This window comes from Camellia sinensis, chromosome 3, assembly GCF_055761805.1.
Source record: "Camellia sinensis isolate YWXY chromosome 3, ASM5576180v1, whole genome shotgun sequence".
NCBI lineage: Eukaryota > Viridiplantae > Streptophyta > Magnoliopsida > Ericales > Theaceae > Camellia > Camellia sinensis.
The window spans coordinates 150,800,430-150,872,518 of NC_138963.1; the positions used below are offsets into that span (position 1 = coordinate 150,800,430).

Consider the following 72,089-nt stretch of genomic DNA (forward strand, 5'->3'; position numbering starts at 1 on the left):
TATTACACTTTATCATACAACATTTCCTCAGCCACTTTGAAGACAAAACCGATTGAGAGAGAGAGAGTAGGAGGCTAGACTTGTGTTCATCAAACTTAACTTGGAGACTTGGAGAAATTGAAGGTCGATTTCGTATTTGAGCTTCTAGGCTTGGAATTCAAGACTTAAGGTAGGAGATTTCCCTTTCAATTGTGAATTTAAGTTTAATTCTTGCATGGTTCATGGAAGATTAGAGTTTAAAGTCAAGAATTGGTTTTAAGTGTTGAATTGAGGCTTAATTCATGCATGCATGTTCATATCTTGGCATTTTGAAGTGTTTTCATGGAAATTCTTGCATGCAAGACCATATTCTAGTTATAGTCCATGAGTTCATCATGATTTTGAGTTCAATCTTACATTTGGTCATGTTTTAGAGCATTGGATTTAAAATGAACACTTGCATGTAAGCTCTTGTTTTGTTCTTGAAGTTTTATTTGAAATTGTGTTCAATTGACTCACCCTTGGGCTTTGATTTTACAAATTGATCTTTGAAACATCTTATACTATGAGTTTACAAGTGTTTTCTAGAAAATGGGCCCAAGAGGTCGAGTTTTGAGGTGTTGAACACTTGGTTTGAGCTTGGGAGGCAAATATGAAAATTCCAGAATTTGGCTTCCTCGCTCGAGCGAAGTATTCCACGCTCGAGCGACCATCATTTGTTCAGAGCTACGCTCGAGCGAAGGAATGGTGGTTCGAGCTTAAATTGCAAGCTCTCAGGTTTTTGGTGCACGCAGACGCACGCTCGAGCGACAAGACCTACGCTCGAGCGAAGAGCTGTGTCTCACGCTCGAGCGAGCATCGAGCGTAAAATTTCAACAACCAGTACTTTTGCATTTTTTACAGACCGCTCGAGCGAAGGAGTCTACGCTCAAGCGACCCCTCTGTTTTGGCAAGCTCGCTCGATCGAAGAAAGCCATGCTCGAGCGAGACCCCTGTTTTCAGCAAGTTTTGAAAAATGTTTTCCAAGGCATCTTTGCATCCTCACTCCATCCTAGGCATTCCTAGGCCATGTTTTAGACCCCATTATGAGGATAAGAGATTAGAAACACACTAAGAGCCTACGAAATAAGTTTTATACAATTAGAACGTGTGTTTCAAGTGTGTATCTGTTACGTGTTATGTAGGTCACGTGCCACGTACCGTTTGACCAAGTTTACTCTGCCTGTCTGTCTCAAGGCCCACTATGAGTAATAACTCTATAAAGTTATGTTCAACCTATGTATTTTCTGATTGGTACGGTATGATCTGTTTTCTGAAATGCTATCTTACGAATGATGAATGAATGTCCAATTTTCTGAAAAGTAATTGTGGCACCCTTAGTTCATGTGGCCCTCGCCCGGGGGTAACAATACCGCGGCCAATCTGCACGTGGCCCTTGCCTGGGGGTAACAATACCATGGCTACTTGCGTGCAAGTTATGGACCTTTGTGGTCGTTGATACCAACTATATATGTGGGTCTCTAGACCAATCTGATCTGATAGCTAATGGGTGTACCACGTATGATCTTATGCAAAATCTGAATATGAAAATGTATATGAATCTGTTTCTGTTTTGAAGTTTGGTAATTTATTTTGGATTCTTAACATAACTCCCTAAAAAATTATTTTACAAGTCTTATCAATGTCATAACACTACCCTGTTACAGTACCTCCATCACAATAAAATTATCATCGCTATCATCACCACCACACCACCATTAAATATAGAAACATATTCTCCAAAAAGACATTTTTTGAAAAAGTTTTTCATTAGAAAATGTTTTCAATCCAAATAAATAAAACATAATATTACACATTTTGATCTCCTCAATTTTGAAAATTGAATAAATACATTTTTCTTAGAAATTGTCTAAATAGACGAAAGTGATACATTTTTATAGTTAAAGAAATCCAAATGTATAGATTCATAGATCAGAAAAGAAAGTAAAGTGATATTTACTAATAATTCAACGAGTGTTAGTGTAATTAACCTTCATTTTTATCCCAAAAATTGTCTCCAATATTTCTACTTTGTCCCTATACTATTGGTTTCGTTTATTTAATCATTAAAACTTTTCGTTTGTGTTCATGTGATTAAGTTGGAGACAATTGTATAAATGAGTAATTATTAAATCATAATTTGTCGAATTAAAAGATAATTTTATAATTTGAACGTAAATTGTAGTTTATTTAAAATAAAATGAAACATACGTGTTTTCGTTATAATATTTAAATTGCCACATTTTGAAATAATCTTCTTCTTTCTTCAATAAATTAGTTTCAATATTTATTAATTATTATTTTTTGTTTTTTTATTTTGAGATTAAGAGACAAGTAAAGGGGAGAACTGAAGACCAAAGTCTTTTGATGCCAACAATTAATAACATTGTAACGTAAATCACTTAGCAGGAGTTTGGGTAACTGTACGGGCAAAGAAAAATCACGTACTTGTTGATAAAGAAATCCAATGAAGAAGATGAATAGCACCACCACCCAATCGCTATCTGCAAGACAAAACACCCCAAGCCGTAGCCGGGGGTCCTCCGACGCCCAAGTCAGTCCTCCAATATTATCAAAATATTTAATGGAGTAATTCATAGAGAGAAATTGCGTACCTCAATCCATAAGGGTGTTGCCTATTTATAATATCCAATGACTTACCTCTCAAGTAATTTGAATGTTCCAGAAGTCCTATCCCAAACAATCTCTGGTTGTTCAGGACTTCTATATCAATCAGATTTCATATCTTGATAAGTTTTGCATAACATAAAACACTAATGCAGTGTCTGATAAGAATTTGATAACTGTCATATACATGATAATCCATAACTATGCCACGTGGCAATGCCTAGACCCACATAATTCTTGTGGTTATTTTTATTCCCTCTCCGTAGCAAACTACTTTGGTTGTGTTTTTCTTTGTCTTTATTTTTAAATAATTAGTGAGTGGAGCACATCATATGTGTTCAATTCAAATAAGTTAGAATAAAAATAAATAAATAAAAAATTAATATCATAGGTTACTCAAGTGATAAGAATAAGGTCTTGGGTTTAAACATTTTCCACCTCTATCTATAAGTTTGGTGTTCACTTAATAATAGTACAAGCGGATGACATATGTAATATGTGTGCAATTCAATTAAGTAAAAATAAAAATAAATAATAAACAAATTAGTATTATAATATGCATGTTGCTCAGTTAATGATAGTACAAGTGGGTACAATTCAAATAAGTAAGAATAAAAATTAATATTAGAGAAAATTGGTGATAAATCTACTCTAAGGAGGGTATAAAACATTAGGTCCAGTAGATATTTTTTTTTATTGGTGAGAGGTCCACCATTTATGAAATAGTTTAGTAAGAAGTCCTTTTGTTATTCTGAAAGGATATTTTGTTTCAAATTTTACCTCTTAAATTATCTGTTTGACTTTTTTTACGTGTTTGACTTTTTTGACTATCTGTTAAAAAAAATTTATGTTGAATTTTTTTTATTTGTTAAAATTTTATGAACTATTTTTCCTATTTGTTCAAATTAACACCATTTTCAAACTTCTTTCTCTATCTGCTTCTCCCTCCACTTCTCTTTTCTCTTTCTATCTGTTTTTCCATCTATTTCTATTTATCTGTTCAAATTTATATTTATCTGTTACATTTACTCCAAGCCAACCCCTATCTATTACAATACTAAACCCCTATTATCTATTCAAAATTTGAACAAATATGTTCAAAACAAACATGTCATAGCTATATAGAATTGTATTATCTGTTTAAAATTTGAACAAATCTGTCAAATTTGTTTTAATCTGTTTCAATATCATCATCAATATCATGAACATCAACACATCAACAACAATAACAACAAAATACACACACCCACACACAGATCCATACAGATCCATTATATGCAAACACACACCCACACACACATAACTTATCATTGTCATCAGGTTTTTTCGAAACCAGATTTGAGACTATATAAACCAAATTTGAGACTATACAAAATTAGAACTCAACTAGTGTAGATCTTGACAACAAACCCTAGCACGCTCAATGACTTCATCTTTCTCTTTCAATCTAATCTTCAAATTCATGTACTAATCTCGAAGCGCGTCTATAGACAATATAATGCATACCTGTAGAGTAGATAAAGAATGATAGCAAGTTCAGCAACCTACCTCTGATATATTGTCATTTGAGTGCTTCACAATAACAAAAGAAATTAGTATTATAATATATATGTTGCCCAAGTGGTAAGAATGTTCTTAATAAAATCTAAAGTCTTGGGTTCAAGCCTTGTGTACCTCCTCTTTATTGATGTAATGTTTAAAGATAGAAAAAGTTGCTACGTAACATGAGAATAAGGGTTGTAATTGGGAAAAGAAACTTTACTGATGAAGGAAACCAAAAACCATATCATAGCAAAGCAAAATTATCCCAACTAGGTTGGCACTATTAAGCAAGCTCAATCATTTACTAGTATCCCAACAAGTTGGTGAGTAACAAAGCAAAAAGATTTATAAAAAAACAACACAAGAAAACAAACACCACCCCTAAGCTGTTATGCACTCCCAAAATGATCACATAGAAGACTGATGAGTACAGCTTAACCAATTGCTTTGTGATTGCATTAAAACTAGAGTGGCTTTCGTAGGTTAGAGCTGCATCTCCAGGACTGCCATTCTCTGTTAATGAGATATAGAAGATAGAAGATATAGATCACATTAAATTTTTTTTTAATAACTTCTTTTGTTAAAAATAAAAAAAAAACAAAAAAAAAAACAACAACAACAGATAAATTTTAAAAAAATATACTATAAAGTTATTTTAAATTTTCATAAACTCTTATCAGACGAAAGATGACAACAATGTGAAAATAAAAGGGGAATTGACCAGTAAATCTCATTTTGTGGAATCATAATCCGTAAGGTCCTCATTGTTTTCTTGTTGACTAGGTGATCCCTCAATTTGTTTGTTGACTATTTTGCCATTGTTAGTATTTTTGGGTGACATATGGCATTGTTTTGTATGAGTCACGTGGACTGGGTATGTGTGTGTGCCACGATGATTGAAAAAGCGCACTAGTAGGTATTTAGGTTGGGGAGCTTCGTAACACGCGCGGGGGTGGGCCACGCATTAGGTTGCGTATGGTGGTTTAGTGGTGACGTGTACACGTGCGGATGTACAGAGCAACCTGGGTGACAATTCACGTTCCGGTTGACCCAAACCCGACGATGTATTCCCCAATCTACGTGATAGAGAAAATCCCCAAAATGGAAACAATTTGGATGGTGATTGCGACAAAGAAACCCTACATTGTTCCATTTGGCTGTGCTATGTATTTTGAAATTCAAATTGTTGTGAGCGGATTGCACGTATGTGATTTGTGGGATTGTGAACAAGTAAGGGAACATTCAATACGGTGTGGGTGTGTTGGGTTATGGTTATTTCATGTTGTGTGAGAAACCCTAATGTGGCTTTGCAATGTAAATTGCATTATTGAAAGTGTTTGCATTGTTGGTTTCGGGTTTTGTTCATTGAAAGTGTGAAGGCATCCGATGTTCATGCATGCGTTAAACTGTTGCATTTTGACCTTATTTGTTCGACTTGTGTTCATGTTGGAAATTTCATGGCAGCGTAGAGACACTACAAGAATTTACATTTTTGGCGACTAAATTTTTAGTCACCAAAAGCCATCTTTTAGTTGCCAAAAATTTTTAGTAACTAAATGTTTTGGTTGCAAGAGTAGTTGCTGAAGGATTGTCGGGGAAGGTAATTGGCGACTAAAATTATTTTAGTCACCAAATGTAATGCAATGCCGACTAATTTTTTAGTTGCCAAAAGTATTGAAAAAAAATTAAATATCACCTTTTTAGCGACTAAAAATATTTGTCGCGAAAAATGTTACTTATATTTAGCTACTAAAGATTTACTCGCCAAAATTTTTTTGGTTCCTCCTAATATTTTTTTAGCTACTAAATGTATTAGTCGCCTAAAGTGTGATTGGGTTTTAGCTACTAAAAGTTTAGTCGCCTAAAGTGTCACATTTTTTGCAACTAAAATTGTAGTTGGCAAAAGTATTTTTCTTGTTCATCAAAAAAATTTTGGCTACAAAATATTTTAGTAGCCAAATGTTAGATTGTTTTTGGCTACTAAGATTTTAGTTGCCTAAAGTTTGGTTTTCTTTTTGCCTACCAATGTTTTAGTCACTAAAAGTCTGACTTTTTTGGCTACTAAGCTTTTAGTAGTCAAATAGTTTGTATTTTGCCTACTAAACATTTAGTGGGCTAAAGTCTCACATTTTTTGCTACTAAACTTATAGTCAGCAAATGTTTTTTTGTTTTTTGGCTACAAAATATTTTAGTCGCCAAATGTCTGATTATTCTTAAATTTTAGTCACCTATTGTCTGCTTTTTGTTGGCACTAAGCTTTGTAGTCACCATAATTGTTTTCCGAAATTTGTTATTAAGTTTTAGCACTGAAATATGTACTTCCTTTTTTAGTACGAATTGTTTAGTCGCCAAAAAAATGATCTTATTTTTTATCACAAGATTGTAATTTCTCCACAACCTGTTTATATTCAGTACAACCTTATAAACAAAACAATACATATTTTATCAATCATTCCACAACCCAAATTACTTCCAACCATCCAAAAATGAATAACTGCAAATGTATATATTCCATACAAGCCAACTATTGTCCAAACTAAAATTATATTTTCACACAAAATAGAGAAGCATACAAAAATCCAACCCTCCATATACAAAAAAATATATTTAGAACCATGTGAAATGGTCATTTGGCGTGGTACAAATTACCATCATAATCTATACCACGACAAAATGTGATTTATATGCCACGCTAGTAACTATCAGTTAGATTACAAAAGTTATCTGTATCAGTAATACTAATCTATACAAAAGCAGAGGACGACATAGTTAGCAGAATTATACAAAAGTGTTAAGTGTCCTCTATACACAAAAATTGATTATCCATAAGTCCACGCCAAAAGCCATCTACAAAAAATTAAAAAAAATTTGCACCCATTACAAAATATCAATTGTTTCAGACATAGGAAAAATGTTGTAATAACATGCATTTAAGGTAGAACAATCTATAAAAGCTTTTTGCAAAATACAATCATATGTATGTATGATGAAATATTTATTCCAAACTTGATTTCAATTTACAAAAAATACAATTTTTAGGAGCATACCTCTTAAGAAGAAAATCATAATCATATTTGTTTATGGTTCTAATAAAAGAATTATCACCCTAAAATCCTTATTTCTAGCTAACTACAGATGGGGATATTGTGGGGGCCGAATAATATTATTACGTAGGGAAGCCAAATAACTTAAAGAAAGAAATCAAGTTATGTACTATATGGCTCTATCCCAGAGGGACAGAGGCCGAATAACCAGATCGGCCGAAGAATCAGCTATAAACCAGGCCGAGTACGAACAGGTAGTCGAATGAGTGATTATTCGTTGGACGAAAGGTGGGCCCAACCATCAACATCAAGGACGACTATAAATAAGAAGAGTATCAGCTAAGAAAAGGTATGTGAGAACAAGTAAGATTAACTTGAGATACAAGCAACCAAGAGAGTATACACTAACTTATCCGTCGGAAGGCTAATTCTGGCACCCCCGACGGGAATGTTCATTCCTTTTCAGGTGACTAGCTGAGGATCAAGAGCGTCCTACCGGATCCAGAGAGTATTTCCAAACCACATTCCTACAATTGGCGCCGTCTGTGGGAATACTCCAGCACATCCATGGCGAGCGTGATGAAAGATCCTCCAGTAGTCGCTAACGATCTTACGCCATGAGATGATACCACTCCAAGAAACATGCTTGGGCCAAAGAACATTGACGCACGAAGGGCCTTGAACATCGACTCAGTTGTCCAAACCTCACCCTCAACATCAGCACATGAGACAATGCAAGCAATTATGGATCAGGCGAAGCAAAATGAACAGAGTTTGGAAAACATGATGGCTCAGAACGAGCGCCTTCGACGGGATTTGGCCTTGGAGGTGGCAAAATCCTAACAAGCCGCGCGCCAAGATCCGAGACGACTTCTGGGAAAGGATGGTCGACGACCTCGAATTCGAAGACATGATAGTGGCAGTGATTCTGACACATCATCCCCAGAATCCAAAAAGAATGGACGAGTCGAAGTCTCCAGTTCTTCCGGAGGAAGTCCGCGTGCACGGAATAAGCGAAGAAGAAATGATTCAGATGAAGAGGATCAACATGACCGCTTTGTGCAACGGATCGCAAGGGCAGTGCTACCCAAAAAGTTCAAAGCTCCATCATTCACCCTATACGATGGAAAATCGGACCCCACTGATCACATTCGTCATTATAAGCAAGCCATGACGTTTCATGCAGACGACGAGGCCCTCATGTGTCAAATATTTCCGAGCAGTTTTGGACCATTGGCTGTCAGATGGTATTATAAATTGGTATCGGCGTCGATTAAGAGCTTCCATCAACTCTAAAAATCCTTTAGGGCAAGGTTCATCACCAATGAGGTCCAACCGAAGCAAGCCGATTCTCTTTGGGCAATGCAAATCCAACCAGGAGAAACCCTTCGTGCGTATTCGGCGCAATATTGGGAATGCTTTAATCTAGTAGATGATGCCTGCAATGACTCCATGGCCATCACCGCCTTTAAGATGGGATTGCATCTTGATAGTGCCCCTGCAGCTCCTTGACCAGCAGGCCCCCCAAAACAGTCTGGCACAAGGCCAACAAGATGGCCCCATCTAAAGCCGTTCAGCCGATAAATTCTGCAACATCACGGAGCCCTGAACCACAGAATCGGGCTAAATGAGACAAAAGACGAGATTTGCGTCGATCAAATGACCAATGTTCACACCGAGCTAATGAACAACTTCAAGTGGATAGCAGGCACATAAGGCACAGACAAGAAATATACAAAGTTATCGGAGTCGATCAGTACAATTATGTCTAAAGTTCAACACCTTCCGTTCTTTAAATGACCGCCCAAGATGGTGGGACCTCCCGACACGAGGAGACGGGATAGGCGATGCGAATATCACAAAGACCACGATCATGATACCGATAGTTGTTATGCGTTGAAGGACCACCTTGAGGAGTTGGTACAAGACGGTCGGCTTATGCAACACGTCCGAAAGAGCAACTCAACCAAAATAGTAGCTTTACGGCAGGATTCACCTCCACTCGGCGTAATTCATATGATATACAGCTTGCCGACGGCATCCGCGGTACATACAATTCAGTCGCATCCTAACCTCCAAAAACAAATGACACCAGCGAAACGGCCCCATGAAGCTGGGAGTATTACTTTCGATGATTCTGATTTGGTCAGCGTAACGCTCCCCCACATTGATCCCTTAGTCATCGAACTACGCGTAAACCGATTCACCATTGAACGTATTCTCATTGACCAGGGAAGTACTTCAGAAGTTATGTACTACAAGACCTTCGTTAAACTCAGCTTCACTGAGTCGAACCTGTCTCTAGCTCATTATCCATTATTCAGCTTCAACGCTAATCCGGAATATCCTTTGGGCAAAATCACACTACCAGTTCGAGCGGGCTCCCGATCAGTGGATGTAGAATTTTTGGTTGTCAAGCTTCTTTTGCCATATAATCTCATCATGGGACGAACTTGGCTATATACCATGCAAGCCGTGCCAAGCACCTATCATCAACGACTTCGCTTTCCGACTAAACGCGACATAGAGCAAATTCAAGGTTCCTAGAAATCGGTGTAGGCATGTTATCTTCTTGCTGCAAAGACACCAAGAGAGCTGGAAGTGAATTCAATTGAGGTGCCGGATTGGGAGAGCCTCGACAAGGTTGGGCGGCTCCCAAGTAAAAAGGCCACCGGAGCCCTGGATCAGGTTAAAATTGACGGGAATCCTGACAAGTTCTTCATAGTCAGCGTTTCCCTGAATAAAGTCGACAGGCAGGAGCTAATTTCCTTCTTCCACAGCAACCTTGATGTATTTTCATGGTCACCATATGAGATGCTGGGGGTGGATCTATCTGTGTCTCAGCACCGCTTAAACGTTGATCCCAAATGTAAGTCGATTATTCAAAAAAGTCGACAATCAGCCACGGAACACACTGCTGCCGTTGTTGAAGAAGTTAACCAGTTGCTTAATGCTGGGGCAGTCTGCGAAGTGACCTATCCTACATGGCTGTCGAATACTGTGGTTGTGAAAAAGAAAAATGGAACTTGGCGTGTTTGTGTGGATTTCACGAACTTAAACAAAGCTTGTCCCAAGGATTGCTTTCCCCTCCCCAAAATAGAACAACTCGTAGATGCAATGGCACATCATCAACGTATGAGCTTCCTGGATGCCTACAGAGGCTACCATCAAATTGCCATGCATCCAGAGGACCAAACAAAACTGCATTCCTCACCCCAAGAGGAACCTATTGCTATAAGGTTATGCCTTTCGGGCAGAAGAATGCGGGGGCAACCTACCAAAGACTAGTCACTACCATGTTCAAGGAGCAACTCGGCTGTACTATGGAAGCGTACATCGACGATATGGTGGTCAAGTCCAAAGAAAAGCAAACTCATCTAGCCAATCTAGAAGAGACATTCGACATTATTCACAAATACAAAATGAAGCTGAACGCTTCCAAATGTGCATTTGGCATCGGATCTGACAAATTCCTTGGCTACATTGTTAACCACCACGGAATCGAAGCCAACCTGAGGTAAATCACAGCAATTCTAGAACTTGGCTCTCCTCGATCGGTCAAAGAGGTTCAGAAGCTAATGAGAATGGCAACTACACTAAACAGGTTCATCAGTCGTTTCACAGATCGCTGCCGACAATTCTATCATACCCTTCGGCAGGGTAAATCTTTTGAATAGACTCCCGAGTGCGAAGCCTCTTTGGACAGCTTGAAGACTTACCTCTGATCAGTTCCACTCTTGACAACACCTTGGGCAGGTGATCCGCTCATTTTATATCTGGCAGTTTCCGACCAGGCCGTCAGCGCTGTACTATTAAAAGAAGAACTAGGGAAGCAGTAGCTAGTTTATTATATGAGCAAAGCAATGGTTGACACCAAAACACGTTACCTTCCGTTGGAAAAACTCGTCCTTGCTCTCGTCATGGCAGCAAGAAAACTGCTGCATTACTTTCAGGGGCATACCATTGGGGTACTAACGGACTACCCCCTCCAGTCAGTACTCCGTAGTGTAGAAGCATCAGGGCGCATTTCAAAATGGGCTCTCAACTCGGCCAGTACGATATTCAATTTCTGTCCAGAACCTCAATCAAGGGGCAAGTGCTCGCCGACTTTGTGGCCCAATTCACTGGATGTCTTGCCGACTTTAAGTCTGATCAAATTCAACCTAAGCCAAACTGGAGAATTAATGTTGGGGACATTTGGCAGTTATATTGTGACGGATCATCCAACCAACGTGACAGTGAGGCGGGTGTAGTGATCATGGCTCCCGACGGGGCAATAATCGAGCAGGCTGTCAAATTGAGTTTCGAAGCATCGAACAATGAAGCCGAATATGAAGCATTGTTGACCGGCTTACGAAATGCACTTCTTCTTGGTGCTCGGCGTCTGCTTTTCTTCTGCGACTCAAAAGTAGTCATCAACCAATTGAAAGGGGAATACGTAGCCAAAAATGACCGTGTGGCAGCCTACATGAAAACGGTGAATTCTTTGCGGGCAAAATTCAACCATCATGAATTGAATCAAATAACTCGAGATCAGAACACGCATGCAGACGCCTTGGTTCGCCTAGCCTCTGCTATCAACTCAGAAATTAAACGGACAATTAAAGTAGGGTTTATCCCCGAGCCGAGCATTGCCTCTTCAGAACCAGCTCAGGTCAACCTTATCGAACCAGGTCCGAGTTAGATGGACCTTATCGTCGTATTCCTGTCTTCAGAACAACTCCCGATGGATAAGAAAGAAGCACACAAACTTCGAAACAAAGCCCTCCAATACTATTTGGATCCACACGGGAAGCTCTACAAAAAATCTCTCTCCGGGCCGTACTTAGAGTGTGTTCACCCAGATAAAATTGAGGAATTTTTGTCTAAAATACATGAAAGCAGCTGTGGTGCCCATTCGGGCGGACGTTCTCAAGCTCACCGCGCCATATCGCAGGGGTATTATTGGCCGACCATGCGATCTGACGCCGAGTGTTATGTCAAGAAATGTGGTCAATGTCAGAAGTTCTCCCCTTTGAATCACCTGCCAGCCGAGGAGTTAAATTCTATCACTAGCTCTTGGTCGTTCGCTCAATGGGGCGTTGATATTGCTGGACTGTTACCATAGGCTCTGGCAACAAGCGATTCCTAACTGTTGCGACGGATTATTTCACAAAATGGGTCGAAGCGGAGGCACTAACTCATATTTGAGATTCTGACGTAAATCGTTTTGTATGGAAAAACATCATAACAAGATTCGGCGTACCACGAGCACTTATTTCTAACAACGGTACCCAGTTTGATTGTGGCGTATATCGGGAATTGTGCGACATTTATGGTATCGGGCCCTACTTTTCCTCGCTGGCTTACCCCCAAAGCGATGGTCAAGCGGAGGCCACCAACAAGGTTATTTTTTACGGCATCAAAAGGAGGCTAGAGAAAGCTAAAGGCAAAGTTGCCCAGTGTGTTGTGGGCTCATCGCACTACTCCGAGGTGATCCACTGGGGAAACATCGTTTGCTTTATGCTTCGGAACCCAGGCAATCATCCCCCTGGAGATTAGCCTCCCAACCTTGAAATCGAAAGTTTTTGATATAGGCTGAAACGGCATGATGTTGGCCTTGGACTTTACTCTAATTGAAGAACGCCGAGACCGTGCCCTTGCATCCATGGCACGGTACCAGCAACTGCTCACTAAGTCGTATAATCAACGTGTTCAGCTACGCCGTTATACGCCAGGAGAATTGGTCCTCAAGAAAGTATTTCCCGCTGCCAGGAATCCAGCTAACGGAAAATTGGGTCCTAACTGGGACGGCCCCTATCAGATTGATTCAATCGCAGTAACAGGGGCATATTAGCTCAAAGACATGGATGGAAGAAGCTTGCCGCACCCATGGAATTCCATACACTTGCGCAAGTTTTATCATTAACTTGTATAGCACGACAACCTGCTTTGATTTTATACCATGTGTATCTTTCTTTTTTCAATATAATGTTCTATTTCCCAATGAGTTCTTATTGTTTGAGAAAGCCTTCGAATTCGGAGCGCCATTCGTGAATAACACGATTAGGCCAAATAAAGCCTCCAAATTCGGAGCGCCCTTCGTGTGACACGATTGGCCAACACAAAAAGCCTCCAAATTCGGAGCGCCCTTCGTGAATAACATGATTGGGCCGAATAAAGCCTCCGAATTCGAAGCGCCCTTCGTGCATGTCACGATTGGCCAACACAAAAAGCTTCCGAATTCAGAGTGACCTTCGTGAATGACACAATTGGCCAACACAAAAAGCCTTTGAATTCGGAGCGCCCTTTATGAATGACAAGATTGGCCAACACAAAAAGCCTCCGAATTCGGAGCGCCCTTCGTAAAAGACACGATTGGGCTGAATAAAGCCTTCGAATTCAGAGCGCCCTTCGTGAATGACACGATTGGGCCAAATAAAGCCTCCGAATTCGGAGCGCCCTTCGTGAATGACACAATTGGCCAACACAAAAGGCCTCTGAATTCGGAGCACCCTTCGTGAAAGACACGATTGGGCCAAATAAAGCCTCCGAATTCGGAGCGCCCTTCGTGGAAAACACGGTCGGCACGATCAAGCATCCGCATTCGGAGCTCCTTTCATGAACGCTGTGATTGATAAGCACCAATGCAATTGACATAAAATGGTAGATGATCATGGATTAATTTATAAACATTGATTGAAATAACTTACAAACATTTCAAGGAATATGTTTCATTAAATTGATCGTAATTACATTGTCCGCATCCAATTTGCGTTAAAAAGTTACAATGTGTTCAATTTTATTCGGAACCACCTTCGTCGTCACTTTTCTCCATTTCGAAGGTCGATAAGGGAAAATTATGACCCTGATATAACGGCGACGCCAAATCAACGCCTGCTGCACAAAGAGCTTCCGCAGCCTAGAGAGCCTTGATTCACCCGTGCTTGAATCCATGATTCTCGCATCAACACACCTCCTCGGCGAGTTTTTCTTTCGTGTTCTGTATCCCAATTTTCTAGCCGTCATGGAAGCCTTGTTCATAGGCCCTGGTCTTCGCAGCCTCTATCGCAAACACGCTTGCCGTTTGTCAATCGGCAATCGCATGGCTTATAAGCCGTTGGGTCACCCTTTCCTCCACGATCGGGTTAGATTGGCATGCCTACAGCGTATCAGTAGTGTTGACTGTTCTTAATTCACGTTCATCTTTCTCCGTGCGAGCTTCTAAGTTTCGAATGTGTTCATCTTTCTGCTTTATCTCCCACCGCGCGGCACGTAGGCACATGCCAATTTCATAGGTGGTGTATAGCCCCTTCACCGCTCCATGGACGCCCTCCCGAAAAACTTCAAAATCAGGTTGCCCAACCATCGACTATTGGACTTCCGACGGAAAAATCTGTCGGGCGAATTCCACTGCCACGTTTGGATCACGAATGATCGAATCTGCCTCTGTTATCGGCTTGTTCCCTACGAAGACTAAAAAGCTCAATGGGCGAGGTGCCCCACTGGTCTCACTTCGCGAGCAAGGGGAGTTCCCCCACTGTTGCCTTTCCTTCCTAGGTGACCTACTTCGACGACGCGGAGAATGGCTCTTTTCGCGCTCCCCCGACGTCCTGCTTCCCGTTCGCAATGTTTCGCCACCTCGATTCATCGCTGAATCTAGCTTAACCAGTGTCTTACCCTCTCCTCTGCTATTGAAGAATAGCCTTTTAAACATCTAGCTCAAACCCATCACTCTTCTCCCTGCTATGATCTGCCAAATTTGGACACCAATATGGACCCTAAACGAACGCAGCCCCCACCCTTCTTATTCATCGTGTGTGCAGCATTCCCAAAGCGTTCCCTTCAATGCTCTGCGCCACGAACTGACGTGGATCGGCAGCCGTGTTCATTAACTTGCTGGGGCAAGGGCAGATTCATTAATATATTTGGCCTAAATATCAAAGCTTCGAGCCGAATTGTCATTATGCCCCAGCCACTCCCTGAACTGCCGTCGTTCGGCACCCGTGTTCATTAACTTGCTGGGGCAAGGGCAGATTCATTAATCTATTCGGCCTAAATATCTGGGCTCCGAGCCGAATTGTCATTGTGCCCCAGCCAATCCTTGAACTATCATCATTCGGCAACCGTGTTTATTAACTTGGGGCAGGGGCAGATTCATTAATTTATTCAGCCTAAATATCAGAGCTTCGAGCCGAATTTTCATTATGTCCCAGCCACTCCCTAAATTGCCGTCATTTAGCGACCGTGTTCATTAACTTGTTAGGGCAAGGGCAGATTCATTAATCTATTCAACCTAAATATCAAGGCTCCAAGCCGAATTGTCATTGTGCCCCAGCCAATCCCTGAACTGCCGTCGTTCGGCAGCCATGTTCATTAACTTGCTGAGTCAATGGCAGATTCATTAATCTATTCGGCCTAAATATCAGAGCTATGCGCCAAAACGTTCCTGTGCCCCAACAAATCCCTGAACTGCCGTTTTTTGGCAGTCCTGTTCATCAACTTGCTGGGGCAAGGGCATATTCACTAATCTATTCGGCTAAGTCTTAGTGCTATGCATTTATTTTTGCATTGGATTAATTTAGTAGTTTATTTTCATTCATAAATTCATATTTTTACATCTTACTTAGCCGCTAAACAAGCACATGCATCAGGTAGAAAGGCAAAAGCAATTTTCATTCATAAACTAAGCACAAACAGAAGTCATTTTACAAATGAAAACTATCCTACGTTAGCTTCTCACAAAAATAAACAGTCAAAAACCTAACAAATCTAACAAAACCTATACACACAATACCAAAACAAAATGAAAAATACTTTGACTCTAGGTCAGTCTTCAGGGTCAGACTCTAACGGTTCAACGTCTACCTGCTTGTACGGAATCGGCTGCTCCAATACAACATTAGCGGCAGTTAAGGCTTTGAGCCAGCCGTGTTTGAACCCTCTGTTCTCGAACTTCGACACTTCTTCTACATAGTTCTCCAAGGCCGCATCCTTGCCAGCTTGGAATGACTTGGAAATCTCAGATTCTGCGTTTTCCATCGCCCTCTTCAACTTCTCCAAGTCGGCCTCCAGCTTGGCAATCGTCTCGTTGGCCAATTTGAGTGCTTCTTCGTTGGCATTCGCCCTTTCCTCGGCAGCCAATCTCAGTTGGTCAGCAGTCTTGGCCTTATCTGCTTCGACATCGGCCCTCGCTCTCTCTACCGCCGCTTTCATAGCCTCAGACTCGGCTCTGAGAGAGGCCTCTGCTGCCTTCCCCTTCTCATTTTCCACCTCGGCTATAAGAAAGCTGATCTGTTCGATAGCGTCATGTTGGCAATGGCCAATTTCAATTATCCTTCCCGCCGCCTACAAAACAAAGGATCAGTATGCTAATATAATAAAATTTCTTTTGGTTAGCCTTGCAAAATTATAAACAAGGATCATGTACCAATATCGCCGATTGAGCGGCTAATGCGATGGCCAGCAGATCGGCCTCTGCCCTAAAAGTTGCTCTGTTAACCGGCAGAGAAATAGAGGAGGCCAAGCTCAAGGCCACAGTTGGGTCTCTTATAGCCGATACATCAGAAGCAACTGGCATGTTCTTTATCCTTAGTTGTATTATAAACAGCACAACCAGGTCTAATTCTTCCATGTGTGGCCGTTTATCCACTGGGTCTTCCGAATAATTGGCTTCGTGTTCGGCCGGACTTTTTTCCCCCTGTGCTCCGTCACTTGACCCTTCTTTTGATCGACAACAAGTTCCGTTTCGGCCACATCAGTCTGAACCACCTCCTCAACAGGAGCAAGTCGAGGAGTTTCTGCCCTAGCGTCGGGTGGAGGTTCATTTCGCTCAGCTTTGGCTCTCCTACGGGTAGCCATCATCTCGGCGTTTTTCTGCATGGCCATTTGAGTGAGCGATTCACCAGCCATGTTTTCAGGATACGAGCCGGGTAGGTCCCCTAAGTCGGTGAAAACATCTTCGGAGGACACGTTCGCTCGGCCAAAAGTGGATGGAGGATTGAGGTCAACTTCTTCAAAAGCCAAATTTAGAGCCATGTCAACCTCCTCCTCTAGTCCGTTGGATCTGTCCAAGGATGGTTGATTCGGCTGCTCAGTGACTCCTTCGGCTACTTGTTCGTCCGCTGGCTCTGAGTCTGAAGCCTCAAAACCAATCTGCCTAAGGTTCTTGAAGCTCGAAAAAACAAGCGCCGTAAGGTGCTGTTCACCCCTCGGAATCAGAATATTATCTGTGGGTGAAAAGTAGTGTAGGTCGGCTCGTATCTCAGAAGAATGTGGGCCACCCTCCCTTGCTTCTGGAGAGTCAGACGGCCAAAGAACTGGAGTATCGTTCTGATCTGCGCAAGTATAGCGTCATCGGTCGAAACGAGAACTTTCTTCAAATCATTTCCTGCACAAATAAAATGGTAAATACGTAGAATTTGAACCAGGTAAACATTTAATAAAAATTCATGAGGGGTTAAACGGCCACCTGGTTTGCCCTTTCGCCTAGGCATTGGATCTTGACGATCTTCGCTCTCGCCGAATTCCCAGTTGCCACAGACAACGACCATGACATCATCAACACACTTGCTAAAGCTGGCAAGCATAGTCACCAAATGATGGTCGGTGTCCTTGGCCCTGAGGAAGTAACGCCCCTGCCGGCCAGAAGATTTGGCCAAGGCATAACAATGCCGAATGGCAGGGATTCCAAGGTTAAGCCTAAGGCACCGGTTTAGTTCTACAATTTCCATTATTATTCGGTAAAAATTTATGTTCGGCTGAGAAGGGATTAAACCCCAATGGCGAAGGACAGCCCTCAAAAGTGGATGAAGGGGGAAACAGACTCCACCCTCAGCGATTGACAGGAGAGGAAAGACGATTGTACTTTCATCAGTCCTCTTCGTGTCAATCATGTTCTCTGCCAAGAGTGACAAATGGACGTCGTCAGGGATAGAAAAATGGCGACGGAAACCAGAGACTTGATCCGCAGAAAGAAGGGCTCTCAAATGTTTCGCCATCATAACAGGTAAAGTGGACACTCTACACAACAAACAAACAAGGAAAAGAGAGTCGAAATGGAAGAGAGAAAAACTTTTAAGAAATAAGGAGGACAATGAAGAACAGAAAGAAGTTGCAGAGGGCATGAAGCGAGGGAGGTGAACTGACAGGCAACGAGAAACCTTGTGCATTCGAAAAAAACATACAAACGAAAAGACAACACGGTTTCAAATCATATTAAATGAATAAAGCGTACGAAGGGGCGGGAGATTGTAATAATGCCTAAAAAGAGTAGGCGTTCTGACGCTTGCATTGGAATAAGGGAAACCGCCGTATTTTCTGACCCTCTAAGTCCAAGACCAAACATGCTGACTAACTGACATTAATAGGATGTTTGGGGGGGCAATTGTGGGGGCCAAATAATATTATTACGTAGGGAAGCCAAATAACTTAAAGAAAGAAATCAAGTTATGTACTATAAGGCTCTATCCTGGAGGGACGAAGGCCGAATAACCAGATCGGCCGAGGAATCAGCTGTAAACTGGGCCAAGTACGAACAGGTAGCCGAATGAGCGATTATTCGCTGGGCGAAAGGTGGGCCCAACCATCAACATCAAGGACGACTATAAATAAGAAGAGCATCAGCTAAGAAAAGGTATGTGAGAACAAATAAGATTAACTTGAGATATAAGCAACCAAGAGAGTATACACTAACTTATCCGTCGAAGTGCTAATTCCGGCACCCCCGACCGAAGTATTCATTCATTTTCAGGTGACTAACTGAGGATCAAGAGCGTCCTACAGGATCCAGAGAGTATTTCCAAACCACATTTCCACAGATATATTAAGAATGACATCAAATATAGCAAAATATTTAAGCAAGAAATTTATGTGATACTTTTGAATCTCATGGTCTGACACCAACTGCTTTGTCAATAAAAAGTTTTGACACCAATTAAAAAGAAGATCAGCACATTTACACTACGTGTGACTGACATTTTCTGAAAAAAAGAAAAATGTTATACATAAATGCATATTTAATCTCATTTTCTTCTTATTGAAATAAAATAACCAAGGAAAGTTATCCTCCAAAGTCCATAGTTAGTCCCTCTGTCTTTCCAAAAAGCAAAGCCCAAGTCCAAAATATATATATATATATATATATATTAAGGAAATCTTAACTCTTATCCTTCAAATTAAACTTCATGAAATCCATACATTAATACACAATAAATCAGGAATGAAGCCATCTACCAAGTGACATAACAAACTCCATTGCATATTACCTGGAAAATTTGGGCACTTTGCAATAAAAATGGGTTTGGTGGGGGGTTTTGTGGTTTGCCCATTTGAAGCCAATACTGATTTCCCTTCTCAAAGTGTTTTTTTTTTTTTTTTTTTTTGAACGATCCCCTTCTTGAAGTTAAAAACCTAAAATTCACAAAAAAAAAAAAATTTACAAATCAAACAAATTACAATCTAACTTATCATACCTTGAACAAAATTAAACCCCAAACAACGAAGCATAACATGAAAACAAAATAGGAACCCATGGCTTATAATCTATCTAATCATTTTAACGAACTAAAATCAATCATTAATTGAACAACAAAGAGTCCAACAAAATCAAACAATTTACCTAAAAAAATTACATAAATTTGACCATCTTCACAAACACAGAGATACGAGTCTATGGATACATATATGCAACAGAGAAAAACTTACCTTAAAATGTGAAGGAAGATTAAGTCAAAACCCTACAGTAGAGAGATTGAAGGAGAACCAGAGCAGCTCAGCGATGAATTGTTCGTCATCGCGTCATTATTTGTCAATTTGGGGATACAATAAGTGAAAGAGAATGTGAGACTGAAAGACAGAGCGAGAGATAACCTAGTATTGCGGCGGTAGCGGTGGTGATTTACGGCGGTGGCGGTGGCGATGTGCAACGTTGAATGCTTCCCGGTGGTGAGCGCCTACGGTAAGGTGAGGTGTAGTGGTGACTAATTGTGTGCGAGAGAAATAAGTGTTTTGTATTCCTAAAGAGAGGAGAATACTTGGGTGGGCAACAATAGCTTTTTATTTTCCCACCAAAATTTTGGCACCTTTGGCGACTAATGTCAAATTTTGTCGGCAAAAATTTAAGTAATAACGACTAAATTATTTAGTAACCAAACCAACTCTAACAGCGACTAAAATTTTAGTCGCTAAAAGTAGATATTTGGTGACTAGTTTTTCTTTGGTCAGAAAAAAAGAATGTATCGTGACTAAAAATCTTTTAGTCGCCAAAACTTTATATTTGCCGACCAATTTTTTGGTCGCCAAAGGGTAACAGTAAAACTATGGCTATTATTTGCCGACTAAATTTATTTTAGTCGGCAAAAATTAGCATACCACGACTAAAACAAACTTTAGTAGCCCAACAACTAGACTAACGCCAACTAATATTTGTTTTGGTCGCCTATTATGGTATATTTAGTGACTAACATTTTTTTTAGTCACCAATAAATAATATATCCCGACTAAAAAAAAAATTAGTAGCTAAATCGTAAACCAACACCGACCAATGCATTTTTTAGTCACCAAAAATTGCACTTTTGGCGACTAAATTCCTTTTAGCTGCCAAATTTGGTTGCCAAAAGTGTAAATTGTTGTAGTTAGAAATGAATACTTTATGATGTGTATTGTTTGTTGGAACCATCTAGGTTGTGATGTTGTGTTGGTTTGTGTTACAGGTGTTGATAGGGTCGTAAGCCCGTGGACGCGGTCTTGTGAACGTAGACGAAATGAGGCGATGAGGTTGAACGAGGGAAATCGGGGAGGCAACACAATGAGAGGGCGGGTGTTGTTCAATCAAAATGCTGATGCTGGCTGTTCTGGGGCTACTCATAAACGTCAAAAAAGCGCGACTGAATTTTCATTCCAACGTAATGGGCATTGTGAAACTGGTGTATAAGGTCAAACTTCGTGAAGTGCATTTGGTTCATTTAAGGAAGACCCCCTTCTGGTTAATGTTTGAAGCGATACTGATAAATCAGCTTGACCAGACGGAGTTCTGGAAGGGTGATGATTTGGTGGTCAACATCATAAAGTGTTACAACATACGGCAAGGAATGTTTGTTATTAGTGGTCAAGCTGTTGATTTGACCGATGAGGACATGAAGTTGTTGTTTGGCTTGCAATGTGGGGATGCTTTTCTGGATTTGACGCCCAAACCAAGATCGTCGTCAAATTTCGTACAACGAAGGTGCGGAGGCACGAGTCGGATTACTGCAAAAACTTGTGAGAGATATGCCAACTGAAGCAGTAGCGGGAGATACACCACGTGATCATGAGGACATGATGAAACTGTTATGTCTGTATGTTTGTGAGAAGTTATTTTTCACAACCTCTTGAGAGACAATAAGCTGGACGTTTATCCAGTACGTTAAAAATCTAGATGCAATGAGGTTGTACAATTGGGCTAGTGCGATATGTAGCGCACTGATGTGTTCAGTTAGGGATTTCGACAGGACGCCTGAAAAAGTGATCGGATGTGTGGTCGCGTTGATGGTAAGTATTTTAGTAAATATATGTTTGGTTGTTTACTATGATTTTGGTCATTGGTAGTTAATGATGTTTGCATGTGTGACATATTGAGTAAGCATAACATGTTTTTTCATTTAGTTCCTAGTTCTGGTTTTGTGAGCACACGACGATAGTTAAAGCAAAATTGGGGCACATGTTCCCCAGATTTCTGAAGTGGAACATTGGAAAATTGGTAGCACGTGCACGAGGCGTGAAACTTTCTAGGCATTTAAATTTTGAGGTAGAGTTTGTTTGATTTGTGTGTATTGTTGGTGTTAATTTCCGTGATGTGGTTCTCACCATTACCCTCCTATGACATTGTGTTTAACACATTGAATGGTGGTTTCATTTTTGTTGTGTATAGGTAATACTAGGGCCACTGGTAGTTACGGATCACAAACATGGCATCCTACAAGGGTTTGGGCTGCGCTCTAATGAATATATGGACATGATGGCTGACAGTGAGCAATTTGAGGCTGGTGGGGTTCGTGGACAATGTCGTTCAGTTAATATGAAGGGGACGGTGTGTAGTACTAAAGTAAGGGGGAATTTTCAAACCACCCCCACATTTGATGGAGAAGGTGTACATTATCAGTAAGCAGTGGACGGGGAGGGTGCATGTCACGTTGAAAAATTAAGAACACCGAGATCCGGCGTTGGAAAGGTTGTGGGATCAAGGATTAGTGTTTAAATCGGTAAGGAGTGTAGGGTTGATGGTGGGGGTGACGTTGAGAAAGAGGAACTGATGTTGAAATTGAAAGAAGAGGTTGCTAAGTTGAAACGGAAGAATGAGTTACAAATAGTAAATCTGGTTGGAGGGTTCGAGAGCATATTCAAAGTGAAAGACGAAGAAATCAAGAAACTGAAAGTAGAAATGCTAAAGTTAAGGAAAACTATATTGTGCCTTGAAGAGCAAATTGTAGATCAGGCCGTGTACAATGTCACGCAACGGTATAATGGTGTGAATGCAAAGGCAGGTGGAGAGATTTTTTCAATGAGGGATAATGAGGTAGGAGCGGGCAAAGTGAATAATGGTGACCCGACAGTACTCAATGATGTAGTGATGCTCGCATCAGCAAGGTAGACGTGACAGTGGCTGTGGGTCAAGTTATGGATCATGATGTGGTAGTAATTAGTCCCCATTAACCTGACTGGTGGTGTGGCGGGGGATGGTATGAATTCATTTGTGCGTAACATTAAAGGGAAGGTGAGGAAAAATCTTAAATTACCAAACGGGGGCGGCGCATAAAGTGGACAGTACGGGAGAAGTTCGATGGAAGCGGCCGGCGTTCATGGGATGAACAGTGGAGGGTGTGATGATCTTATTGACGTTGATGAGGTTGGTGAAGTGAGTAAGAGTTTCTTAGGTTTTTGGATTACCAATCGTAACACAGTGTGGAGAATGTTATCAGAGGGGGAGAAACGTATTATGCACAAGGCTTATGATAGATACGGTGATCGTGAGTATGTGTGTGCTTCATTAGTATTTGTACAATCATTACGTTCCATGTTGTATTTTATTTGAAATGTTTGTTCACAATTTGTGCGGGTGACAATGTTTCTAGGGCGGTGATGTGGGTTGAGCGGGTGGATGGTACTACAGTTTACTTTTTCGATGTCCGAGCCCTTGTACGACAGGCTAGTGTGCGAAGGAATGTAAGTTATGGTCACTGTTTGTAGTAAATGATTATCATAATATCGTTGAATTATAATTCGTTTGCATTTATTTGTGTTTTTTGGGGGGCTTGTTTTTTAAGTAGCTGTAATCATTATTTGCAAGTGATTGATGTGTATACAGAGATGCTTATCGATGAGCAAGATATGCTGAATGTGGGTACTGATTTCCCGAAGAAGTCATATTTTTTCAGCAATATATACTTTGTGAGTATGCACAAGTGGTATGGAGTATTATGGTGTTTTCCACGCTTATATGATTCTACTTTGTTGTTGGTTTGTTGTGACTAGGACATGATTAAAAATGTGAACAAGTCGACGAGTTCCAAATACATGATGAGTAACCTATCTGCCGCAGGAGATGCACGATACATTCATTTCCCAATATGCCACCTTTCACATTGGACTCTCGTCGTGTACGATACCGACAATGGTAGTTGGAAACACTTCAACTCGGCGCGTAACAGGCATGTTGACAGGGGTGGGCATTATGATGAAGCTGTTGCGTTGGTGAGAATTTTGACGTGGTGTGTGAATTAAATGTTATAATTAGCTAGTTGACAACAAATATAATGTAATTGTGGGTTGTATGTGATTGGTGCAGAAAAGAATTATTCTTGAAGTGCAATGGGAGTCGTTAGTAGCTCATGGTTTGTTTGACGTGATAGACGCCAGTGGAGTCAGTCATGGAATGCCCACAACAACGTCCAGAATCGTAAGTGACAAAAAAAAAATAGTTTGTATAAATAGTGGTAGTAATGGGTTCCTTAGCAATACATGATGTGTGTTTTTAATTTTATGTTTGACTTCATAAGCTTGATTGTGCGATTATAGTATGCACTATCATGACACAGTATGTGCATCATATGGATGCAATTGCAGTGTACTCTGGGCAAACATAGTGAAAATATTTGTTGGCGATCCAGTGAGAGGGGTAGCCAGCAACATGGGGTGGGCATTGGAATGATGTGGAACTGAAAATAATTTTAAATTAGTTTTTGGGATAGTATGAAGTATTTGGTGATGTAGTACAGCGTTTGATGTTATTTTTTGAACACCTAGGAAACATGTTACTGTTGGTTTTACATAGGTTTTTGTTGACTGCCAATTTTTTTAAGCATGGATGATTGCGTTTTGCATGTTATACGTTATGTGTGTTGATGCGTTGCGTTTATGAAAATACAGGAATTGTATGAATTATGGGTGTGTGGACAATTTGTAATTTATTGTGGCTAGTTGTATTTGGCTGTGTTTATGAGGTGTGTAGTTAGGGTGTGGATGTTTTGTATGTTGGGGAATGGTGATGCATTGGTGTACAAGCATGGGTGTGGCATTGTTTGTGTCGGGTGGGGGCTGTTTTGTTCGCGTGAAATGGTGTCATTGTGTGTAGGTATGAAAATGAAATAATGGGTTGTGTTTATTGTATGGGGGTCGAAGAATATCGTATAAGGTGAAGGGGTGACATGTCCGGACAGATGTGCATGTGTGTTTGATGTCGTTGATATGGTGGTAGGGGGCAACAGGGCAAGCGTATGTGGTATGCCATTGGACTGCACATGAAGCATGTATCGTGGTGGAAATACAAGTGGAAGTAAATTATCGTAGTGGTGTGACGTTCTATGTGAAGTTGAGGTGAATTGTGTGGGTTTCAATGGATCACCACTCTCAATTAATAATAAGGACAATAGTTCACAAGACGACTTCATTTTTTTCCCTGACCGACTTGTGTTAATCAGAATTTGTGAGCGGCGTACTTACTACATCTGTAATTTCCCTGCATGTTGTTCAATGTTATATGAGTGTATTTGTCTGAATTTTTTAAGTACATGGGTTTCTTTTACATTTTTCCCAACTTGGCATACTTGTGTCTGAATTGTGTGATTTTGTTTTTGAATTTTGATAGCCTGTGTGGTACAATCCAACTGGTTGTTATAAGTGTAAAATGTGTTGTATGATGTAGAACAACCGAGTAGTTTATAATGTGTAAAGTTCAGGTTCGTAGCGAATTGTTATGATTTAGTTCCAGGTTGTAGGTAGGATGGCATATTTCGCTGTACAGTTGAAGTGAATTATGTAGGTGTGTGAAGTTGGGATGGTCGAACAATGTGGTGAAAAGCAATTACTGTAATGTGTACATTGAGCGTTGTATAACAAAATAGGGTGTGTCATTGCATACTTTTATTTGATTGCCTTATAAATATGGGAAGATAGTGTTGACAAACATAAAATGTACGCAAGTAAATATTTATTTGGCGCTGACGCAACACATGTACGAAAATATAAAATACTTAGATTAAATGTTCGGACTGTGACTAGTGATCTAAATGGGCTCCTTGCATGTTTTCCTGTTGTGGCTCCCTATAAGGCCACATCGGCCACAACAGATCTGTTGCACACGCTCTGCCTTTGACAATATCCACTTTTTCTTCGGCATGCCCAAGGGGTGTTTCATATCTGGAGGGTTGATGACGTAGTCATGTGGATCAAGTGGTGGTTGCTCGACAGTTGGGATTGGGAAGATACTTGCAGTGTAGGTCAAACGGTATGCGGAAACATAAAAGTGTGGTTCGACAAGATCATTCAAATGTCTACTGCGCTTCCGAATGGCGACCATTGCATGTGCGCATGGGAACCCATTAAGTTGCCATTGAAAACAGGAGCATGTTTGGAGGGAAAGATTCACGATTATCGACGGGAACGAATGGACCTCATATACGTCCGCGTTTGCTTCACTTACTCTCCATGACCTCCCTTTGTTGAATGCTTTTTCTAAACAGGACACCATTTTGGGACATATTGCACCAATCCATGTTTGGGCTGCGACTTGATGTTTTGCAATTTGACACATTATTTTCGCTCTAATGTTGCCAACCATCCTGGTGATTGGAAGATTGCGAGACACTCAGATCCATGAGTTGAATGATTCTGCAGCATTTGAGCACATCTCGCCGTATCGTCTTCCCCTGTATTGAATCATTAGTGCATGTGATACGTTTGACATGACATTGTGTACATGAATGAAAGTTGGCATAGTGCGTTACGTTAAATGTAGTAGTGTAACATGTACCTAAAAAATGCATTTGTCCAATGTTGTAGTGGTGAGGTAACAAGGAATTCGGATGCAACACCACGTCCAAATTTGTGGAACTGTTCCAACTTAAGGTTAAATGCGGTTACTGTTGGTGCGTATGCGCAGTGGCGTAATTTGCTCACCAATCCAGCTCGGTGCATACTATTCGTATAATGTAACCTGTCACATAGATTCCTTTGCAGATGCTGCAGACAAAAAGCATGTTCGACATTAGGGAAAACAGTTGGTGTTGCATCTAGTAAACCGGCATTCCGATCCGAAACGAATGTGAGTGGTCTGTCCCCATTAAGCACATTTGCCAGGTATTGTAAAAACCAGGACCAGTTTGCCGTGTTCTCCGAGTCGACCACTATGTAAGCTAGTGGGAATAAACTTGTAACACATGTTTTCCATGTGACTAGTTAGATGAGATGGTGTAGTGTACGGTATGGGAAACCTGTTAGTTGGTTATGATTTTGCAACGTGATGGTATGTGTGTGGGAACTGATGAAGTATTATGGACTGATGTGTTGACTTTGATTTTAGAGGAGGTACGAACCTTGGTTGTCGTCCTTCGCAGTGGCTGCTAGTAAGAATCCTTTAAAACGGCCTTTGAGGAATGTTGCATCAAGGAAAAGCAATGGACGACAATGAATGAAACCATCGATACACCCTTTGAAAGATATGAAGTATCTTGTGAACCAATGGGTGTGGTCGTTAATGTAACTGCCGGGATTGTGTTCCATCACGGCGCCGATGTACCATCGCAAATGATCAAACGATATTGAATGTGCTCCAAATAGTTCGCCCCTCGCTTTTTCAACTCCAAGCCACGTTACACGGTAAGTTATGTCCAGACCGCAGTCTTGTTTTATGTCAAGCATAACTTCAATTGGGCGCGTGAGTGGCATGTCATGTATCCATTCGGCCATGATGTCGGCCACCAAGTCAGAACCAACGAGCGGGTTTGTCGACGTGCATACAGCCACACCGCATATGTGCTCACTAACCCATTTGCGGAGGTAGAAAAACCCATTTGCCTCCAGTTTCCATGCATGAATCGTCCATTTGCAGCCCTTCGTTTCAGTCAGTGTGCAAATAGCGATAATCCGTATTGAGTCATTGTTTATGTACTTAAACTGGAAACCGCACTCAACAGTGTATTTGCGTAGGACATGGCAATATTCAGGTGCGCCACCTTCAAAATGCTGTCCTATATAAGTAAACCCATGGGCCCATGACTCTGATAGGAATACCTTGTCATTATGGGGATAGAAGGTTTGCAGCAGGTCGACCTTGTCATACATGTCGAAATTGTTCAACACTCTCCCTTGAAGAGGTGAAGTAGTTTTGTTGACACGCTGGTCATTTGACTGTATCCATGTCCCAGTCCCAACATCTTGTTTGACAGTGACGTCGACAATTTGTAACTTGAATGAACGAGCAAGACAAATCATGTTCTCCATGTCAACATCATTTTGCAACGTGAATGCATTATACCCCGGTATATTGTAAAAAAATAAAATCTTCCCCAGGAGCAGCTCCTTGAATTTTGAACAAACAAAATTAACCAGTTTGTCATAGGTGTGTGGCGGTTGTGGGTTGTAGGCAACATTTGTAGATTGGTAACAACACATAAGCATCATAAATGCGTCCATCTGCAAAAAGGAAATTCACATCCGTAAACAAGCACACACAATTGGGGGGGAATGAAAAAATGAAATGCATACAAAAATTACGACTGATACACTCCACAACACGGATTAAAAATTGCAGATGTAGTAAGTACAACGCTCGAAAAATTGAATTAATACAACTGAAACAGAGGAAAATATGGAATCGTGTTGGGAACGGTTGTTTTAATTACAAACTTAATGAGTTACTCGTCGAGACCCCGATTCAGGTGGCATGTAAACATGGCTAAGTCCTTCAGAAAACGTGTACATGTACACAGCGGACGTGTATAACCAAAACGTGACAACAGGGGGAAACAATGATCGAATAATTTTCTGAAAATGTGTGATCATGAGTGTGTAACAGTTCCATATCAACATGACGCATACATGGTGGGTGGTGAGGTCATTATAAGTGGTTGCGTAACGTACCTCGGCACGTATGCCAATGAACCACGTTCCCCTTGCTACGACGACAGTGAGTCACGATTTTGTGCAGCAAACCAAGTTCCTGTCCCCCATACCAAACAACTGAATCCAAAGTAACCTGAATCCCACTCTGAAACCTATGTAAACAGCTTCCCTCACCCCCCAAGAAAAATGGGATACAACATACCAAAAAAAAAAGAATAAAATCTCCACAAATCATGGCAGTGTATATTCGTCCAGCAACACCCCCAAACCATTCAAATCAGGACTACCCGGTAACAAATTATGCCGCAAACAGACCTGGCAAACAAAGAGAAAACCCGTGGGACCAAATAGATCACAAGATACTCAAATGGGACTTTCCAATAATTTCCCCAAAATAAAATTGATTTTACAGTTTTTATTATTTTGTTTCGAAAAGTATGAAATTGAAAATATAACCAAACTTAGGTGATTATGTAATTCTTCCAAATGCATATGAATATGTTAATGGGATTTGGGGGAGTTTGAAGATATAGTTGGAAGGGAGGAGGATCCCCTCCGGTCCATATTTTGAATTGGAGAGTGTTGTTTAGGCTTATGAGGCCCATCACGGGTCTCAATTTAATAATATGAACTGTTCATTTTGTTGTGTATTTTATTCACAAACAAAAAAATTAAATTGATCTGATAACTGTACCACATTTTTTGCACAAAAAAATGAAGATAATTATGTTTTTAAAAATAAATTATACATTTTTTATGACAAATGCAGTAAATTAAACAAGTTACAATTATTGAATCGATCTCTTTTTTTTTTTTTTGGTGATGAAATATAGAAAGTGTTTGACAAAATAAACGATTCAAATCATTTAAACGGGACTCGTGATGAGCCCTATGGACCCAAACAGTACCCTCCAACTCAAAATATAAACTGGAGGGATCCTCCTTAATTATAGTAAAATCTTGATGGCAAATATTTTGTTAAAAATTCGATGCCCAATTAATTCAGGCTAGTTTGACAATTGATAACATTTTTTTTTTTTTAAATAAACCTTTTCTAAAGTCTTTCCAAAAAAAATAATAATTCACTTTTAGGTCCTATTGGATTAGAAGTCTTAAATAAACAAATAATATTTTGCAAAATGTCTACTAAAGAAAAAATAATTTTTGAGAGATCTGTTTATAAATCTCATTTAAAGGATTTATAGTATAATAAGTGCGCAAAGTATTCTTATATTCCACCTAATCTCATACATTTGAACAAATATTTCAATAGGTCTTTTTTTTCATATTAGAAGTATTATGTCGACTATTTTACCTTTGTAAATTTTTTTTATAATAGATATATATATATAATACCATATATCTAAGAGAGAAAATTATTATTAGATATATTTCATTTATGATATATATATATATATATATAGAAGATTATTATTCTTAATATTTTCTTTGCCTAAATGTAAGGAATTCTCTTGATCAAAGATCTTCATTCACCATTATTTTACAATGTCATGTCATGGAAGAACATTTGGAAAAGAAACTTTGTATGTGGAGACTGATGATAGAGATGATGAAGGACTCGCAACAAAGATGATAGTAAACCGGAGATAAACAATCATTTTTTTTTCCACTGTTATACATAAATCATAATCTCTACGTCGGTTTGTGTAGTCATCGATATTGTGTAATTCATTCACCAATATTATGCCAGAGTTGATTGTATGCAGATATTTCTATAAAACAAATGTCATTATATATGAACTATTTGATGATTTTTTATATATTGCTTGATGATTTGTTATATATTGTTTTTTACTCTACTTGTTGGTTGAGTAATCATTTTTATTGTCATTGAACAAACAAAATAGTCTTAAGAATGGAGAATTGTTGTTATTTTTTTATTATGTATTAATTTAAAAATATAAACAAGTGCAGAAAGTTGAAATGGTGATTTGGTCATATTATACTAAATAGAACCTAATGAAATATTAATATATATATATATATATATATATGGATTAGATGAAACATAACTCTTAAGAATGAAATTTACTAACAAAAGCTCCCATAATTTTTTATTTTATTTAAAGATTTTGGGGTCTTTGATGAACTCTTGTTGGAATTTTTCAAAGAAAACAGTATGTTTATTTTTAAGATCTTTCTAGACTTAGAAGGCTGAAAAATAAAAAATAAAAAATAAAAAGCACAATTAAATGTTGAAACAAATACTTTGCAAATAGATAAGTGTGATTATTTGATACTCTTAAAGCATTGTACGGCACCACTTAACACTTTATATTTAACATTTGTGAAATAACCCTCCAAAATCCCAATAAAAGTATTAGTCCCACAATTTTAATTAATAAATATTAGATTGAGGCACTACTTGGATTTGTTCCATGGTAATTTTTCCACACATCGACGTGAGAGAATGATGTACAAATTTGTTTGATGACGTGAATTTCTGTACTCTTTTTATTTTCAACCAAATCATCCATCAAATTCTATTTATAAATTATTTTGAGCAAATTACATACAGGTGAGAGAATAGGGGGAAAAAAATCATAAACACATAAGGAGTGCAAATGTATCTATAGTGGAGTGCAAATAAAAGGCTATGAGGTGTAAGTGTCACTTGCACCTCTCTCTATGTGTTGATAATTTTTTTTCCCTTATCCCACCTGCATGTAGTTTTCCTAATTATTTTTCCAATCAAAAATAAGTTTTCTTTGATTTAGTTAGGCTTGTCTGGAATAAATTTTTTTAACTTGGTTAAAATGTTTCGTTTGAGATAAATTTTTGACTTTTTTTTGTTTAGATGTGATTGTTGTGAGAGAAAAAATATAAGTGTGTTTGGTTTGAGTTTTCTGGATTAAGTTTTTTGAAAACTGAGTTTTTTGGTTTTCGTATTCTTTTGTTTTTTGTGAATATTTTTTAAATTTTAAACATTTTTTTACTTTTTTAAATGCACCTTAGTTAGATGTATCTAAAAAGTAAAAAATTTGTGAAAAAATATTTTAAAAAATTAATAAATATATAAAAATATAAAAAAAATGTACTGAATTCTTGTATTTTTTTGTATTTTTGGTATTTAGTGAATTTTTAAAAGATTTTTTTTATAATTTTTTTACTTTTTAGGTGTATTTATGTTAGGTGTATCTAAAAAGTAAAAAAATTACTAAAATATTAAAAAAATTCAATAAAAACAAAAAAACACGAAAAATAAGAATGTATAATTTTCTGAAAAGTGTTTTCTGAAAAATGAAAACAAGCAAGCTATTGTTTGAATATAACGTTTTGTCTTATTTTAACTTTTTAACCTATTTTATCTTTTTGTTAGCTAAATTAACCCAACTAACATGCCAAATAAAGCCTTAAATAGCGGTATGGGCTAGACCACCAAGGATCCTCTAGAGTGTTTTTTTCTTAAAGTTTCCTAAAGTGGTGTATTGTGTGGTTGAGATTTAATACTGAAAAATTGATGTGACTTGTCATTAAATCTCAACCACACAATGCACCACTCCAGGAAACTTTAGGAAAAAAAAACTCTAGAGGATCCTTGCTCGGGCTAGACAATAGAGCAATCTTGGTCAGTATTATATTTACAACCCTTGTAACACTACCGATCATAAGATTTTGGATGTTAATTCTATAATCAGTACCGTACAATAAAACTTTACCAATTGCATTGTAGAAATTTGAGTAAAAGTCTCACGGCATAATTTTAGTGGTTAAACCAAAATTTACTATTTTTTCATATATAAAATTTTTTGAAATCAATTTTTCACGCCTTGAGACATGAGAAATGCAGGCCTCATTTTTTAAAATAATTTTGCCCAATTTTTTTTTTTTTTTTTTGAAATCATTCACAACAACATCATTTCTATGAAGTATATAGACCTCGCAAGCATCTTTCTTTGGTACTGGTAACGTTTTATATTTTGAATGTCACAGGTCTCATTTGTCAAAAAGCCACCATTGTCTTCATCTTGTGTGTAGAGAAGGCGCAATTCATTTTTCTCTGTTTAGAATAAAATAAAATAAAATACACAATAAAATTTCGGTGAGATGAAAGATTATACCATCCTCTTTTCCACCCACCTTAGAGTAGATACAATAATTATTTCTTGATGTACTCAAGAAAAAAGTATCCTAAGAAGGTGTAATTATTGACTATAACAGTGATATCACATGACAATATCACCATCTAACGAATATTATTGATTTGCGATAGAAATTATAATATTATTGGGTTAGTGGGAGTCACGAGTTGACTACCTAATACATTTACAACTTTTTATTGGTCGGTAACACCATATAAGATACCGTTACTATTTTTTTCCTAGGAGGAGGAATCTCCTTCCATCAGTTGGTTCTATACTAATATAATGAGCCCTTGAAGTCAATTCATAGTTGCTAACTTGCTACATAACCATATCAAGTGAGAAACCCATACAACAAAAGGAAAAATCACAATTTTTCAGCGAAAGACCAAGCCCAAGCCCACAACCCAAACCCACAACCACCAAACTTGCTGATTCAGCCAAGTTCAGATGCTGTCTTACTCATTGTCCATGTTTGAGCAACACTCATTTGATGACAACTTCCAATCTTGTCTTCAAATAGGAGCGGATTTAAAATTATCACTATAAAAGTAAAAATGTATATTTTAGAGTACAAATCCTTAAAACTTTTAATTATTTCAAATTATTAGGGATGCGGTCCCCTCTTTCGCACCCCTAAATCCATCATTATCTCTAAACTTATTCACAGAAAAGAAATATATATATATATATATATCAAGCTATAAGTTGAAATTCTGAACAGTAGTGTGTCCAAAGTGGGACCAACTTGGACACTGAATTGAACAAAAACAAGCTTGCATGTACTTGTCCAGAGCTGAGCTGTGTCCTTCCAATTTCAATTAATATTCTTCCTCCCATTTTGAATAATAATGTATCCATGTAGCTATCTCCCCAACCCAACCAGCTTCAAAGCATTGGAGCTCTCTCTCTCTCTCTCTCTCTCTCTCTGGTGGTTGTGGTCCCCTAACCCTTCAGTAACATCCAAAGCTTCAATCACTGCTACAAATGGGGTTGGCCTTGCTTTCTTCCAAAACAAGTCAATTTTTGTATGCTTCCATCCCAAAGTTCCAAAACTACTATCTACTCATTCACAAAGAGGCATCAGCAACTGACAAGAACGAATCAAATCAACCTTGAAAAATGGCAAACATGTACGATTTAAAATGTCTTCCAATCATTCATCGCAGCAATGCATCGATACTCCATGTAGCGTGGACTGTGTTGAGTAGGCTTATTTGGGGGTATGGAATTGGATTTCATGCATGGAACCAATATTAATGCCTTTTCTTTCTCCAGAAAGTAAGGTATTGTGTCCACAGAATTTGTTTGTTGGTGGCCACTGAATCCATGAACTACTGACAAAGTCTTGCCCAAACTGTTTTGGGGTCACTGACCCAAATCAGGCAACGTAAGCAACATTACTATCCAAATGGGAATGGTATTCAGGGCAATATATGCTTTTAGCATCAACTACTATTCTTTTTTCTTATTTCTTTTTTAATAACAACACTTTTTTTAAGAAACAACAAAAACTTGTAATCAAAATTCAAAACCTGTTTCCACAAAATAAAAATAAAAACAATGGGTGTTTTTGAACTTGTCATTATTTTGGTGTCTGAAACATGAAAAATGAACAACAAACATAAAAAACACAAACCAAACAAGCCCGAAGTTCCTATAACATTGATTTGGTAATAAGTCCAAGAATTACCCACCCAAGAAAATAACAACTTGAGGAGTAGATCCAAGGCAACTTCATTTCATAAGAGAACATTTTCAGAGCTGAAATTGCTTGAGCCACCACCTGATTTCAAACCCCTCCAAAGTTGCTACCCATAATGGAATATAATCTTAGAGCCTGAGATTAGTTTAAACATGAGTGTAAATGGAAGAAATGTTAAACAATATAGGGTTTCCAAAACAGTAAATGAAAACAAGCATGAAGCAAATAAAAGAACAAGAAAAAAGAACCACCAACCGTAGTAGATAAACAAACAACTTTATATATAATTCTGGAACATATATCTATAAACAGCATACAAATATATAACACAATGGATGTTTTCCCATCCATCTCATACAATTAGTTATATAACGTTAGCTAGCACCGACCTCAGATTGATCGGCCACCAGACATTTCCCCCACACTTTTGTTTTGCTATCTTCTGTCATCAACAGTCAGACAGGTGGGTAATTTTGAATTGGTGGATCTGCTAAACTTAACGGCTTTGCCGGCCTATATAACTAGTTACATAACACCATATCACTCAAGTTCCAAAAACCCAAGTGGCAAAAGAAACAGAGCCTCCCAATCCAGCTACATGCTGAACCGCTTGCCTTCTTCAACAAACAACCAAACCCAGCCCAGCCATCTCTCACCGAAGATGAACCAGACCCAATGGAGCACAATAACAGCAACACTAACACAACCAACTAAACAGTTAAGCAGTAGTACTAATTAATCTTACAAACAGCAAACAAAACCCTTCTGATGAAGATAACCCACGAGGCGTAATGTCAAGCTTCTTAAGTATTGCTGCCCTGTCAGTAAGTAACGTTTATTGACAATTCAGGATTAACAAAATTACGTCTCTCATCCATAACAATGTAGAAGTGTTCATTGTTAGGTAACAAGTAGAACCCAATAGTTGCTTGTTCCAAATATAGCAGCTTCACGTCTTGGCCGTTCCTCCTTAGCCCCTCAGCATAACCCAATTGCCAGTCCTGAATAAGATCTAAACCAGCCACCACAACAAGACTCTTCGGGAACTTGATGACTTCAAGGCTTATACCATTGGGACCAAATGGATTACATGCTGGATGGTCCCTGTCTTCTCCTTCAGGAAGAAATGCTCTCCAGTACCAGTCGCGTTCTTGAATTTTGACAAAATATTTTCCATCTAATCGTTTCTCCGATTCAGTTCTGTAAATCAAAAGTATAAAACATGCAGCGGAATAAAATGTTTAGATCATACCTTTTGATGATAGAACCTCGTGGATAAATCACGTGCTTCCTGAATCTAGTCAATCAACCCAGCAGTGAAGTGATATTACAATATTGAATATCACCCACACAAACCACAGTGCAAATGGCTTTGATCGTTATTTTGGGAGAGAATCAGTATCTTGGAAAGAAAAAAAAAACATACGTTGTTTTTTCCACTTAATCACCCATATCCCATATATCAGATATATAATCTATTTATCTCATTTATCCATTTGTTAAATGAGATAATATCTGATATCTATATCATCTATCCATATCATGATATGATAGATATATATCCTGAGTGGCTATCCAAATAGGTTTGAATTCAAATTCAAAACCCATTTGGATGAGGTTCAAAAGGTTCTAAGGGTCATGCCACATGGGCGCCCAATTTCTAACATCTCCCACTCGGACATGAGTTGGCATGACACTGCCACGTCTCAATCTCAATCTCCCCAAAAATAAACAATCTCATACTAGCCACTGTACCGTGCGACTGCTGAGAACACCTGCATGTGGGAGCTCTATACTAGAAACTCAAAATGAGCCAGCATAGAGACATCAACCCAAAAAGAAAAGAAATAGTGTCTCATATACCCCAGACCCATCTAATTACACCGGTCCAAAAAACATCTCTAATCCCTCAAAAAGAGCATGTTTGACCCTCTCAATTCTTGCAATATATTCACACTCAATTCGCCTCTCATACAGAGCGATGTGAGTTGCCGGCAGTGAATATACAACAGTGGTGTAATACTAGATGATCTTCCCTTTGCACTCATGCCATTTAGTTTAGGATTGACCGCTTTCCCAGTGATGTCCCTTAAGGCCGAATCATGCATGACCGCAGGCAACATACCAAAGTAGCAGAACATCAACCCCTTACCTTATGACATAGTCAAAAGTCACAAAAGGGTACATAAATGAAAGTCATATCAATAATGACTCGTAAGACTCACACGGTGAGGAAGTAGGGATCCATTCTCTCACCTCATTACTCGGTCGCTAAGCACATATAGTATGAATACATGTTACGGTGGAGTAACTCTTCCATAAAGAGTGACGTCATACTCGATACACCGTACAGATATTAGTCTAGTCGCTTTCTAGCGCCTAACCCGAATTCTCTATTTGCTCGCCTTCTAGGCACCAAATGAGATCTCGCATCTGGCTAATCATAACAGGCACAACATGGAAAGTGGGTACTAACATCCATGTTTGGTCCTTAACACGACCTCATCTTGGTTATAACCAAGGCGACATACATAGTGGATGATTTAAGCCTCTCTTGGCTCCGAATAAAATAAACCACCAGTCTCATCCTTGCTCGCTCCCAAGCGCCAAGGGCGATTGCTCGTGTGAGTGAGCCAATCTTGCCTGCTGACATCATCATCTGCTAATCATTATGACACAAACCATAATAGTGTCAACATCCCATCATCTCAAAATAAGTGATCGATTTAAAAAACACAGCTTGCGCAATTATAAATTCCAAACATAAGCCTTATCAGCACCTCTTGCAATAAGTATGTACAATGGAATCCACCATGTGCGCCTCACATGAAGTAATTTAAGATCACTACCTCTTGCACAATAACCTCTTTAAAGATATTTTGGTGACCAATTTGCGTTCATTCTTAGTGCGCCTAACTAGCGCATTGAATCTTACAATGAGCAAATTAATATACTACTAGTAAAGCATTTTATCCACAGTCTAATGAGCAAGGTCAATGTCTAAACAACTCAGTTGACCATTTACCAAAGATAACACTTATCATGCCGAATACGCCCACATAGCGTACTTTAGGCTCCCACAACAAAGAAAAGATCAAGGAATATAGGTCATCTGTTTCTCCCAAAGACAATCCGAGGATTCACATAATAACTAAGGCTCTGGCTTTTACCGATAGGTAAGTCAATGGATTTGCAATTTTGCATCTAGAATCATTCTAGGATATTCTCTATGTAAGTCATCGAAGACAAACCGAGAATTTTCCTAAAACAATCCCTAAGGATCGTACATCCGAGCATATAAATTACATCACCCATGTCCATCATATCTAAAATAGAGGACTGCCCACCCTAGGTGGCGACAACCTTATAAATTCCTGGCTCATAATGACTAAGTAAGGAAAAACTTCTTTTGGACCATTGATCATGCCTCAGTGGTCTTCATTGATCATCGTTGGCCTATCATGGCTTGACGAAATCTAAGAACCACTGTTTGGATAACTGCTTTAGGTTGTAAAAGATTTATTGGAACCAGCAACCTTTTTGCGCTCCTAACTTTTCACCATAAAAGCAGAAGGTAAATCCTTACGGATCTACTTATCCAATTCTCTAATGAAAAAACCGGGTCACAATGTCCACAAATCAATGTTCCGAACTTATGTCAATCATAGCCTAAGTCAAAATAACCTCACTCCCCAGGAGGAAGTCTTCTCATGGTCTACACTTTCCTCAATGGTGCGACCATTCGGTATCTAGCGAGCCTTATGCCTCAACAATGACTATCCAAATTACGCATAACTTTATAACAGTTTTGCGTCATAATGGAAAGTCAACCAAATTATAAAAATGGTTAATCCTCAAAGACTTTGTCTTAAACTGCGCAACATTGATCCACTTTCTAAAAACAGGGGACTAGAGCCTTTGGCATTATCCTAGGCTCTTTATCATCTCGCGGAGCAATCATGAATGTTTCCCTCTCAATCACCCAGTGATGACGTGGAAAATTTTCACATTTGCTACCACGCAACTAAGAATGTAGAGTATTCTGCTCTAATGGAGTAATCCATTAGTAGGCACATCGCTTCCACTGTCCCTAGGATATTAGAAATTTCTTTCCATTCTCAACTAGGCATAGAGCGCTATGCTTGGAATTCTCCATCTTATAGAGTTCCAAAAACTCTATTCACGTCACCTTTACTAATAAAACTTTATGTGACTTAGTTACACTACCACAAAGCTGCTTACCTATATGCACATGACCCGGAGGGTTTGCATGACCGCATACAATAATGCGCCACACGACTCTTTGTGTTTACAAGACAGCATACAATAATGCGCTATAGAACCCTAGGTCTGAACTTCGCAATCTTATGAGAAGTAAAATAAAGATAAGCTGCTTAACGGTTACAGATCGCCCATAGATGGCTCTCCGCTAACCCATTACTCAAATGGAGTGTAAAATCTGATATGGAGGGCACTTAGTTAGGGATATAGGCAACAAACTAGTGCAATTTCCAATTGGGAAACATTTTGCGCCACTATCCACCTATCATTAACAATATTTAATTCCTTATCTCTACTACACAATTGTGTTGTTGAGTACTAGGAATAATCAATTTTCTAAGCACCCATCTCTCTTCACAGAGTTTTCTAAAAAATAACTCAAATAGATACTCGCCACCTTGGTCAAAACTAAAAGCATGAAAGCTGTTATCTAATTGATCTCAACCTCATATGTGCAATGTCAAAAATCATCTCAAAACTTTTGACTTATGGGAGATCAAATAGTCTTGACTCAGATGCGTATCGTAATCTATAAATGTGTCGAGATTGAGGCTTAGCTATCATACCCTCACACATATCTAGTCACAAATATCATAGTGGACTAAATGCGCCAATACAAATGACCTTCTACGGCTTTCCTACTTACTTGTGCGCACCCAATGACGTGACTCTTGAATGTTACTTCATCCAATGATGTAACATTATTTACAAATCAAATTACAAAGTCAATCCGCGCAGCTCATTAGTTAAGATCATATACTGATCTATTGAGGGCTTACTAATTTCATAACTCCAAAACTCGCCAACCAAAACTACGTAGTATGCCGCTAACCATAGCGCACACATTAGTTTTTATTGTGCCAAACAAGGCACCAAAACCACGGCGACTTTGAGTCATGTTTCTTACTTTGGCTCAATTAAGGTTTGACCTAAAGTCTCCAAGACTTTTGCTCATCTAAAGAATGGGATTAGTTTGTTCACATTTGAACATCTCTACTAAGTCTAGGTCAATCAAATTAACTTCCATAAGTTAAATCAATTTAGAGAGAAATTCGCATTGGGATTAATTTGATTAGCATAATATAATTTTGCCGCAAAAATCTAAATTAAATAGTGACAATATTACACAAGTCGCAAGATCGAAAATCCGCTATGCTCGTAATCATCTCTTGCGCCACAGGTGACAATTATCCAAAATTTAATTTAATTTATGCGCAAAATATTGGTTTTCGGGAGTTAATCTACAAAGATTTCTCTCAACCGAATAACCTCCCACTGACTATGGCATATGCAAAGCATGATAAATTCCATACAATAGCATCTTAATGTAAATTTACAAATAACTCATGCTATATTCATTTAATAATGGAATTCTAATAAATAAATAAATAAATAATCATGCTCCTCTAATTACAACATACTACAAACTCTAAAAAAATATGTTGTATTAAATATTTAAATTATGCCATAACAGAAAGTACATCATCCTGAAATTTTCTGGAATTTTCTGGTATTTTCTGGAATTTTCTGGAATTTTCTGGAATTTTAAATAACTAATAAACACACATAAAATCAGAAATAAATATTCCAGAATCTGATAAAATGCTATAACTATACCAGTAAATAGCAAACTATATCAATAGTCTACAATAAAAAATTCAGCCTCAGAAATTTAATCATGCAACACCAGATGCATTTTAAAGCAAAAATAATGCATTATTATTTCAGGAAAAATATTTTTTATTTTCATAAAATTTTCAAAATTTTACAGAATGTAGAAAAATTAATTCTGAGTCTAACAGTACCAACCATGCTTAAAACAAAGTTATAACGAATAAATTATGGCCAATTAACGCAATTCAGAATTAAAAAACAAACAAACAGAGCCTTAGAGCCAAGCCAGGCGAGAAAAACGGCTCGGCTCGGCTCGGCTCGGCGCCGCTCAGCGCAACTCGGCGCGAGTCGGCTTAAGGGGCGGCTTGGCGCGGCTCGGCGCTCAGCTCCAGCACACGGCGCGCGTGCGAGGCGCGGACGGCGTGCGCGTGGACAGCGCCGCTGACGCGCACGTGAGGGCACGTGGCAGCGCGTGGGCGCGCGTGGCTGCGGCGTGGTGGCGCGTGCATACCACGCGCCGCCTTCCAGGGTACTGACTGGTCCGATTTTTATACTGCCGGACTCCTTTTTTCAAAATAAAACCGTTTATGGTATGAAAAAAGACATTAATGAACATAAAAAAAAATATTTACGTTCTTAATCTAATCAAAGTAGATTTTTTTTTCTCCTTTACAAACATTCATGTATATAATGTAAACATACACGTGTAAAAATATACACATGATTAAAAAGAAACACGAAAATATCCATCAATGGCTCTGATACCAATGTCAATCAAAAGTATAAAACATGCAGCGGAATAAAATGTTTAGATCATACCTTTTGATGATAGAACCTCGTGGATAAATCACGTGCTTCCTGAATCTAGTCAATCAACCCAGCAGTGAAGTGATATTACAATATTGAATATCACCCACACAAACCACAGTGCAAATGGCTTTGATCGTTATTTTGGGAGAGAGTCAGTATCTTGGAAAGAAAAAAAAACATACGTTGTTTTTTCCACTTAATCACCCATATCCCATATATCAGATATATAATCTATTTATCTCATTTATCCATTTGTTAAATGAGATAATATCTGATATCTATATCATCTATCCATATCATGATATGATAGATATATATCCTGAGTGGCTATCCAAATAGGTTTGAATTCAAATTCAAAACCCATTTGGATGAGGTTCAAAAGGTTCTAAGGGTCATGCCACATGGGCGTCCAATTTCTAACAAGTTCTTTTCTACCCACTAAACAATGGGTTGAGAAGTATATTCCCCATTAATTCAATGCCTGATTCTATGGATCTTACAGCAACATTGTGAACAATATTACCACCAGAACTATCACCAGCCAAGTAAATATGAACTTTTGAATCCTTTCGACTTTGAAGCCATGGCTTTGAACTAACCCACTTAACAGCAGCCCAGCCATCACCATAGGCACAAGGGTAACGGTTTTCAGGTGCTCGTCGATAATTCACTGATACCACAACAGCCTTACAAATGCCCACTAGGCGGCGACAAAGAGTGTCGTAAATGGCACTATCTGAAGAGGAGTGCACAAAGCTCCCACCATGGAAGAAAATTATGACCGGAACAGTATCAGAGCTCAAGGGCTTTTCGAGTTCCACAATACTAGGCAGACCTTCAGTTTCAGCTTGCCGACAAACTCGAATAAGGAGGCTGGTTTCACGGTCAATAAGAACGTCAAAAGAGAAAACCCCATTCCTGCACTCCAAAGCTGAAGCAGCAGTAAAACAGAGGAGAGCATGCCTGAATGGTCAACAACCCAAGAGGATAAAAGAGTATTAATACGTAAAGAACACCTACAGAATGTGAAATAGCAATTTGCTCAAGAGAATTTCCACTTTCTTGATTGCCAACATGGTTCTTCACTTCCAAATTTTGATGTGGAAGTCACTAAACTTGTCCAAGTTCATAATTATGAGGTCACTGTTCTTCGATTCTAAACAACAGCCCAGCAAAGCATCAGAAAATTACAGAGACAAAGAGCATATCAGTCTATGAAAATTGCGAGGACCCTTTCAACTAATTCATGGTGATTTTCTTTGCACACAAACAGATTCCAAATCCACTTACAATTACAACTTCCCTAGTATAAAATTCAGTATGGAAAACAGATGTGAAACAATTGTAGAAAACGAGACTAATAATAACAAAGTAAATAAATCTCTTAGCCTCCAAAAAATCAATCTGTAGGCAAGTTTTGCATTGCTAACCTTGAAGAAACCCGTATGAATACGCTCAGCCCAGTGTCCAGAAATGACCCCCAAGTACATGACTGTACTTGACCAGAGCGTGATTAGTGGCTCTGTGGTTTAGTTAACTGGTCCACATATCCGCAGAGGATCGTTCTCAGCTGATTTGAACTGGCTGCGATGGTCAAGTAGTTGTCTGACAGATTCAATCTCCCCTCCAAGTTTTTTGCAATTTTGGGTTGGGGGTGCTTTTCATTCAACAAGAAACATTAGTTTGATTTCTTTTCTACTCTTTTTGTGGAGGTTTTTTCCCCTCAATATTCTAAAAAAATGAAACTATTTATGAAAATAATTCTTTTAAAACTATTTATCAAACTAATCGCTTTTATAAAATTGCAATTTAAACTTGAAATTGAATCTTTAACTTGTAATTTCATGTTGATATGTCCCTCAGTGATTACTGACATGTTTCATTTCTCCTTAGTCAGCATGAAATCATTGGTTGAAGACATGTTAAAAATCTAATTTTAAAGTGAAATTGCAGGTTGAAGTTTCGATTTCATAAAACTGGTTAGTTTGATGAATAGTTTCAAAAGTATAATACTTTCAGAATATTCAGAAAAGTCCCTTTTTTTGTGTAATTTTTTAAACATTGCCCCAGGTTTTATCCTTTTATCTGATATACAGAATGGATGTAACGCCCCCCCCCCAAAAAAAAATATATCATAAATACATCCACAAACACATATAAATGACAGTATAAATCAGAGTCTTAGTCCTTTCATTACATAAAGTAAAGGAATACAAAGAGTTTAACGTAAATAAATGTCCTATTGGCTTACACCTTTCCAAGCCTTGACTTGGTTACAACAAAATGAGTTTCGCTCAATACAAATTTAGCCCTAAGCTATACAAAAATAAAACAAAACAAGAAACTCTTGCTTTCCAAAGTTCCCTCTCATGCTATTGCCTTGGTAGAGGCATGCCATCATTACCTGAAAATGTTATTCCCAAATAGGGTGAGTCATAGCCCAATAGAAATCATCTAACACAGTATATGAAATTTAGCAAAAGCATAAGTACACTACTCATATACAACGTCAGTGATAAAGACATCTACATATTATATAGTCATAAGACACCAAACTCAATTCTTAAGTCATTCCACTTAAATTCATTTCATTACATGAGCCAATTTCATCGTTTCTCAACCACCCAAATGAGACTACAACTCATTAGTTTTATAATCACATCATCAACATATAAGCATTTCAAACTTTTCTTTCACGGATATTTCGTCCGTGGGCAGCTGTCAAATGGGACTCATGTAAACGTAGGTTATACAAGCACTACAATTGCCATTTTACGGATATTTCGTTCGTGGGCTAGGCACTCATGTATAATTTCGAGACTTTAACCCAGGACACTCCGTCCAACTTAATTATAATAGAGTTCATCCCTTTTCTCCTCCCAAACAATCATTCATACATATGCAATGTATTTAAACACAAAATCAAACAATAGAGCACATCCCTTTTCCACTCTCATGTAGTCATACATGTACAATGTATACAAGCATAGTCATATTCAATGACAAACAACAAGAAATTAGTTTCGATTCACCTAATCCTCATGCAATTTCTACAACAATCATAGCTATCCTCCACCGATAGCCCAATAAGTTATTTCTAAACAGATATTCAATCTCATGACAAATAATTTATTCAAATTTCTAAAGAATGAGTTAATACATAACCAATCCCACCATTCCTATCAATACCCTCTCAATTTCACATTTTCAATGTCAATTTTAATTATTTATATAAAATAATAATGATAGTCCTTTTAGGGAAAAAATTCCTCTTTTTTAATTATCTACCCAAATATCATTCTCAACCATTTTGATCCACCATAATCTCATTTTCACAACTCATATTCATTTATTTCATGTTCAACAACAATCCCTCTTTCCATATTATACCCAAACCCTAGGTTTGCTTACAACACTCTCAAATCACATCATTGTTACACAAGATACAAATAACTAAGCTAAATATCATATGAAGGTGTAGAAAAGATTCCTACCTCAAAGGAAGAAGATGAGTCAAACAAGAGAAAAACTCTAAGAACGCCGAAACCCACTTCTATTTGGATCAAAATGTAGATCCTAAGATGCTCTACCTTTTTTTCAAGGGCATTAGGGTGAAAAGATCAATGGATCTAGAAGAAATCTAAGAGAGAATGTGAGTTTTAGAAAGAGAAACTCAAGGACTTGGTTTTTGGAAAGTTTTAGAGAGAGAGAGAAATGAAAAAGTGATTCAAAACATCATCTTCACGAACTGTTATATACGTAGTTCGCTCGTGCATGGAAAGTGGCGTTTGAGTGTCAGACACAAAGGCCCGCTCGAGCTTGAAAAGTAGCGCTCGAGCATAGAATACACACTTCCAATATATTTGCAGACAAAGGACCCCGCTCGAGCGTGGGACTGGACGCTCAAGCGTCCGATGCACTCTCCCAATATTTGCAGACCTGCAAAAAGAAATATTGAGAGTTGACAAATCCCGCTCGAGCACAAGAATGGCCACTCGAACGGAGGAGCAAAATTTGTGAAGCCCACTGGAGCGCAAGAATGCCCGCTCGAGAGCAAGAGCCAAAATCTGGGCATCACAGGTTTGGAAAAACAAACAACCAACATGTTTCAAACGCACAATCATAACCCGATAACCAAAATTGAAGGGAGACAAGTGAAATAAGATATAAATAACCATTCTAAACCATACCAACCCAAATCTGGAATACAATAGATAACGGATCAAAACTGGAATCGCTATAACTTCTCCCCTTAAGGAATTTTGTCCCCGACATTACGAATCAAGTTCAAAATCAATATTAGACCATTCACAACGATGTTATTCCCACAAGTTCATCATCATAACCCATCCTCCAGTCATCCATCTCCATCGACTCGATACAGAAGTCCCATATTGAAAGTACATTTTACAATTTTCAAACATTTGAAATGTTTAAATCAAGATTCAAGTTTCCAAAGGTTTACATAGCATATACAATGCTTCCAAAAGTGATACAACATCCACAATATTCCGTATTCTCAAAACATATATGATGTTTATATTGAATTTATATTTTCAAAATGCCCATAACATATACAATGTTCTCATAATCTAATACATATGCAATGCTTATACTTTTCATCATCAAAATCAAAATCTCAATACATGATTAGATATCAACAAACAAGTTTGGATATTTCTCTCAGTCTTCCAATTCACGCTCCCAAGTCGCTTCCTCGACCCTATGATGTTTCCACAGTACCTTTACTAAGAGAATTGTCATGCCTCGCAAGACTTGGTCCCCTCTGTCTAAGACCCTCACCGATCTCTCTTCATACGAGGCATCCTGATATACCTCTAAGTTGGTCCAATCCAATACATGTGATGGATCCGACTCATACTTCCGAAGCATACTAATGTGAAACACGTCATGAACCCCAGAAAGCTGTGGCGGTAATGCCAAACGGTAAGCAACCTCCCCAATCTGTTCAATGATCTCAAAAGGGCCAATAAACCGAGGGGATAACTTCTCACTCTTCCCGAATCTCATCAAACCCCGTCTAGGTCATATCTTCAAAAAGACATGGTCTCCCACCTTGAAAGACAAGGGTCTCCTCCTACAGTCGGCATAACTTTTCTAGCGACTCTGAACCATAACCAACCTCTTACGAATAAGCGTCACCTTCTCCATTGTTTCCCGAACTAACCCTAGGCCCAACAAAGGTGCATCACCCACCTCGGCCCAACGCACCGGAGACCGACAAGGTCGGCCATACAAGGCCTCGAATGATGCCATGCCAATACTCAATTGAAAGTTGTTATTATGGGAAAACTCCACTAAGGGCAAATGGCTCTACCACGACCCCTTAAAATCAAGCACACAACCTCGAAGCATATCCTCAAGGATCTGAATAGTACGCTCAAACTATCCGTCAATCTGAGGATGATACACAGTACTAAAGGTCAATCTAGTGCCCAAGGAACTCTGCAAGCTCTGCCACAATTGAGCTGTGAAAAGTAGATCTCTATCTGAAACAATCGTCATAAGGACCCCGTGCAACCTCACTATGTCCCTGATATACAAGTCAGCAAGATAGTCTACTGAATCACTCATGCGCATAGGTATAAAGTGCGCGGACTTGGTCAACTGGTCAACTACTACCCAAATAGCATCACTACCATGTTGAGTCCTCGGAAGGCCCACAACGAAATCCATTAGAACATGTTCCCACTTCCACTTGGCTATAGGCAAGAGTTGCAACAAACCCGCTGGTCTCGGGTGCTCGGCCTTCACCTGCTGACAAGTAAGGCATTTCGATACAAACACGGCTACATCCTTCTTCATACCCTTCCACCAAAACTTGCGACTTAGATCATGATACATCTTTGTGCCTCTCGAATGCACCGCAAGACGAGAATGGTGAAACTCTCAGAGTACTTCCTTTTGGCAAGACTCTGGTACGAACAAGTGGTCTCAATATCTAACACTCGAGTCAGGATACACACTCAAGCCCTGTTCTACTTTCCCACTAGAGATCTTCTCCTGGGGGGTTTCTACTTCAAGGTCACTCTTTTGCACTTCTAACGCTCGGTTCACAAGTGTAGGTTGGGCAACCACAGAAAACAAGGCCACAGACTCAACGTACTCACCAAGGTGCAAGTCAAACTCCCCGAGAGTACCCAACATTTTCCACTTCCGGATGGCGATACAAGCTACACTACTAATTGTTTTCCTACTCAAAGCATCAGCCACGACGTTGGCCTTCCCCGGATGATAATGTAATTCAAAATCATAATCCTCTATGAACTCCATCCACCTCCTTTGTCTCAAATTCAAGTTTATCTATATAAATAGATACTTCTGACTCTTATGATCAGAAAACACCTCAAATTTCTCACCATACAGATAATGCCTCCAAATTTTTAAGGCAAATATCACCGCTGCTAGTTCTAGATCATGAGTAGGGTAGATCCTCTCATGTGTTTTCAATTGACGTAAGCCATAGGCCACTACATTTCCCTCTTGCATCAATACATAACCCAAACGTTCTCGTGAGGCATCACAATATACAAAATAGCCTAGACCCCTCTCCGGGATAATCAATACTGGAGCTGTGGTAAATCTAACCTTGAGCTCTTGGAACGATTTCTCACAAGTGTCATTCCACACAAATTTGACTCCCATCCTCGTCAGCCTAGTTAAAGGTGAAACTAGCTTAAAGAAATCCTTCACAAACCTCCGCTAATACCCGGCCAATCCCAGAAAACTACGAATCTCGAAGGCGTTCTTAGGTTGTGCCCAATCTTGCACTACCTCTATCTTGGATGATTCTACCGTCACCCCTTCCACGGATACTACATGGCCTAAGAACTTAACTTCTCTCAGCCAGAATTCACACTTCCCGAATTTAGCATACAACTTATGGACTCTAAGCAATTCAAGTACTACCCACAAGTGTTCCTCGTGTTCCTCCTCAGAAGGTAAGTAAATCAAAATATCGTCCACAAAGATGACCACGAAACGATCTAGGAACTCACAGAAGATCTGGTTCATCAAATCAATAAATACAGCTGGAGCATTAGTTAGCCCAAAAGGCATTACTAGGAACTCGTAATGGCCATACCACGTACGGAATGCCATCTTCGGGATATCCTCCTCCCTTACCCTCAACTGATGATAACCCGACCTCAAGTCTATCTTAAAGAAACAGTAAAACCCTTTTAACTGATCGAACAGATCATCTATACGAGACATTGGGTACTTATTCTTAATAGTAACTCGGTTCAACTTTCGGTAATCGATACAAAGTCTCAAGGCTCCATCTTTCTTTTTAACAAAGAGGGTCGGTGCTCCCCAAGGTAAAGTACTAGGGTGGATGAAACCCTTATCTAACAGTTCCTGGAGTTGAACCTTCAACTCACTCAACTCAGCAGGTGCAAACCGATATGGTGCCATAGAAATCGTTGTCGTGCCAGGCACTAAATCAATAGAGAACTCTATCTCTCAGTGAGGTGGTAAACTAGTAAGGTCCTCGGGAAAAACATCGAGGTATTCACAAACCACTCTTGGCAACTCAAGCCGGACTTTATCACATTCACTATTCAAGAAGCTAGCGAGAAAACAACTAAGTTCACTCCGCCCACGTGGATCATATATCGGTGATAAGACTCTATCCACTTGGGCCCCCAAGAAATAAAAGCAATCTCTGCTCAAGGTACATACAGTAACCCTTTGACGGTAGCAATCTGTAATAGCCCGGTATGACAATAACCAGTCCATACCCAAAATAATGTCAAAGCTAGACATGTCAAGCAAAACAAATGCAAATGGAAGTCGACAACCAGCGACCTCTATGTCACAACCCCGACACCCTTGTTTCAGAATAACTTCACCACCAATGAGTGATTCTACAAAATAGGAGATGCTAACTGTGCCAACTCCAACCCCAAAACCGATGTAAATGCAGATGAGATAAAAGAATGGGATGCACCCGTATCGATCAACACATTAGCAACTAAATTACAAAACAAGATGGTACCTCTCACTACTGAAAGAGCAGGTATAAGGTCTAGCGCTATGACAGCATACACACACCCTGTTGGTCTCTAGTCTACCTGCTCACCCCTCGGAGCATAAGCCTACTGCACTGACTGAGCTAAAGAAGCCCCCTGATTGGCCCTCAAGGCCTGTGTTGGCTGGTGACTCTGTGTCTGTCTCGAACTAGACGCACTAGACGTGCCACCCAACTATGGACAAGACCTCTTCAGATGCCCCACTTGACCACACTGATAGCAAGTGGGTGGCTGTCCTCTACCCTAACTCTGGCCCTGAGAACGAGCCGAAGACAATGTTGCTCGCTGCCCTCATCCTCTCTGCGGGCAAGCTAGAGACTTGTGACCTAATTGGCCACATTTGAAACAAGTCACATCTCCCTGACCACCTCTCCCAGAACCCGAGCTAGGTACTGGAAAGGTAGACCTCAACTGAACTCCCTAAGAGGGTTAGATCCCCTCTTCCTCATACCGTCCCTCTAACTGTCCTGACTCCTCCTAGAGCCTCTCATCCTCTCCTCCTCTGCCTGCATAATGGTCTCAAGGTGGGTCGTTGCCTCCACAAGGCGCCCATAATCTCTAATCATGGACCCGGCCACTCGAAACATGAGTCTAGTCCTCAACCTCTTCTCAAACTTCAAACAATGGTGCTCCTCAGTCGCCACCAACTCAGGTGCAAACCTAGAGAGGCTAGTAAAGGTGGCTTCGAACTCTGCTCTAGGCGTGTTCAACTACTTGAGATGAGAAAACTGATCCCTCAATTTCTCCCTAACAATGGGAGGCAAAAATTTATCCTGGAAGGCGTTGACAAAGGCCTCCCAAGTCCCTCTAATACGTCCCCGGGCATACTTCCACCATTAACCCGCATCCTCTTTCAGCTAGAAAGACGCCAAGGTCACCCTCAACTGGTCATCCTCGATGCAAAGCATCTCAAGCATCTTCACTATTTGTTCAAGCCACTCATCTGCCTTCTGTGACTCCTTTGGGCCACCCAAGACTCTTCCAAATTCGATCGGAAAAACTCTCTCTTTAGAAAAGAAGGCCCTACCTCACCTACCTAGGCTTGGACTTGATTCTCAGCTTTGAGAATATCCATTGGTTCCCTTAATGCTCCAGCCATTTCACGAGCTAAGGCACCCATGGCCTGCTGACCAACCGGTTCGGCCACATTAGCCAGACCAACTCCCTCCTCCTGTGCTAGAATTTCATCTGATATAGGCACCTCGTGCCTTTTAGGCCTACCCCGCTTACCTCCACAACCACTTCCTGACATCCTAATGAAGGTAACAAAAAGATTAGCACATTCACAAATGTGTCGAAGCTAACTCACTCGCGTCCTAATGCATTAGATAACAGTAATTCACTCCATATAAGCATCTAATCACGTAAACACATATGAATTTCATCTCCGAATAATGACCATCCTGCGATGTTGCTAGAGTTCCAATTAGAAATAACAGTGATCAAGTGTCTTTCTAACAAGACTCCAAGAAACCCGTGAACCCAATCAACATCCACAAAACTCAATCCCATACCCAAATAATCACATAAGCATATTGTCATATAAGCACATATCGTTCACACTTAAGTCTCTAGCAAACGAGACAAACTCATTGTGGTACTAACCACTTCCCACGTACCCAAAGTATTCAAACCCGGTACGCTTTGTTACCAAGCTGTAACGTCAAAAAAAATCATAAATACATCCACAAACATATATAAATGACAGTATAAATCAGAGTCTTAGTCTTTTCGTTACATAAAGTTAAGGAATACAAAGAGTTTAACGTAAATAAATGCCCTATTGGCTTACAAATTTCAAAGCCTTGACTTGGTTACAACAAAATGAGCTTCGCTAAATACAAATTTAGCCCTAGGCAATACAAAAATAAAACAAAACAAGAAGCTCCTGCTTCCCAAAGTTCTTTCCCATGCTATTGTCTTGGTGGAGGCATGCCATCATTACCTGAAAATGTTATTCCCAAATAGGGTGAGCCACAGCCCAATAGAAATCATCTAACACAGTATATGAAATTTAGCAAAAGCATAAGTACACTATGCATATACAACGTCAGTGATAAAGACATCCACATATTATATAGTCATAAGATACCAAACTCAATTCTTAAGCCATTCCCTTTAAATTAATTTCATTACATGAGCCAATTTCATCGTTTCTCAACCACCCAAATGAGACTACAGCTCATTAGTTCTATAATCACATCATCAACATATAAGCATTTCAAACTTTTCTTTCACGGATATTTTGTCCGCGGCCAATTGTCAAACAGGACCCATGTAAACGTAGGCTATATAAGCACTAAAATTGCCATTTTACGGATATTTCGTCCGCGGGCTAGGCACCCATGTATAATTTCAGGACTTTCACCTAGGACACTTCGGCCAACTTAATTATAATGGAGTCCATCCTCTTTGTCCTCCCAAACAATCATTCATACATGTGCAATGTATTTAAACACAAAATCAAACAGTGGAGCACATCATCTTTCCACTCCCACATAGTCATACATGTTCAATGTATATAAACATAGTCATATTCAATGACAAACAACAAGAAATTAGTTTCGATTCACCTAATCCTCATGTAATTTCTACAACAATCATAACTATCCTCCACCGATAGCCTAATACAGTTATTTCTAAATAGATATTCAATCTCATGACAGAAAATTTATTCAAATTTCCAAAAAATGAGTTAATACATAACTAATCCCACCATTTCTATCAATACCCTCTCAATTTCATATTTTCAATGTCAATTTTATTTATTTATATAAAATAATAATGATAGTCCTTTTAGGGCAAAAATTTCCCTTTTTTAATTATCAACCAAAATATCATTCTCAACCATTTTGATCCACCATAATCTTATTTTCACAACTCACATTCATTTATTTCATGTTCAACAACATTCCCTCTTTCCATATTATACCCAAACCCTAGGTTTGCTTACAACACTCTCAAATCACATTATTGTTACACAAGATACAAATAACTAAGCTAAATATCATATGAAGGTGTAGAAAAGATCCCTACCTCAAAAGAAGAAGATGAGTCAAACAAGAGAGAAACTCCAAGAACGCCGAAACCCACTTCTATTTGGATCAAAATGTAGATCTTGAGATGCTCTACCTTTTTCTCAAGGGCATTAGGGTGAAAAGATCAATGAATCTAGATGAAATCTAAGAGAGAATGTGAGTTTTAGAAAGAGAAACTCAAGAACTTGGTTTTTGGAAAGTTTTAGAGAGAAAGAGAAATGAAAAAGTGATTCAAAACATCATCTTCACGGACTATTATATACGTAATCCACTCGAGGGTGGAAAGTAACGCTCGAGCATTAGATACAAAGGCCGGCTCAAGCGTGAAAAATGGCACTCGAGTGTAGAATACGCACTTCCAGTATATTTGCAGATAAAGGACCCCACTCGAGCGTGGAACTGGATGCTCGAGCGTCCGATGCACTCTCCCAATATTTGCAGACCTGCAAAAAGAAATACTAAGAGTTGACAAATCTTGCTCGAGCTCAAGAATGGATGCTCGAGCGGTGGAGCAAAATTTGTGAAGCCCACTCGAGCGCAAGAATGCTCTCTCGAGCGCAAGAGCCAAAATATGGGCATCACAGGTTTGGAAAAATAAGCAATCAACCTGTTTCAAACGCACAATCACAACCCGATAACCAAAATAGAAGGGAGACAAGTGAAACAAGATATAAATAACCGTTCTAAACTATACCAACCCAAGTCCGGAATACAATAGATAACGGGTCAAAACCGGAATCGCTATAATGAAATTGTGAATCTTTTCCAAATTAAAAAGGTGAATTATACTAATAAAAAGTTATATAATTTTGATATAATTATATTGATTTTTTTGATAAAGTAAAAATAATTAAAATTAATGTAAATAATGTGATAGAAATAATGTATATAAGATGAGGAGGTTAAATATTATGTGACTTAAAATTTTAAACAAATCTAGTGTAATTATGCTAAAAATTATTAGACTTATTCTATTGTCTAAAAAAAAATTAAAAAAAAAGGAGACTTATTTATAAGTCCTATTTCGGACACTTATGTTATGTTAAGTTCTGTGTAATTTCTTATAGAGTCTCAAGTTCTATTTAGATAGGAATGTATTCCACAAGATCCTATGAGTTGTAAATAAATGGTATTAACATACCATTATACACTATAATGGCAAAACCATATATAGGAAATCGAATGTTACCATAGAAAGTAACGTTTTCACATTCAATTGAAAAAATCAAATAAGTTTGCGAAACGTAACGTGACACGTTACGTTACGTTTATGTAGGTGTCAAGTTACATTTATGTAGGTGTCACATTACGTTATGTTTATGTAGGTGTCATGTCACGTTACGTTACATTTATGTAGGTGTCACGTTACGTTGCGTTTATGTAGGTGTCACGTCATGTTACGTTTATGTAATGTCCCATCTGATATGGTCACGTTACGTTACGTTTATGTAGGTGTCACGTTACGTTTCGCAAACTTAATCTATGATAACATTTAATTTCCTATATATGGTTTTACCATTATTTATGATCTTAACAACTAATATTGAGGGTAAATGTGTCAACAAACTTCACACAGGACTTATGGGAACATAAGTTTTTTAGTAAGACCATATGTAACATAAGTCTCTCTAATAGGACTTATAAATAATTTTTCCTAAAAAAATGATATAATTTATTGGGGAAATTACCATTCAGGGGGTGTTTTTAAAAATTATCACATTAATGAAAAAAATTATAAATATAATTATTAATATTTATATTTTTTGTAATTATTTTGAAAATTTTCTTTGTGTAAAGGAAATTGTGACAAGTATGATTAATAATATTGTAACGCCCCGAAAATAATTCAACATAAACTACCCACATTAATTAACATTCACTAAGCCATCAAAATAAACCTCTCATCTTTACATAGTTAAAAAGAGAGTTTATACAAAAGTTTCGCATGTGGATATATATTCAATGGTAAAAATACACATGAATCTATAGCATGTGAAGCACCTAGTCTCAAAACAATAAAATGCCCTTAAGGGCTTACATCTTCCAAGACAATAGTCCGGTTACACAAAATGGTCTCTCGGACCCATACACGTTTAGCCCTTGGCTTTAAAAATTTTTCAACAAAAATAAGAGAGCTATTTACTCTTCACAAAAATATCCAGCCCTCAGTTCGGCGGGATCACCACATTTTTACCTGCACCAAAACCCATAGGGGTGAGCATAAAGCCCAGTAGAGAATTCCTTAACAAAGTATATACATTTATATGAGTTTTCCAAAATTGAATGTAAATGCAAATGCCATGCAATGCCATCTCAAGAATAATCACATGTCATGCTCTTCATAAAAAGTCACCATGTTTTCAACAATATTTTAAAGTCTCGTCAAGTTCAACTTCCAATTTTTATACAGCAGAGATAGTAAATACGACACTGGTAATCCCTAGGTTGGTATCTACAAGTAGGCTCTACGAGCTCTACCAATACCCCACTTTACCGGTTGTTAACCGGAAGGGAATTGGTACCTCCTCCGAGCCAGTTTTCGGTCTTTCACCCCGGACACTCAAGCCAACTTATCAATCTCATCTACACCGCCTAACCGGACTTACCAACGTATTTACCCCTTTAACATAACCATAGTTCTCATTATAATATAACCTTTCTCAATGTAAATGTTTTCCAACTCATGTCAAGATGTATAAAAAAATGACAAAATTTAAATAAGGATATGATGCAACAATTGATATCTCATAACATTTCTTCATTTACTTTCCTCCAATGCCATCACACAAAATAACCACATGCTCCACCGATGCTAATTAACACATAGCAATAGCTTCTCATCACGCACATTTCTTAACATTCTAGTCATTCCAAGACTATATGAAATTTCAAATATCAACTTCCAAGATTTCAATTCTCAAAATCTATGGTGCTCAACAATTATCATCTCACAGTTAAATATTTTTCATGCATCTAACGACAACTTAAAAGTAAATCCTCCATTTTCTTATATCAAGGAGATTACTACTTTTCTTACCAAAATGTGAACTCCACACTCACTCACCCATTTTAACACAAGAAAAGAAGTTTATTCCATAGATTTCCTATGTTTTCAAAAAGCCCCAATTTTCTAGGTTTTCACAAAAACCCTAACATTGTTCATCTCTTTTATAAAATCTCATCATACACTTCAATCTCAACCCATGTTGTCCAAAATTTCAAGAAGGTCTCTGAATGAACACAAGATAGAGTTTGTTCTACAAAAATCATCAATCCCTTGAGCCACAAACCCATTTTCAAAATTTCAAGGAGATCTTACAAAACCAACTAAAAACCTACATAAACATATATATAACTCAAAGGAAACCCTACCTTAAGCTTGATGAAGAGAGAGGAGATGAAACCCTAGAACCAAAAGATGGGAGAGCTTTGACTTCCACCATACCAAGTGAAGCTCTAGCGCTTGATCTTCAAGATTCGAGGGAGATGATGATGATCTTGACTCAAGATTTGCAAGAATCAAGGTGTTTTGGGTGTTTGAGAAGATTTTCTAGAGAGAAGGGGGAAAAAAATAGGGTTTAGAGTGAGAGAGTAATGTCTAAAATGAGTTACACATTCGGACCAAAAAGAGGAAAAAAAACAAAGTTTCGGGCTGCCCAGTTGGCCGCACGTGCGGCTCCCTTCCCCGCACATGCAGAGTGCCTCTCCCGTACGTGCGGCCTACACCCCCGCACGTGCGGTGCCCCCCTTCTGCACCTCACTTCGCACGAGCTTTTTAGACAGTGTGCAAACCCTTGCTGCCCAACCTTCACCGCACGTGCGACCCCCTCCCCGCACATGCGGCCTAGGGCCCCGCACGTGGGGCCCTGGCCCAGCAGCTTAGAAAATTCCTCTCCGCTCCTGGGCACTCCAGACCTGACCCCGCACTTCTCGGAAGAAAGAAACTTCAATACCGAATAAAGACGTGAATAGAAATCACATTGAGATAAACCCTCCAGACAACACAAACCCCAAACACCCAACAAGGCTCCAAATTAACCCGACACTCTATTAGGGTGAATTTAAGGTTAAACGGGAGAGAGAAAAACTAGAGACAGTCTCAGTCATCACAAATATTTTATAAATAAAGCATGCATCTAAGAAAGAAATCATATTAGTATATACGTATGTAATTCATTATGTCAATAAAAGTATTTTCTTTTATTTGAAAAATAGTTTCAAGCTTTTAATTCTGAAATATATTTAAAACATCAATATTAAAAATAAAAACATCATGCTTAAGATGACATTCAATATTAAGATTTTATTATTATTTTTTGAATCATCATCGTCTAGGGATTTTAATTTTTTTTTTTTTAGAAGTTATAAACTAAGAAATCAAAATTAAAAAAATTACATATTTGGGATTATTCAAATCAAGGTCGTCTTTTTTAAGGTGTGCCCCTAGCCAATCTAGATTAAGTTTCAATAGGTCTTACCTTCTGTTTCACTTAGCCGAACTAAGGGACTGTATTAGGTGTGCACATTACCGAATTAGAAAGCCTTAACCAATTACCGGGCTATAACTCGGGACCAAACCAGCTCTCTGATTTAATCCAAACTAAACCAAGAATGCTACACCCTAAGCTTCAACCGAGCTAGGAACCTTTCGTTCCGCTTAACCGAGCTGAAGTCCTTTGTCTCAACCGAGCTACGAACAGACCGTATAGTACGTAGCCGAGCAAAGACTCTATTTATTTTGCCTTTGATTCTTTTAGCACGGTCCAACGATCTCTACTTAACACTTTTCCTTTTCACTTTGCAGACTGACTTAGGTTGCCCAGGCACTCCTTTGAACGCTTCAACCGAGATACTGAACATCTTCTCAACACCGAGCTAATTTATACCTAATTTAAGTCCACATGGGTAAATATAGATTCTTAGTAAACTCTCCAGGAGCTATGGCCGAATTCTGAAGGGACTACAACATCCTTGATGATGTTCACCTTTGTTTAGCCGAACTAGACGCCACTCCTTGGGGTAGACTGGGCTTCGTTCCCTTCACCCTTCTTTCTATTGTAGAAACCGGGCTCCGATTCCCTGTACAGCCTCTTCTCTGTGAATTCCTCAGACAAACAAGATTTTGCCTTACCTAGCTTTCAACAAATTCATACCGAATAATAAATGGCATCGCCGAGCTAAACCGCCGACTTGGCCTTAATCTCGGTTTAGCCGAGCTATTTCACCAATATTCACTTGGCCAGAACGAAGATGGCTGGGTGTACTATTTAAGAATAAGAAGACGTCGCGAGAAGATAATAAAAAATACCCCAGACAAAGATGTAAATGATGATGACTTTTTCTGGGTCTCTGGTAACTTCGAAGATCAAGAAGCCCACATACCAGGAGACCGGATCAACTGGAATAAAGGAGTAGCCGGTATAATTACCTCGGCTTAGTTTTGTGCTTCCTTTACTCTGTTTATATGTTTTCGACCGTACTAACCGTTGTCTTTTTTCTTTATGCAGACTTGAACCATCTAAAGACCCAGTCTAGTTACACCAATCTAGACGCACTATGAGCCGCGCTACGATATCGCGATCGAGGTTGGGCCGAGCTACTCAACTTTGAGCCGACATATAGATACAGTAGTAGAAGGAAGACCAAGGTAACAGATTTTCTTCTGGAACCCTCTCCTGAACCTGACCCAACTCTTCCACAACGCAACCTTATCCCTTTAACTGCAGAACAAGAGATGGCCAAGAAGAGAGCAGTAAGGGCCCTCATTATCGAAACAAATCAGGGCGAGGTACCACAAGCCGGCCAAACACAAAGGGCCGTAGTAGCCCTTCCAACCGCCCAGCCTTCATCATCTCGGCCCAGCAAGCGTGCTCGGACTTCCACAACTGAGCCACGCCTTGTTGACGAGGATGAAACCTTGCTTTCCCAAACCACACCTCCGAGCCCAAACCTGAGCGCTCTGACTGAGCTAGCTCCTCTGAGTGGGTACCAAAGATTACCTACAAGAACCACACTGTTACTAGCACTGATTCAGTCATGGCAGACAAAGACCACTCTTTTGCCTTTAACCTTGCAAAAAGTGTGTGCCTGCCGCCTGACATGGAACACCACGATCACCTTACCGAGCTAAAAGTCATCTGCTCGGCCACAAAGTCAATGGTGTTGGTGAGTACTTTTCTTTTTGCTTTCTCATTTTGCGTATATGTTTACTCGGTTTTACTCAATTGTTTATCTCTTCTTTTGCAGGCCCTACAGAAGAATCACGTCACTCACAAGCGCGTGTTGGAACTTTGAAAGACCACAAGACAGGCCATGGCAAAGGCCAATGCTAAATCGGCCGAGCTAGAAGAGTCCAAGCAGAAGATGGCCGAGCTACAGACCGAAATAGCTCGACTCACCGGACTAGTCAACTCGGCCGAAGCAGATAAGCAGAAGGCTTCGGCCGTGCTGAAAGATAAATATCTGCGCAAGCTAGCCAAGCTCGAGGGAAAGAAGAATGCTAAGATTGCCCGGTTGGAGAGGAGTGTGGAAGATGCTAAAGACCGGGGTTACAAGGAGGGGGAAGCCACTTACATCCAACAATGCGAAGCTGCGAAAGACATATTCTTCAAATGTGGATGGAAGGCGGCTGTGGCGCAGCTCGGTCATAGCCAAGAGGCCGAGGTTTTCCTGAATCCTCCTCCACATTTTATACCGAGTTATATGGTGGAATACGCGAATGCAGTGCAACAAAAATTTCTTCAAGAAGGGAAGGACGATGAGGACCCTGCTCCTTAAGACAACGCCCAGCTCGGTCACCACTCTATCTCTCCCACTCCAGTGGTTTCCATCCCGCCTTCGCCTGTTGCGATCAATGTGGTGCCCTCGACCGAGCTCAACAAAGGTGTGCTTGCCACAACCGAGCTACCTTTAGGCGAAGCCCGGGTTGATTTGGACATCGATCTGGAAGATCTCTTTGCTTGATTTTGTATTTTTCTTCTTTTGGTATCAATGAAGTTTGTAACCAGGCTGAGGCCCCACCTTTTGTACTTCACGGTTGGAATGAAATCTTCAATTTTTTCATCTTTTTGCTCGGCTTATTCCATACCTGCACTTATTTTTTCAGCTAAAATTTGTATGAAGTTTACCTTTTCTGGCCGAGATACCTATCTCGGTCTTAACCTTGTAATCTGTTTGGCCATACCTGCCAACCACTCTTTAGCCTAGATTCTTATCTTGGCTAAAGAGTACTAAAAGTTGGTTATACCGGCCAACCACTCTTCAGCCTAGATCCTTATCTCGGCTGAAGAGTACTTAGAGTTGGTTATTCCAGCTAACCACTCTTCAGCCTAGATCCTTATCTCGGTTGAAGAGTACTTAGAGTTAGTTATTCCAACCAACCACTCTTTAGCCTAGATCCTTATCTCGGCTGAAGAGTACTTAGAGTTGGTTATTCCAGCCAACCACTCTTCAGCCTAGATCCTTATTTCGGCTGAAGAGTACTTAGAGTTGGTTATTCCAGCCAACCACTCTTCAGCCTAGATCCTTATCTCGGCTGAAGAGCAATAAGTGTTGGTTTTTCCAACCAACTTCCTGTAGCCTAGATCCTTATCTTCGGCTTAGGAGAAGTGTTGGTTTTTCCAACCAACCTCTTCAGCCTAGATCCTGATCTTGGCTAAAGAGAGCTCAAAGGTGGTTATTTCTGCCAACCTAGAGCGGAGTGTTTGGTTATTCCTGCCAAACGTCCTGCAGCCTAGATTCTTATCTTCGGCTTAGGAGAAGTGTTAGTTTTTTCAGCCAACCTCTTCAGCCTAAATCTTGATCTCGGCTGAAGAGAGCGCAAAGTTGGTTGTTCCGGCTAACTCTGCTTTCAATGCCCCTAGCTCACTAAAACAACTTTTACAGCAGAAAACAATTATACTGAAAAGAAACTACTTGTTTTATTGAAAAAGGAAAATTACAAGTACTTTAAAGAAAAGCTAAAAATAAAATAGTTTTAGATTGGCAGTGTTCCATGGCCTGGGAATGGCCTTGTTGTCTTCATCCTCCAAGTGGTATGCCCATTTTCTTGCTAATCTAACCACTTTGTAAGGCCTTTCCCAGTTTGTCCCTAACTTGCCATCTCCAGGTACCAGGGTGTTTCCCATTACTTTGCGCAGTACCCAATCTCCAATCTTGAATTGCCTCGGATGTACTATCTTGTTATATTTTCTGGATAACTCTTGCTGGTATGAGACGAGGTGAACCAGTGCTCTTTCTCTTCTTTCTTCCGCAAGGTCAAGTTCCAAGGCTATGGCTTCTCCATTTAACCCTGGGTTAAAATTTTCACTTCTGATGGTGGGGAGGCCAATTTCCAATGGGATTACTGCTTCCATGCCGTAGGCTAAGGAGAATGGCGTTTCTCCAATTGATCGCCGAGGTGTGGTACAGTAAGCCCATAAAACATGAGGAAACTCCTCAGCCCACTTTCCTTTTGCTTTCTCTAACCTTTTCTTCAATCCATCCAAGACAACTTTGTTTGATGCTTCCGCCTGGCTATTTGCTTGGGGGTATGCCGGTGTAGAGTTATAGAATTCTATCTTGTATTCTTCACAAAAGCCTCTAAAAATTTTGCCATCGAACTGAGTTCTGTTGTCTGATATAAGAGCCTTGGGTATGCCAAATCGGGTGATGATATTCTGCCAGACGAACTTCTTCACGTCTTTCTCTTTTATTGAGGCGAGTGCTTCTGTTTCCACCCATTTTGTAAAGTAGTTTGTTGCTGCAAGAAAGAACTTCCTGTTGCCGGGCGCCGTTAGAAATGGTCCTATTATGTCCAAACCCCACATTACGAAGGGCCATGGGCTAGTTAATGGTAAAAGTTCTCTGGCTAGTTGATGTATTTGGTGTGCGAACTACTGACGTTTCTCGCACTTCTTAACATATTTCTCTGAATCTGCTTGCATGTAAGGCCACCAATATCCTTGCGAAATTGCTCTGTAAGCCAACAATCTTCCTCCTTGGTGGCTTCCACATACGCTTTCGTGTATCTCGAACAAGAATGCTTCGACTTTGCTGGGATGAACACATTTCAGGTAAGGCCCTGTGAAAGATTTTTTGTAGAAGGCCATTGATGGGGAGAGCCAAAATCGCTGTGACTTTGCTCTTATTTTGTTGGCCTCTTTCTTGTCTTCGGGTAAGATGTCGTCTTTTAAGAACACGATAATGGGATCCATCCATGAAGGGCCTAGTTCGGCACAACATACCTCAGCTACTTCGGGTTCTTCAATGCTTAGTCTTGGTAGGAAGTTGATCAGTAATGGATGTGGGATGGATGTATCTGCCATCGAAGTGAAGCCTGCCAATTCGTCTGCTCTACTGTTTTCTTTCTGGCCAATCTGTTCTATCCGCACTACTTCGAATTTCATGATCTCCTTTCTGACTAACTCTTGGTACTTAGCCATCCTATCATCTTTTGCCTCGTACTCGCCTGAAATTTGGTTTACTACCAACTGGGAGTCACTGTAAACCATTAGCTTGGTGGCCTGCATGAAGAGTGCTGATTTTAGGCCTGCCAAGAGTGCTTCATACTCCGCCTCATTGTTTGATGCTGGGAAGCCAAGGTTGACTGCTTGTTCTACTACTAAGTCGTCTGGTGAAATGAGGACTATGCCAAGTCCTGCACCATGCCTATTGGATGCTCCATCCACGAAGAGCTTCCACATCTCTCCAACGAATAGCTTCCAGCAATTGGAGGGGTCGAATGATGTCTTGAGGTCATGAATGTTGCTTTCTTCCAAGTCCCTAGCTGCTGTAGGTGTTGTATCTTCACTATCAAACTGCCTCAAATCTCTGCTTTTTGATGAGGCCTCACTGAGAGTGGCTTGGTTTGCCTCTTCCATCTTTTCTTCAATCCGGTATGCCCTGGGCTGTGGCTGGCATCTGGGCACTTTCCTGTGGCACTTTTCATCCCTCTTTCTGTTGTACCAGTCAAGTCAACTGGGCAGATGTGATGACTTCCTAGTGTGAACTCTGCCACAAAGTCTGCCAAAGCTTGAGCTTTTATTGCGGTTCTGGGCTGAAACTTGATGTCAAACTGTCCTAATTCCACCGCCCACTTCAAGATTCGCCCAGAAAAGTTCGCCCTCTCAAACAAAGCTTTAAGGGGAAAAGCTATTAGGACGATTATAGTGTAGGCGTGGAAGTAATGCGACAGCTTCCTTGAGGCCATCATCAAGGCGAAGGCCAATTTTTCCAATGGTAAGTACCTGGTTTTTGCTTCCAGCAAAGTCTTGCTAACATAAAAGATGGGCAGGTGTTGGATTCCTTCCGCTCTGACCAACACTGCGCTGACTGCATGCTGTGAAATTGCCAGGTACAAAAAGAGCTTTTCTCCAGGTATTGGGGTTACTAGCAACGGTGGAGAAGACATGTACTCTTTTAAGCTTTCTAGGGCGCGGTCGCATTCTTCATCCCACTCAAACTTAGCCTTTAGTGCTTGGAAGAATGGTCGGTATCTGTCAGACGACCGACTTATGAATCGTTGAGTGCGGCTGCTAGGCCAGTGAGATGCTGCACCTCTTTGACTGTGTTGGGCCTCTCACGAACCTGGATTGCTTTGATTTGAGACGGGTCTGCTTCTATACCTCGGTTGGTCACCAGAAAGCCTAGGAATTTACCCGATCCTATGCCGAATGCACACTTGGATGCATTTAGGCACAACTTGTTCTTCTTCAGAATCTGGAACATCTCACCTACGTCCTTGAGATGGTCCTTCTCATCCTTGTTCTTGACCACCATGTCATCTATGTAAGCCTGCATTGTTCTGCCTAACAATGGTTCAAACATCTTGGTGACTATCCGTTGGCATGTTGCCCCTGTATTTTTTAGGCCAAAGGGCATGACCTTGTAACAATACAGTCCTCTAGGCGTTGTAAAGGATGTGACCTCCTGGTCTGGTTCATACATAGCGATCTGATGGTAACCTTTGTACGCATCAAGGAAGCTAAGTCGATTGTGTCCTGCCGTCAGGTCTACCAGTTGGTCTATCCGCGGTAGGGGAAAGCTGTCCTTTGGGCATGCCTTATTAACTGTTTTGTAGCTCACACAGACACGCCATTTTTCGTTCTTCTTTGGCACTACTACGGTATTGGAGATCCATCTGGGGTAGTGCACTTCTCTGATGGCTCCTGCCTCGAGCAAGTTTCCCACTTCTTCCGCTACTATCTCGGCATGGTGGAGTGCCGATCTACGAGTGCGCTGTATAACTGGTCTGGCAGTTGGATGGACGTTTAGTTGGTGACAGATGAAGTTTGGGTCAATGCCAGGCATGTCATACGGTGTCCAGGCAAACACTTCGATATTAGAGGTTAAGAATTCCACGACCTCTATTCTCTTAGTACTGGACAATGACGAGCCGAGTAAAAAGAACTTTTCTGAGTCTTTTTCATCTATCCTTACCTGTACCAAGTCTTCCACTGCCTTCTGTTTAGCTGCCTTGCCAACGTCCGCAAATAGTTTACTGCTTTCAGGTTCTTCCACCATCTGTACATAGCCTTTGGCAGCGCAGCTGTCATTTACTGTGACGGAGCACTGTTTTGACATAATTTGATCTCCAAAGACCTCTTCTATCACTCCGGCTTCGTTGGCGAACCGCAATACTTGATGGTAGGTTGACGCGACCGATCGCATAGCGTGCAACCATGCCCTCTCCAGGATTATGTCGTAGGTGGAAGGGACTTTCAATACCCAGAATTCCACCTGTTTTGTCATGGTTTCTGCTTTGACTGGGAGGATTATCTTTCTCACTGGCCATTCTGGCATTGAGTTGAATCCGATCAGGGGAGATGTTGCAGGTGCCAAGTCTTTGTCCTTCAGTTTCAGTTGTTTGAAGGCTTCATAATACATTATCTCACATGAGTTTCCTTGGCCAATTAAAATCCGTTTGACGTCGAAATCCTTGACGCGTAGAGTGACAATCAGTGCATCATTGTGAGGGCAGTATACCCTTGCCAAATCTTTGTCTGAGAAAGATATGACGTTTGTGGCCTCTGTTCTCCCCTTTTGATAGCAGGTTTTGCACTTAATACCTCCCTTAAGTGCTCAGCCTTTTTGATCATCCCCCTAAGCTCACATATCTGCTCAGGTTCGAATACTCCATGTATTACGTTAATCACGCCTTGAGGTGGGGCGTCGACCGGTATTCCGTTTAGGTTGTTGTGGTTCTGGAGGGCTCGCTGTGTCCCTCCTTCTATGTACTGGTCCAGGTGCCCCGTTGCCACTAACTCCTCTAAATGCTGCCTCAACGGAGTGTAATTTTCAGTGCGGTGTCCCTTTTCATCATAAAAGGTGCACCGGGACCTCTCGTCATAGTCTTTTTGTGCCTCTCCCAACTTTGCTAGCCATCGGACGAAAGGTTCATTGCGTATTTCACTGAGAATTCGGTAGATCGATTTTTTGAACACTGTGGTAATGGCAGTGCGAACTCTTAACCACCTTTTGTCTGGGTCCTCTCTGTTGGCCCACCTGCCTCACCCATTCCTACTTGGTCGTTCTACCGTGTTGACTTTTGCCGTAGTCTTTTTATTTGGCATTGCTGCTGTGCCAGATTTTGTTTTAGCACGGGTGCCATCCTCCTCTACGCGAATATGTTGGTGCACTTGCTCCATTAAGGCCTCCATCATGAGGGGTGGTGTCATAGTAATCAAGTCCCTCAACTTGTTTCCGACTGGCAGACCCCGTTTGTACTGTGCAATGGCGAGGTTTGTAGGGAAATCCCTAATTTGGTTGAAGGTCTCTCAGTAACAACTGTTGTAGGATCTCAGCGTCTCCTTGTCGCCCATGTCAATGGAGAGTAACTGGTCGATCTCCACTGGTGTTTTGGTGTTCGTCTTGAATCTACTCACGAACGCCTCCGCCAACTGTGCGCACGAGGCGATGCTGCCTTCAAGTAGCCTTTCGAACCAGGTTAAACCTAGGTCGCCCAGGCTGGATAGGAACAGGATGCACATCAAAGCCTCGTTCTGCCGGTATACTGCCATAACCTGGCGGAAGTGACTTAGGTGCATGTAGGGGTCTGTTTTCCCCTCATAAGTGGTGAATTTGGGCTGAAGAAAGCCCGAAGATAGTGGTGCGTTCTCAATTACTGGAACGAATGGCAAGCTTTGTAACCTTGCTAACGCTTTGTCTGTTGGTTCGTAAGCAAGGCGCAACATTGGCATTCCTACCTCGGCGCTCCCATGCGTCCGAGGTGCCAACCGCTGAAGGGCTGAAACTCTGCGCGGGTCACGCGCCCTGGCATCCTCCTTCTATCATGCCCTTTCTTCGAACACAGTTCGCAAGTTAGATGATCGAGGCAACTCCGTGTGCCTAGATGACTTCTGGTGCATGTACGAGGGCCGATAGGTGCTTCCCTCAGTATAAGACCTCTCAGTTCTCGTTCTCTCAGACCTGGAGTAACGAGTCCTAGAAGTCCTTGATTGAGTGTTGCTCGTTCTAAGGCGCCTACTCTCTACTTGCGATGGTGTGGTATGCCTACCACGATCTCCCGAGTAGCGAGGGGGCGTATTGCTTTTGCGCCCCTCTCCTGTCGCCACCCATTTTCCTTTTATCTGGCGCTTCATTGACTCCATGTCCGCCGCCATCCTTCGTATCAACTCGTCCTGCTCCTTCACGCAATCTTCCAGAACTTGAGGGTCTATCCTCCGCCTCTATCTTTCAGGACTTTGTGAGTGACGAGGGCTGTTAGCCCGCCTCTCCCTTGTGTCCCTCCGGGGGTTCTGTCGCTGGGGTTCTAAATCCGCCATGGGAGGGATAAAAGGCAAGCCTTCGCGCCTTCCACCCCCCTCCGGGGTTTGCCCGTCGATAGCTGATTGCGGCAAGTCTTCATTGTGCACCATTGCTTCCAACTAGCAAGGAAAACTTGATCAAGAAGTTTTTTTCTTTCTGGACTTCCCACAGACGGCGCCAATTGTACGAGCACGAAATTACCTTCTCGTATAATCCTGTTGATCAAGTCTGCGCTCCTCCAAACGTCGTCGCATTACTCCCTGAAAACACAAACGTGAGCTAGCCGGCGGGTGTGTGCCGGATACCTCTCCGATGCCTAAGTCAGCAAAATAGGCAAAAGCTCTGTGTATTCGAGAGTCAAAGTTGTGTTACCTCTCCATAGGTGATGTTGTGAGCTTTTATAGGTTCCAAATAGCACAATCCTAGTAGGACTCTTATTCCTCCATATAGAGTCCTCCTAGGAATCATACTCCTGAAAGATAATGTTTATCCTTCAACACCCCCCTCACTGCTTAAACCAAGTGAGATGGTTTTACCTCGGTAGTATCACAAAACGACTGAGCTATCACGGCCATGCTAAAGCGGCAGAAACGACCAAGCTCCAACTAGCTCGGTTCTTCCCTTCATTGGTTGTACCTCGGTTTGGTATACTCCAACTGGGTTAACAACTTAAGACCAAGCTAGCAATGTACAATGACGTAATTATCTCACCGCAACTACGTGTGAATCTTAGCTCGGTTCGGACCTCAACTAGGCCAAATCAGTTAGCCTTTAGATCAAGTTATATCATTTCTTACCCCGGCCCATTGCGTGGCCCAACTCCACAAAGAAGGCAATTTCCTTAGCTCGGCCCAATTGATTTATAAATTACCCTCTCATATACTTTTATGAAAATAAAAGTTACTACTATAAATGATAAATGCATTTGAGTCTAGAGAACCATCTATGAGAGTAGAATGTCAAAGGTTTGGTGTAAATTATTCCAAAAAGTTAGGTGTATGCTAAATCCACCTACACCACAACACACCTCTTCTAAATCCTTCTTTCTATCATCACATTATCAAACCCCAAAATCTATGAAACTCATTCCGGCGAATTCCCTATTTTATTTTCTTATTTTATATAATGTTGTATGAGAATAAACACATAAAAATGATAATTTAAAAATTATGTATTTATGTATCAAAATTTTAAAAAAAAATCATAAAATCTTTTAATTGGTGAAAAAAATTATAAATTTTGATACGATAATACATTATTTTTAACTTATCGTTTTTCATGTCAGACAAACAATTTGAGACAAAAAGAGCATAAGATAGAAACAATATTTGATCGTTTGACATATACCATCTACACCTTGATATATTGGTGAAAATAAAAAATGCATACATATCAATTGATTTTTGAGGGAGTTACGGGCCGGTCCTTTGGACCGGACTTAATTCCTAGAAAGTCCTGACCCAAAATAATTTAACACATCTTCTATTTTTACCCCTTACATTCAGTTGAGTGATTTTATCCTAAACCCAAACACATCCCTATCTCTCTCTCTCCCTCCTATTTCTGACACCAGCACACCATTTCCTCCTCTTCTATCACCAATCATCATCTCCTTCTCCTTCATTGCCATCACCGTTGCTCCTCCCTCATCATTCATCTACTAGCTTCAACACCATAATCCTCCATCATCGATCTACCATCTTCGAGATCGTCATTGCCACCATCTTCATCCATTACCATTCTACCATCTTCAACATCATCGTTGCCACCATTTTCCTCCATCACCGGTTTGGGATGCAAAGTGTCCAATCAGTACATTGAAAGGTGTTGTTGATCTTCTACAGATGTGTAACTGATCTGATAAATTTGTTACTCAATTCAATGATAAATTTGTTACTTAATTTATGAATGATAAATTTGTTACTTAATTTGTTACTTAATTCAGTGATAAATTTGTTGTGATACCCCATCTTTCTCTCTCAAATCAAGTCTACTATTTGTAAATTTTTTAATAAATTCATCAGTGATAAATTTATCACTGGTTTAAGCAAATTTATCACTGATTTAAACAATAAAGAGCTCTGAACTCATCAATGTCGACACACCCATCTCCATTCATGTTGATTTTCTTGATCTCTCTCAGATCTAACATAATCTCTCTCAAATCCAAGAGCCACAAAGACAGTTTTCATGTTCACCAACACCAATGAATTCATCAATGGCTCTGAAACTCGTCAATGTCGACACACCCCATCTTCATTCATGTCGATTTTCTTAATCTCTCTCAAATCCAAAGGCCACAAAGGTAGTTCTCATGTTCACCAACACCACTAATTCATCAATGGCTCTGGCAGTATAATAGCAGGGGCAAAATCAGGATAAAATAAATATAACAGGACTTCCTGGTGCATGAGATAGAAACTTGGGACCTAATGAGTAATAGATTCAATTATTAGAACCGGCTGGTAAAAAACCCTTGGTTTTTATTAGGCTGCAAATTATTTTTGCGAGTGTTGGCATCAAAATAGCCCTAAACCTACTTGGTTAAGCCTAAATAATTTAGGCATAATTTAGGCTAAAGGTATGATGTCAATCCATTTAGATCATATTTGTTTGGACAAACTGAATTATATGAGATTAATTACCAAACCCCATTAAATTGCGTTCCATATCACATATTTAAATTGGTATTGCATTATGAAAAGAGATTAAAAATCATATCCAATACAAACATGGCCTTAGGGCCTACACTCGCACAAATATGGATTGGGTCGAATGGTTTGGGCTAAAAATTAGTCCAGTATGGTTTGGGCCTTGGGCCTACTCTAATAAATTAAATTTTGATATTTTAATTTTATTAATTTAAATTTCAAATTTTGAACTCGAAAATAATTCTAATTCTAAACGGATTAATGATTCATTCACATAATTTTTACTTTCGAATCCCTTCAAATTTAGGGAGAATTTTTGGAAACAAAATTATGTAGATGTAGCGGTGCCATTCTAAATATCGTTTTGGTTCATCTCGGCCTAAAGAGAGTAATGGTTGAAGATTTGTTTGAGAATTGGCTTTTTAAGTAAGTTTAAAAAACCGTAAAAGATAAAAAATAATAATTTAATAATTTTATTTTTTTAATTAAAATATTTGCTTCCCAAATATCTTTTGAATTTTTTTAACATGTATCATTAGCTTATTTGTTATTTTAAATTGATATAAAAGCCAAAGACGGATCCACTTATCACTATAGGGTACGAAAGTATGTTTGAAGACGCAAATTCTCAATTTTTTTTTATTATTTTAAATTTTCTAGTATAATATATAATATTTTTCAAATTTTTGGGGGGTGCAATCGCTATCATCCGCATCTCCTAGATCCGTCCTTGATAAAAGGACCCCGTCCGAAGTGAGATTTTTTAGCTAAAATGGTTAAAAAGTAGAAACTGCCAATCATATCACTATTTTTATTTTTATTTTTACGTGTCTTTTTATAAAAAATTAATTAAAAAAATCAACTAAAGTAACCAATTTCCAAATCTGCTCAAAATGAAAATCATTTTTAACAGATTAACCCTCATTCCATTCTCAAACCCTTCTCTAGTCCTTGTAATGGCTCTTTTATCTCCTCTACTCTGGCCTTGCACTGTGTTTCTTAGATCAATAATACTTCGTAGCTCGAAAATCTTTTGGCTCGAATAGCTCGATTGCCCAAAACGACGTCGTTTTGGGCAGTTTTTTTTTTTCCCTATTAGATCTCTGAACGACAAACAGAGGGACGAAGAAACGGGAAGAGAAAGAGAGAGGAAGAGAAAAAGAAAGAGAGAGAAGAGAGAAGAAAGAGATAAAAGAGAGAGAGCTCCACCATCACCACTGCTCGATAGCCCTTGGATTTGAGCAACCAAAGACTCCACTGAGTTTGTTCTTCTTCTTCTTCTTCTTCTTCTTCTTCTTCTTCTTTCAGAGTTTGAAATCGATCAATTTGATCGAAATTGATGAATATGGATTTCACAAAATCAATGGATGTTGATGGTGGTGATGTTGCTGATGATGATGATGATGATGATGATGATGAAGATGTTGTTGTTGATGAATTTTACAAAATCGATGGATGTTGATGATGATGATGTTGTTGATGATGATGATGTTGATGAAGATATCGTTGATAATGATGTTGATGTAGATGTTGTTGTTGTTGATGATGATGTGTTGATGAAGATGTTGTTGTTGATGATGATGTGTATCTCTCTCTCTCTCTGTTCTCCAGCTCCCTCTTCTTTCTTTCTTGTCTCTTCTTATTCTTCATATTCATCTTCATCTTCATTTTCTTCATCTTCAGAGAGAAAAGAGAAAGGAAAAAGAAAATAAAAAAATCCAAAACGACGTCATTTTAAAATCAGACTATTTGAATTTTATTATTTTCGAGTTACCGATTGAAACTGTTACATTGACAAAGCTCGAAGTACCAAGTGTGATCGGAGAGTGGAAGACGGCGATCTCACGAGTCTAATCACGATTTCCAACTTCCCACTCTTCTATGATTTTGTATCTCTATTTATTTACACAACACATATCATTCCATATACAAAATATATGAATTTTTTTTTTTTTTTTTTTTTGATCGGCTACAAAATATATGAATTGAATGCTAACAAATATGACTTTGAGGGATTCAAGCAATTGCATGAGGTTTGACCCTCTGGAATGGCTGGAAAAAGGGGGGCGGATTTGTTGGGATTTGACCCCTTTTTTATTATTTTTTTATATTAAAAATAGAAAAAATAATATGAAAATTTATAATATATGCTTTTTATTTTTTAACTAAAAATTTTTCTCTCCAAACAAAGTCAAATTAATTTTAATCATCATAGCAATTGTAGCCATTCTACTGCAAATTTCACAAGGAATTTCTCTCTTTCAACGAAATATTTAAATTGTGTTTAGTTCATGAATTTAGATAAAAATTTAAATTAAAAAAAAAGAGAAAAAATGCGTAAAAAATGTGTGAAATATAATTATATTTTATTCACATTTTACCTATTATTTCTATTTTCTTTTCTAAATTTCTATTCAAATTCATAAACCAAACACAATTTTAGTTAATTTATTAATTTATAAAAATTAAAAGCAATACATATGTATATATATTTATATTCAACCACCCAAAAAATATAATTAGCTGATCTTGATCCTAACCAAGCAAAGAATTTGCTAACTCTTAATAAGATTTGCATGGTGTATCTTTGCGTGGAAAAAAAAAATGAGAAATTAAGGTCACAACATCTAATTAAGCAATTATCTCATCATCCCTCCAAGTCCTGATTTTGATCTCGATTATGTTCTTCTCACCCACTTCTACAACGTTACAACATTCACTTCTTCCAATCTACAAGAGAGAGAAAAAGAAAGAGTAAATAATTATAACTCGTTCATGATGGAGAGATTGGATAGATAAGTAAACATGTCTTTTTCATATGATAGATTAAATTGTTTTATTTATAAAAAAAATATTATCTTGATTTGACTCAATAGGGGTAAATTAATTTGCTTCCCAAATATAATTATTTTTCTTTTATGTAAAATTCTAAAAATACTCCCTTCTGTTGTTATTGGTTTTGAATGGCATTCAAGTTAAGAATTAAAGTGTAATAGATCGTATATTTCAATAATCAAAATTAAAAATGGAGAACTAAAGTATAACAAACCGCATATATATGAAACATGTTTCAAACTCACCTCAGGGAGCTTTGTCGCCAGCGAGAAAACCCGAACTTTGGAGATAGAATCAGCAGAACGACTCCCACTCAATGAACAAGTTGGTAAACCCCGTGGCTTGGATCGAACATAAGTCATTACAATTTGGTTGTGCCCTTCAAAACTATCAATGGAACTATCAATGGATTCGAAGAAGAATACATGAGGAGCTTCACACGAATCAACAAAAGGCGGCCACCGTGTGTTGAAAATGTAGTATGGTCGGTGTTTGAGATCTAACCATGGCAAAAATGTCTCAAGTGGTCTCTTCAAAACACTTCTTGGCAACACTTTCTCATAAATATGGGCAGAGTAGCCCCATGAAATGGAAAAAGACCAGTTGGTTTGTTTTTGGTAGCAGATGGTTTGTTGCAGCATACGGGACTGGTCGGTTTTCGCAGCT

The 72,089-nt window shown here is 39.5% G+C and overlaps 1 pseudogene across 1 annotated transcript; it reads right to left on the bottom strand.

Moving 5' to 3' along the window:
* Nucleotides 1-34,654: 34,654 nt before the first annotated feature.
* LOC114257210 (gibberellin receptor GID1C pseudogene) lies at nucleotides 34,655-45,470 on the bottom strand (annotated as a pseudogene). Its single transcript, XR_014363360.1, has 3 exons — nucleotides 45,412-45,470; nucleotides 41,535-42,062; nucleotides 34,655-35,594 (listed from the first exon to the last, which is right to left on the bottom strand). The product of XR_014363360.1 is annotated as a gibberellin receptor GID1C pseudogene (transcript).
* Nucleotides 45,471-72,089: the final 26,619 nt, after the last annotated feature.